The following is a 72089-nucleotide window of genomic DNA, read 5'->3' as shown; positions in this document are numbered from 1 at the left end:
TTTGCCCGTACTGTAATCCGTGTCCACCGGTTTTATCCGCCGGGGATCTCGTTGGCTCGTCCGGTCCTCTCGCGAGTATAATGAAACGAACGACCGAGACGTTGTCCCGTTCTTTCAACCCTTTGCGCTTACGCGTTATCCCCGACGTCGTGAAATATTGCTCGGGCTTTGCAGCGTGTATCGCGGCACGGGGAATTTATTATACGAGCCGGGAGAAGCCAAGGAATTTCTTGCGCGACGCCGGACAACCGAACATTCTTTTCGCCAGTTCGCCACCTACGTATGAGCAATACGTTAAGACGAGCAATTATTCACGGCGCTCCAACGGTCAGCCACGATCGAGATTCACCCCTCGAGTGAATTGAAACCTTGTTTGAACTTAATTTCGAAATATTAGCGTGCTCGGATTCGAATAAAAAGGCGAAAGGAGCGGTAGAGCCGGGTTCCAGGTCGACAAGAAACACGATAAGGTACTTGTGATCGCGCGATACCGTCCGTAATTCGTGCTCGAGACGCAAATAACCGGCTGGAGGAGTTAATCGAGACGTAGACAAACCACGGAAAGCAATCCCCGGCAACGAGTCACGACGGCTGTTAACTAAAACTTGGGGGCGCAACCGTCTCCCCGGAGTTGAAATTACGCCGCAAAGAAACATGAAAGGAAGCGGCTTCCGCGTGATCCTTTGCCTCTAATTGCGACTGTATACTTCGTTCGATTTCTATTCGCTGGAAGTTGTAATCGGTACGCTTATTTCTCGCGCGGCACGTAACTCGTTTCGAACGAAACCCTTCGCGCACGAGGCTGCACGCACAACCCCTCGTTCCCGGGCGAACGTTTAATTAAAAAATTCGTTATAGTCAGCAAGTGTATAAAATGGACCGCGGCAAGAGCTTCCTTTTAATTTCGATGCTCGACTTTGAAGGTCCTGCTGGCGAAGCGTTCCGTCCCCGAGCAACGTCCCTGCATCTCTTAAGGATACCATCTGCCACGAAATCGTTTGCACTTTGGTTGCCACTTTATTACCCGCACACGTCATAAACCGAGTTCCCTGGATTGGAAGTCCAGATCACTTCCATGTCAGCAGAGTTTTAGGTAGATCGTTGGAAGGGAAAAGTAGATGTCCTTTTCTTACGGAGTACATGTACTTTCCCGTGTACTTTGCCCGGGAACGTACAAAATTAAGTGATCGTACACAAGCACAGAGCCGCCAAATTAATTTAGAAAATCCCTATGTAATGTGAACCGACGGTGTGTGTTCGTAATTTCAACATTATTTACCCATCCACTAGCTAATTTGGCGACTCTGTACACTCGCCGACGATTATATGTAATTACAGATTTTCTATTTTCACGGGTAACGCGCGAACTATGTTTGAATTTTCTCTACCGCGCAATTTACTCGATGATTACATCGCGGGCTAATAATTTCTTGAGCAAATTTGCGTGAATGTGCTAGGGAAATGGTTGAGGCATTTTAGTTCGTTTAATCCGTAATTTTATGCCCCGATACGACCGGATCGTGTCGCTCGGATTATGTAATTTGGCAAATAATTATTGACGGTAAGCTGGATCCCTTTGGCGGGTCTGTTGCTTTATTTCGAATACAGATATTTGGAGTACTACGAAATTACGTGTACACTATCGAGCTATCGAATTTTCCTATTTTTAGAAACTCTGGACACGGGAAATTAGCTTGATGAATAAATAAATGCATTGAATTTCAATACCAGCAAACATGTTTCGAATTATTTAAAAAAATTAATTCCACGTAGCGTAACTCAACGTTAAAATAAAAGAAATATATTACTGTAAACTTACAATTAACTGTACGGACGTGACTCGAGTTTGCATTGCGTTTCATTATTTTTTTAACCTTTCGCGAGCAAACATTTTCGAGCACGAACATTACGTAAACATAAAAGAATAACGTGCGTCTGAAAATTACTTTATCCGGCGTGTATATTTTATTTTAATTTAATAAATTGCTACATGCACAATAAGGTAATTATTTTCGGTCGATTTACGCCGGCGGATTTTGCAGAGAATTTTCCAACGTGTATCTAACATGGCAAAAATACATATTATTTGCAAAAATTATTTTCTAATTTCTAATCAAGTAATTGCAGCATCGTACTATTATAAAACTAATTTACAAAAACACAGTCGTGGATTTAATTGGCAACTTAAAACATTGAGAAATCGTTGAACGCGGAGGCGACCATTTTCGCGAATAAAATTGCACAGATTAAATAGCGTGATACTTTATTATCCCCCCACCTCCCCCCACGTTTTAAGAGATGCAAAAAGTTTCTGCGGGGTCTGATGGTTGTCCGCTGATGGAATAGAGCGCCAGATCGTAAATACGATTCCGCTCGAGTTCGTTTCGCTGTACTTTCAGCGGACGCGCGGTATCATCGCGCTCCTCCTTTCCATTTGGACTTCCGGCCGGAATGATTACAGCGGGACGCAGGCGTTGCAAAGTACCGGAGGCCCCGAGCTGGCTTTACACGGAGAACGTGCTCGCGTCTGAAAGCTTTTTTGGATGTGAAACGAACGAATTTGCCTATCGATCGGACCCACCTGGTTTGCTCCCGCACACCTGCCGCCGGTGCGTCGATTACCCGGAAGAAGCTTTTTCTCGGGATATCGAATGTCCAAACTTGATATAAATTATTCCGCGCGGTCAGTGTGATCGATTGGCACGAATGTCTCGATAAATCCCCGTGTCTCGCTTCTCCCCTACCGTTCCCTACGCCCCTCGAACCGCCAACAAATCGGGCACGCACGAAAATTAAAATAACTTCTCCAAAAGACTCGTATCTTTCAAAAGGGTGTCTGTACAATTTAAAATATTTTTTTAACCTTCTGATTTCTCTATCTACGGTCACCGAATGCCATTAAGGTCTCGAGGAGCTCGATTTTTCGTCGAATAGCGGGGTACTGCTGTTGTCGGGGGCTAGCAAAATCGGCAAGAACGTTTGGTGAAATGCCTCCGATAAATTTAACGCGTCGTTGGATCGCGATACGGAGGTAGGAACCGGTGTGTCCCCTAATTACCCGGCGCATAAAAATTAATCGGCAACGCGACGAGGCGGAACGACTGTGTTCGCGAAAAAAGGAGCGGTCGAGGGTCGTGGGGAGCCGCGCAGTTTCCGGGGCATCGATGGGCAGCTGGCGATGATTAATTGCTCGTAATTAGCCGGTTCGGGCGTCGATAAGCGTCGACGCGGCGGCGGTCTACGCCGAACGGCCACTTTCGACCGGCAATTTATCAACGATTTATCCTATTTTCAACGCCGCGGTCGGGGCGACGCCTTGGAATACGAGCCGTAAGAAAGATACACGGGGTCCGGGGATATCGCGTGCGTAATGCCCCGGAATAGAAATTATGAATAATTGCGCGACGCCGTCTGGCCAGGGAGAAACCGGCGGCCGTGTCCGCGTCCCGCCAAGTGAATAGTTTCGTTTGGGATCATAATAAATTGTTACTCCCCCCGGGGCGCGGCTCCGTCTATCATCCTAATTTTCGCCGCGCGAAGAATACGTTGAAAATTGTCGCGAGAAGCGTGGGGGCGTCAAGGATTCTCAACGATCACACTGTACATCAGCTGCTGTTATAATTCCTGGCCCAGAAAAGAGTTACCAAAATTTTCTGGTTACGTTTCATTTCGTCTGTTATTTACGTTGAGTAGTAAGTGTAATAAATTTGTATTATTGTAATTGTTGAGGAAATAACGTGACAAGGAGGATTGAGGGACACTGGTCCACGCGACACTTCCGAAGACGGGCGTTGACAAGAGTAGGCGAGGGCGGAAAATAAGCAATACACCTTGGAAAATTGGACGGAGACGGTGTTATGAATACAGAATTATACGACGTGACGCGTGGTGCTGTCAAACGGCGAAGAGGAAAACAGGGCGACGACGATAACCGACTAAATCAAAAAGAACGCGTGTCTGTTTCCCGAAGAGAGGATGGAGAGTGTTTAAGGGGTTGAAAAGATTTTTTTGGAATTCGATTCCAAATTCCAAATCATTGTTTCGCTTGTTACGAATTCACGAAGTATGTCCAAGCACCGCCAGCCAGCGACGAGCGATCAAATGTTTCCGAACAACGTCGTGCGAGCGTGTGGAATTCATTTAAGGTGTAAATATAGCACTTAAAGCCGATGCAAAGTTCGCATAAATACACGTCCGACTTTGCCTCGTTTCCAAGTTACGGGCGAGCTTAGTGCTCCAGAAATACTTCCTGGAATTCTAATTCCGTTCTAGTGTTTATAAGCAACGCTCGATATCGCATGCATTTGGCCTTGTTGACTAGCCTCCAAACACTGTCTCTTATGCTGTTCCGCGGACAACTTCGGTTCGTTCTCTTGGAAACTGTGTGTTGGCAATTTGTATTAACGTTTCTACTGATTTCTCCTGACTGCTGGGAAACTTTGTCGCTGAACTCCGACGCTGCCTTAACTTGACTGATAAGCAAAGGATGACGGAAGTCAGATACAGAAATGCATTTGAAAGAAAAAGATAGCGAAGAAACCTAGCAGCTAAACTGAACTATAACTCTGTCGTAACATTGTACACGCTTGTTAAATTCATAAATTGAACATACGGAGAAAAGAATTATTCCACTTTCCACAAATTTTCCAGACTTTTTAAAGCGTATACTATTCCGTGCTCAAAGTTCCAGCAACCGTTTAAACTTTCATCAGTTGGTTTTTGCTGCTCAAACGCGTTTGCAGATAAGTAGGGTGTTTCAATTAGATAACATGGCCGTCCCAACGATCCCCTAACTAACGAACATTAAATTAGCGAGCGCGTTGAAGCCTCGCGTCGCTCGGGAACGAATATGCGACGCGACGCGGGGCACAAGAGACGCGTCGAGAAGTTTTTGGGGGAAGGAGGAGGCGGGGGGTGGGCGAATGGCGTGGCCACCGGCGGTGGACGTGGACAAATTTCCTAGAGCAAGTTGAAAGCGAACGGCAGCTTAATAGAGAAACTTCGGGCACGGGACGCGGCGTCGAGTGCTTTGATCTACGCGGCGAGAGCAGAATATAATGTATCAGGATCAGCAATTGGATTTTCTGATCAATTAGCAGTTAAAGCCAAACTAAGTGTCTGTCGCGGCGAGTTAAAGTTTCCGCCGAACGAAGTTGCGTTGCTCGCGATTGGCTAAGCCTCGCCATCGATATCGTATCGACTGAAATCCAACCCTACAACTCACCCTCCCGCGCCATCGATATCGTACGGACTGAAATCCACCCCCCACGATTCACCCACTCGTCGGGCGGTTCTGGAATTCCTCCTGCGACTGTTCCTCCTTATTTCGAAAACTGAATCCAAATCGAAGCTTCGAGTACCGTTTTACCGTGCAAAGAATTCATTTATATGTATCTGAAAAAAAGTTGTAAGTAATTTAAACTGAAAATCATCTCTTCGTTTCGAATCCGGAAATACGATCGCGAATCGCAGTGTCGGCCCGATACGCGTACGTTACATCGAAGAGGTCAGCGTGTCAGTAGTTTTGTTTCACCCCACCCCCCGCGAGCCTCGACATTTTTTCCATTTTATCCTCTTTTTGTTTGGTTTCGTCGCATCCGTCAAACGGGACTCGTAACTTTGCGTCGAATCGATACAAGATAGATAGATACTGGCTCTGATCCCCGACGTGGCCGAGAAGCCTGACACGTTGGATTTATTTATGATTTTGTTGACACGGAAACGGGCGCCGATGACGAGCGACGCGAAAAATCCCGTTTCAGGCCGCCCGCGGAGGCCGTTATTATTATTTCTTTGACAATGGGACGCACGAGCATCGACGAAATATATAGTAAAACGATTTTCTGTTACGTATAATGCTAAATTTAACGCGTGAAACGGAGTAGAAATAACGAAACAAAGGTCAAGAACGAACGACGCGTTCGATGAACCCGTTCTTCCACGAAACGATCGATATTTGAAAGGAGAGAAACAAGAATAGCGGCGATTAATTATTTGTGACTTTGGTCGTTACATCGATTAACAAACGTAGGTTCTCAGAATTTATAAAAATTTTAAGTTTTAATCCGGCGAGAATCGATAACTTGAAAGCTCTTTTTGAGGTCTCGCATAAATGTTTGATACAAGGGACATCGAATGTCGAGAAATGTGGGAAAAAGGCTGCCTTGTGCTACAATATTTTCTATCTCTCGCTGGTGGGGAATAACGCATAATGCAGCGAGCAATGGCGCGCGCGGTCTGCCCAACGCTTTTGCCTCGCCTAATGCTTCGTGGAGACTCGTTCGACCGTGATCGTGTCCCGCAGAAAATGCGCGAATCCGTTCGATTGATCCCGCCGTAGCACGCTGGCCGCGATAGAATTCGATATTATTTTATTACCTCCCGCGTTCTGAATAATTCATAATCCGCCAATTACCCGCCATCGATTTCGTGCGAGCCTCGTTGCAACGACAGGCTTCTTCTCGGGACTCGTGTTCCTCGATGTTACAAAACAGAGACGATCGAACCTACATACGTACTTTGCAACAATATCTGGCGCGCGGGAAACAAGGCTGACGCGAAGTGACGATCCGTGTTCCGAAACGCGACGATCCGGACGAGATCACCAGCCTGGCGATATGTCTGACTACAAACGATCTCTGCTACTGATTTATCTTCTGTAGTCCCGCGTGTATCGAACAGAAGATGGTGAAATTATCGTAAAATTGATAATACAATTGCAACCCTTAATAGTTGTGATCGCAAATCAAAGTAGAAATGACAAATATTAGTCGGACGTATTAGATTGCATGCGTTTGGGGTGAATTTTCAAATTAGATTTTCTTGAGAAGGAGAGCTCGTGTCCCAAAGTTTTTACAATTTAAATTTTTATTCGACGCGTCTGACCATTGCTCGATATTTCTACTTGCGTTTGACAGAATCAATGAACTGAAATGAAAAGTTTTAACATCTTTTTAATACAGAATCCAGTGTGCTATTAACAAATCCTCCAAGGTAATTTCTTCCTGCACTTGTTAACGAGGAGACGATCGCTCAAGCCTTCTTCCCTCCTGGATTTCCGAATCGCGGTGGTCGCGGATCGAAATCGAACGACCGAAGTTCCCGGCGTAGACTGTTGCTCTTCGATTTGGACGTTTAATAACGAGCCGGGGAGGAGGGGTCGCGGGGCCAGAAAATTAGCAAGCGCAAACTATCGATTCGAACCGGTGGCGAACGAGGTAACAAAAATACGCGGGAACGGGAGCAGAGGGAAATTGAATGCCGCGTTTCTGCATACGCCGCACTCCGCGATCACTTGATTTACTTTGGCCGGGAAAATATTTGAAAATTTACGATCCTGCCGAGCCCCCGCCCCCTCCCGGACCCGCGAACTACGCAGATGGTCGCGCGATGCGGCGGCTGGTTCGTCCTTCCTGCTTTTACATCCACCCTCGACGGTCCCCCTCTTTTTTGCTCTTTCTGTCGTCCCGGTGCTGAGTCGACTGGAACAACTCGGCAATTACTCCTGGAGGATCGTTACACCCTGGGAAACAATCCTTGCAGTCTGTACGACAGAAACCGCTGCCAGGGAAACGCGATCCTCTCGATGAGAATCGTCCGAACACCACTTTTGCCCGACCGTACCGTCGCTTTCCTCTCTTCGCTTTCCTCTCCGTTGTAATTGATACGGAACTTGTGTAAAATTTAAGAATTCCGGGAAACCCTGTCCAACGAGTGGATTCGACATCGAGAGAGAGGAATTATTGAGTCCTGGACCAAACAAAAATATAATCTTTCCTTTTTTTACACAAAGTACAGCGTAAAAATGACGACGAGAGCCACCGAATCCGACGAGCCGGATGTATGCGGATCGCCAAACGTGCAGTGGAAGTTTCAAGTTTCAGGCTTTCAGTACCTTGAGTCCCTTTCTCGCAGAGGCTGTTAAAGATAGGGAATACGGTGACAGGATAGTGACTGTAGAAATTATACATCTAGTTTGGTCTTTATTAGTTCGAAAGCTGCTTACAACATTGAAGTCGTCTTAAGAGCCATTATAAGGACTTTATGAAAAGAGCGTGATACTTTATGTAAGATGGCAAAGCCAAGAAAACGGAGGCAATACAGAACTGTCGACAAAGGTCCCTTCGATGCGTTAAGTACTCCGCAAAGCCTCATCATTATGATGCTAATTGCAATTTATGCGCAATTAAAAGGCGATTATCTAAACCGATAGAACGTCGAAACGTTTTGTGAAATTTTTTAGTAGAGGAATATCGTGGTTCAATATTTATTCCGTAGGAAAATATTGTCAGATTGTTTATTTCCTTCGATGCCTTTGGCCGTTTTAATGCAGCGTATAATGCATTTTTATCTTCGAGGCTTTGTGCGATAATGGGGATAAATATTAAAATATTACCGTACCGCATCATCGTTATATATAGAATTAATGAAATTCGAACGTCAAAGAAATATCTTATTTCGCTAAATTTGCGCAACGATAGTAGATTATGATATTATACGAATATTTATTTCAATATCGCGCGAACCCTGAAGCTAAAAATGTGCAATATTTTGCGTGTCTCGTTTGAATTACCATTATATTTATTGATGAGAGTATCGACACATATTCCAATTTTATCAAAAACTTTCACTGTCGAATATTCCATAGCCATAAATTTGTATCGACCGACTTGTGATACTTTGCGTTAGTTCAGCCTAATAACTATCTGCGAAACTGTTTCCTTTTTGCCACGCCATACTCGACGTTATGAAAATCTGGACGAAATGCCTTCGGATTGAATTCTCGCAATAATTAGCAAAGTATTCCCTAACAAAGTTTCGCCCGGTGATTGTATTAATTTGGCCACGTCAGTTCGTCGTCGTTTCAGCTTAAAATGAAAGCCCACTTCGTACTTTTAATGATTCGTTATTATCGATCGCGCCGGTTGCATAAGAGTGCACGTCGCAATTATTCGACGCAGCCATCGGTGCAGATCAATTAAGTCACGTTGTCGGAACAAGTAGGGCACCCTGACTTCGATAGAACGAAGTTACATATTACGTATCCTCTTCGTGACCATGCATTCCTGACAAATTCTCGTCCCTTTGCGACTCAAAGCTACAAATTAAGAAGAAAATTTGAATAAACGCAAATATTCATCAGTGTATGTATTATTCATTGTTTCTATTTAAAAGAAAAGGTACAGCTAAGTTAGTAAGTAGAATAAACGAAAATGCAAGTAGAAATATCGAGGACTGGTCAGACGCGGCGTCGGGCCAATCTTACTAAATACTACTTGAATCCGATGAAATATCGATTCCCTCGAATACGAAGCCTGGAACGATAAAATATCATTCTACATTTTTCACTTGTTTTTCCACGTAGAATAATCTCCATCTCGTCAATACCATGATTTTCGATACGGACCGTATTTGTTGACGAAAACAGAACTACGCAAATATGTATGTATATCGGGGAACAGCTTGAAACAGAATATTTTTGTATCCCGTTCGCTTTACCGTTTTCTAACTAGGTCGAACTAGTTGAAACAAACGGTGCCGTTTTCAGCATCGATGCCTGCAAACAGCAATATAAGTAGAAACAACGAGTAATGGACAGACGCGTTCTCCAACGTGGGTGGTAGCAACCTGAGAAATAGAGTCTTTTCAAAGGGCTTCAAATCGACAGTATACTTTAAGGGTGTCTCGATATTATAGGTGAAATGACATATATTAACATTATATAATATTACAAGCACTTGCTACCCTTGATTCTAAAAACGATGTTCTGTTAAATCAGTTTTTAAAAGTATGGATAACGGGGGTGTTCGACATCAGAGACACGCGTACTTACACGGGGTGGTTAAGTAAATCGCGTTCGCGTAGCTCGGTTATTGATACTCCCGGATCGAGCCGGCCGGAATATCAAATTCGCCTTTTAAGTGGAAAACCTGTAATATATTTTCTCGTGGCGGGGGTCGTGATGGTCGCTGGAGCTCGTGCATGGGCCCGTGTGTTATCCTGCATACTGCGGGACGTACGTGACGGCGCAGAAAACGTCTCCCGGCGATATTTGAAAGGCGAGCGACGCGGTATCTAGCCAGACATCGGGCGGTCTCCTATTGAACCATACATCGAGTACGATCTCCGAATTTTGACGCACACGCGACTCCTGAATGGAATTTGAATTCCTTCCATCGATCGAGGCTCGGACGACGCCTCGACCGGGAGCGTTTAAATTCACCACGATCCACCGTTCGCCAATATCACAGCGCAACGAATGCTCCTAACGCGTCAAAAATCCGCTCGAATCTCCATAAACAAAGCGTTTGATCTGTTCCAAAGAACACTGTACGTGGAATAAGAGTAAAATTTCATCTTTCGGTGGAATCGCTGGTGTTCGTATTGCTTACAATGTCAGTATGATTCTATAAATTTTTCGAGAAAAGTAAACCAACGAGTGGAGGAATTTGTTAGCGAGGAACGTGTTAAGGAAATATTAATCTGTTCGTAGGTGCTAAGCGAGCATAGCCAAACATTTGCTACAATCCTCCGACCGTATCCGTTCCGGCGGGCGTAATTGTAGCTAATAGCTGTTATAAACAGATCGTTTGATAGCGGTGCTACTGGCTCCGGGTCTCAACGGTACGGAATAGTAAGAACGTGGAAGCAGACTTGGCAAATATAGATATACGGTTATGTGATCTCAAAATCACACGTAGATACAAAGTGTTAAGGGCGGGAGCAAACAGTCCGACCGAGGGCGCGATAAATTCCTGTGATCGGGGCGACGAGCTCTTCTAAGTACTCGTTACGACGTCGATACATTAACAAAGACTATTCGACCGAATGGGAAATCGCGAAATAGTCACGAGTAATGTAAATGGTACGTCGACAACTTCTACGTTCATGTTTCACTATACCTATCGTCGGTTGCACAAACTGGAATTATTTTGTACGAACATAAAAATGGAAAAGTTATATTTAAAGCTCTTTTTACATTGTCTAAAACTACGTCCTGAGCTTTTTGCAAACTTAAAAAATTTTTTAATTTAGAAACTGGTATCTATCACACGCGATGATTTCCCGAAATTAGATTGTATTGAAAAATAATTTCGAACGTCTATGGGAATTGCGATGCACGTGCAGCCATGTGGTAACGACTACCGAAAAAGTTGATCGAACATCGAGTACCCAGGATCGAGTTGCGCGTCGTGTTGATTACAATGGAACGGGATATGCATATGCACTCGAAGCATCTACGCATCCGCGGTGTAGTTAGAAATCCAATATCGGTGGCCACTGTTATAATCGAGTAGTATAACCGATAGGAACGGGGATGGGCCAGTAACGAGGTAATAACCCTCTAGCTTACCATCCGCGAAACGCTATGAAATTAGCATAGATTCTCGTGGCGCGAAGATCAGCTGCATGTGCACGACGTGTTTCTGCTAATGCAGCCAAGGAAAATCCGACGCCGGTGTCTGGCGTCGCATAAACGCGCATTTGCTCTCGTATAACAACCGTTCGCGTATTCCTGGAATTTACCGGCGATCATCGACGACACACCAACGACCACGCCTGCTGTAACGCCGGAATCAAGCTCGGACGATCGTTCGTCGAACGATTCGCGCCAATGCGGGGATCGCCTTATCGATTACACCGTCGATAAACACGGATAATACCGAAACGTTCTATACATCGATCGCTAAAATATTTTTTAAAATTAACCTTAACATTTTCTATATCACTCCTGAAAGTGCTCTTTATTACTAGAATTATCAAAGAAAATACATATGTATACATATTCACGTATTAGCCTATGATATTTTTCACGAAAATTCTTCCAACTGTCAGGTTCCTTTCATTTGCACGATATCTCAGTGCCGAATCAAATTTTTGTAGCGTTCTATAATTTTTTAATTAAATTAAGAGTGAACATCGTACGCACGTTACCGGTCGTCCGATTTCTCTCTTTAGGAATTTAGCTCACATATTAAACCGGGCTGTCTACGAGTCGTTCGGGACGCAGACGGAGTTTGAAACGACATGAAAAATTTCGAAACGAAATAACGCCGGGCCACGGGCGTCCTCGGGCAATTTGTTTAACCTACCTTATTATTGCGGCGGAAATATCGTGGCTCGAAACTTCGGGTCAAACTTGCAACACGAGTGACCCGAAAGTCGGCCATGAAACGTTAAACATGCACAGGTTCGGAACGGTCCTGGGGGACGTGTTCGAAGATCGCGAACAACACGATTTATAGCTTCCTTTGGATACGTAATAAATAATATACTCTTACATAGAAAATTACTATCCTAAATAGTATTATATTAAAACGTGAGATTTGCTTCTATTAACTTTATACTCAAGTAACTTCCCTGATCGGGATTATCTCACTGCGAATATAACGCCCCTGTTTTAGCCTGCTTACCTCTGCTCGAGATTTTAGGCGAATCTAATTTTGAATTGAATTTTGAATCAGGCGTCTTTCGCGTGGCGCGCAGTTCGATCTAACGGGACTAATATTTCGCGTTCGGAATTTATCGACCCGGTCCATGGGGATTCGCCACGGTCCGCGGCAACTTTGCTTCCCGTCGTTTGCGAGTTTGCCTTTTCGTATCTATTACGCCGATGGCCTGCAACGACCACCACGAAAACGACCGTGGGAGCAACTTCTGCCAGCAGCGAGCGTCCCGCGGGGACCAAAGACACGGACGTGGCCGGGCGACCAGCGGGAGGGAACCTCGATTAACGTTGCAACGCTCGCGAACGGCCCCCAACTTCTGACGAATTCACGACACCACGGTACGAACGGTGCATCGACGTCGCGACGCGTCACCGCGACGACACTCGTCCCGACAAGCGCGAGACAGCCGTCCGACACGGCCCGTTCGTCGAACGTTTCATCAGGAAACCGCCTGGGGACTGTTTCGACGTGCTGATTGGTGTCGCCGTGCGAATTTCGACTTTAATTGCACAGCGCGTACGGCGCCACGTACTTGAACGGACTGCTTCGAACATTTTTTACGGACTTAAGGAACAAGTTTTCTAATATTCTTGAAATTTCTACATATTCTGCACTAAAATACGCGTCGTTTGCCTTTTGAAACATCAAGATCCTTCGATCCGTTCAGAAGTTATGACGCTTTAAACATACGTATGAAATTTCAGGGAAACGGATCAACGGTATGGTCAGACATGATATTTTCGGTAATGAATTTTTTTCTCGAAACTGCGTAGAATTTCGAGGGTAAGTCTATCGACCGAAAATGGTTGTAATTGACCCCTGCAACTGGGAATAATTTTTTTAGAACGAATTGAAACTTTTCAATTTCGACGAAAAATTTAGGCTACTCGAATTTTTTTCTCGAAAGTGCGTAGGATTTCGAGGGTATGTGTGTTCACCGAAAATGGTTGTATTTGACTCCAGGACCTAAAAATAATTTTTGTAGAACGATTCGAAATTTTTTTTTTTCGTTGAAAAATTTAGGCACCTCAGATTCGTATGACAGTCAAATTGGGTCACGAAAGTCCATAAAATGTAAGGTCTACTTCTATACCTCGTGGTTAAAGTTGTCAGCTATTCATGTCGACTGTTAATATTTCAGATTTCGATAGAATATAAATAATGTCCATAAATCTAGTATTGAAAGCTACAGTCTTTTATTTTTACGTCATCGATACCAATATTCGATTGGATTTATTTCTATTCTCGAAACACTTATTCTCGGGAATCAGTAAATTCGTGAAAGCGGATAATAAAGAACACGGCTGAGGAGAGGAATTATTTTGCTGGTACGTGTTTTATCAATAAGAAACAGAAAATCCCAACGCGCAGCATAGTCGGGACAACAATAGATTTTATGTCTTCTTCGTACACCCCCGCAACTTTCGCGAACCCATAAAATGCGCATTTTATGTTCGGGGCCATGTTTTCTGTACGTGCTTCGCGGCTACACGCGTGATAGCGAACACGTGTAGCATGAGTTCATACATTATATCAGGACCATTTCAATAGAAACCTCGTTACGATTCAGGGGTCTCACTTTTACATCAAACATTTAATCTTCCTAATAATTATAATACAAAACGTCTTTATTAACTCTTCCTTCAAACGCAACAGAGCTCTTCTCTTCAGAAAACTAAAATTTCCGTACGTTTCACTGAAAACGATGCCAAGTACGACTGTGTTTGAACGATTTCGAGACTCCACGTCCGGTTCTTTTATAAGACAGAAAATACAGGACCATGAACCTAACGTAACACTTCTTTTTCCATGTCGTATCTCGCGTCTACTGTTTTGTAAAAATTCCCTCCTCGGACGAACACCGTTATCATTTTCTTCGTGCTCGCAATAAGCAATGCGTATTTGTTGCGATCAAATAGAACCGGCAAGAGGCGAAAGCGAATACTCATCGCCGGGATGAAATCGCTATGAATGTTCCCAGCGTATTTGTTAGACTCTTTTATAAAGCGAGCTTCTAACTAACAGAGAAAATGTCTCCTCCGATCTTGAAACCGACTAAAATATGCTCGATCATTTATTACCAGGACATCTTGCACAATTACCGCGTGGACACCATGTTCGAAGAACCGTTTCCTCGCTCGTTGAACGCGCAGACATTATTATTAAAATAAAATCGAACGTTTCTCGGCAACCTGTGCGTTTCCGTAGTTCCTCGACGCGGAGACGGATCGACCGCGCGGCGCGTAATCCGCTAATGGTTTCATCGCGTTATTGGCCGGTCGATAAGCCTCGTAATTAAAAGGGCGGGACAATCGGAGCGTCAACGGACGAACAAAGGCGTGGGAGCGGCCACGGCGAAGCGAGACGGGACGATCGTTGCGGGTCGGATAGAGATGCAAACGATCGTATGGATACAACCGCCGCGGCGCACGCAATAGAACAGATAGAATGCAGCTCATTAACGTTGCACAGCGATAGCACCTGCTCGCAGCTGATAAGTTCGCATATGCTCGACCGCGACCCGAATATACTCCCACTCTTTAGTCAGGCCTCGGTTTAATCTCGTCTTCTGTGATTAAGCGACTTGTTTCCCGAAATTCCTACGCCGTCCAAGGCTGATGATCTTTTCGTTCGATCTTACAATTGGCTACGTTATATTTATGTGAAATTACAACAAATTTACTACGAATGATCCTTCAACTTCAACCCCTTACCATACAATGACTAGTCTGACTTGTGACGAGTTCTTGATATCGAGTTTTACGATCATAAGGCTACTATTAAGTTTTATATATTTAGAATCAACACGTTTTAACATTCGCGAGATATTCGTAAAACTAATCTGTTCTTCTTCGTGGCCATTCCTTGTACGAACAAATTTAAAATTAAATAGTATACGTTAAGGGGTTAGAACCGAAATATTGTTGAGTGAAGAATGATGAAAATTTGATGGGAACGTCGAAGTAGAATGGCGTCAATTAGTGTTATATAGCGATACGGAGTCCGTGCCGCGACGTTTCGTCAAAATCTGTGTCGGACGGTTGCTATTAGCGCCTCGCATTAGGACTTTCGACGGCATTCAACGAACGTCCAGGGTAGAGGTACGGGAACGACGACGATCTCGGCTGTCTCGTGTTTCTACAATTAGCTCCGGCGCCTGTGGCAGCTTCCTAATCTAAACATCAAAACGCACGATCCACTAGTCAACGTGAATAGGGGTTAGTTGTCAGCCCGTTCGCCCTGTCGTGTTCTCCCCGTGGTGCGTCTACGTGACATTTGCGCCGACAGGGCCGATATTATTAATTCGTATGTATCGTCCAGGATTCGGTGCCAGGCATCGACGTAACGACGAAATCGCCAAACCTGATCGAGAAAACTATATTCGAGACCTGCCCTTTAGGGGTGAATATTACACAGAAAGTGTAGAATTTTATTTGCAGGGCCCTGTTCGTCGAGTTCGAAACACACGAGAATAAATGAAATGATTTTTTAATGGCACAGGATACGAGGAAACAAGTTCAAAGTGTAATGTTTTTACGTTTGAAAAGAGGCTATTTCGGTCTTTGTCCGTCAGCCTGCGGTGCTAAGTGGAAATTAGATAATCAACAGATTGAATGATCGCGTCGACGAGCGTTCGCGCTATATCGCCGTCGGATCGCAGTCATGAGAGTAATTGACGTCGATTAAAACCGGACAATAATTGCAAATTCGAACGCTCCGCGCATTCTCTGCCTATTATCGGTAACGAATATTATGACATTAATTAGAACGACGGTTGCTGCACGGGTAATTCATCCGATTAGCGATAAAACAGTCAGCAAATTTAGACCCGCTCGTTTCAATCTGGAACAGGTGGATCGTGGATATATAGGACTCTTCTAAAAAATCATGAAAGAAAAGAATATTCTAACCAAAGTTCTGTCCTATATGTTTGATGGAACCAATATTATTATTATTTTCAAGTATCCCTTATTAAAGGATTGCAACAAATTATGCTGCAACTACATGAACCCAAAATCTATACAAATATATATTCTAATCATAAAAACTCCGATTCCAGAGTATTTTACAACGAATGGTCCCGCGAATAAATCGCTCGAGTATGGTTTGAAGCAGGGCGCGTGTCTAATTTTGAGCGTAGCGTTAATTATCGGAATAAAATTCGTGTCTCGGTAACGGTTAACACCGAGACGGGTAATCGAGTGTCGCGGATGATGGTGATCCGTCGTTTACCGAGAGATCTGACCGCCGCGTAGCGTACGTACACGGCAATCTCTCCGTAACACTTCCGAGCACAATTATCTCGAGTCCTCGTGTCTCTAATTATCCCGGTCGCAGCGTCTGCGGAAGGTGTCGAGTCGCGGCACAAAGCTGCGCCATAATCAGAATCATCGCGGATGACGCTGTATCTGTTAACGAAGGGTTAGACGAAGGTAACTCGGTCGGGCAAAGGGAAACTCGCGCCGTCGACGCTCTGCACGCGAATCTCGGGGATCGGTTGCAATCCGGGCCGCGACATCCATTCAATTAAGCAGTTGCAAAGCGAGTGCTCGCAACACCGGTGCCCGTTGAAATATTCCCGGGCTTCTTTGCCGCGCCACATATCACGCGCCCCTCGCCGCTCGTACCGCGTAACGCGGCGTAACACATATTACGCCGCCACGAGTTATAAATTGGATCGCGGCGTTGCATTATTCATGGTTCCGAAGGGCGTCAAAGCTCTTTGATTCATTTCGTATCCACCCGCCAGGCAGGTGGTAACGTATACCGCCTTACAAGATCCGCGACTGACAGACGCGTCCTCATCGACGCCGCATCCCCATCGCGCGACAAAGCGCTCGAGAACCCCAAAAACCCTACCAAAATGGATCTTTCTAGGTAAAGAATATTATTTACGGGATCGATGGAGTTTGATTGCACCGAGTGACGGCAGAGGGCTACGCTCAACGTACCCTTCTCACTAGTGCTCGACCATCGAGCGACGAAACACTCGTCTTGCTTGCTTCGCGAGACATTTGTGGTTAAGTAGTAAGACGATGACGTTAGCGTCGCGGAGCTTAAATTATAACCCGGAGAACCAGGTCTGCAGGATTTTTGTGTGAGTCTAGCGAGCGACAGTGTCTCGAGCTGCCGTCGTCTACGCGGAAGGGAAAGACGTGCTCGGTTAAAGTGTCTTTAGATAAACGACCCTGCGGTCGTCTAAAATCTACATTCGGTGTAAACAGCGTTGCACTTTCGAGCGGAGAAGCTCGACGTCGAGATGGAGAGAGAGAGAGAGAGAGAGAGAGAGAGGGGGGTTGATGCTCATAATTCTCTCGTTTGAAAACAGGGCGGCCCGTTTAAACTTCGCCCGAAAAGCGACGGCGAAGCACATTGTGCCGGGGCCCCGCTGTAAATCTACATTCAAAAAGGGAATATAGAAAATGCCCGGCATAATTGCGTTCCGGATTAAAAGAGTGTACGTACGTGTCTATATAGCGTGCTCAATTTCGCCGGGGCAATAAATTTCGAGCCTCCTGGTCGCCCCCTCCCCCCCTCTATCCCTCGAACCCAACCCTCAACGTCGGTGGCAGGCTAGGGTCGGAGGTGCAAGCTCGAATAAAATCGTCGCTCTCTCGTTGGTTACCTTGACTCGACGACCGACGAGATCCGTCGTTTTTCGTCCCCCTCCCGTAAAAAAGGCTGAAATTAATCTGGAAAGTTTGCCCATCGCGCTGCCGGAATAATGAAAATGCTAAACTTTTCGCCAACGGCGCGGGACAACCGGGACCAAAATGGCCGGCTCTGTCCGCGTCCGCCGCGAAAGGAGATCGAACAGCGCAATTTCGAGGATCATTTCGAACCAGCCCGTGTCCCGATGGAGCTCATTAATGCGGATCCCCGTCGATCGACGTTGCCACGGTTGAATTGCGATCAGTATTCGTCTCTGTGGATGACGGTGGACGTATGCGCCGTATGCGCGTAATGTTCGCGTAACCGTTACTTTATGGATTTCAGTTACTGATCATTAGTCACTGTTACGTAACACCGCGGTTTCACGACGAGAAGAAGAATGGACCGATCGAGTTACCGGTCCGTGATACAAATTTTCAGTCCTACCGATCATCGACAGCGTCCCTCGTACTGATTTGAATATTCGGAAATGGTTGGTGTTTATGGGTGGCATGTTTCCCTTGCAAATAATCTGCGTACGAGTGAAACAGGACGCTCAACAGGCGTGGCGAACTGTTCGTAAACGGTATCGGACGAGACACGGATGACCAAGGGTCGCTGTTCGTTTCTGTCGTAGGATAAATAATTTAATTATTACCCGAATAAATCGTTTTCTATCGGAGATTCGTTCTGGTTAGTGAACTGTTTGCAAAAGTATGATAAAATGTCTTGGTACGTATCCATAAAGAAACTCGTGCCGGCACACCGCGTCACGACCTCGATTAAAGATCGCGTTGCAAAAGTTTCGCCATCGATTGACTGGCGTTTATTTCCCGTTTCAGCAACGGAGCTAGACTTCAGCATCTGATCGATCAAACGACATAAGCACTGGACTCGATGTCGTTTCGCGAACCGATCCAGCGTGAAGCGGATCGTCTCAATTAGAAGTTCGTAACCATCCGCTCTGTCTCTTTGCCCTGCCACTTGTCGTTTTCTTCCGTTCCAGGAAATTTCTCGTATTTTGTTCTCCGTAGGTTACGGAGACGTTTATAAAAAATGTACGATTTAATTTGGTAGAGAGCTTTCTTTGATTAAATTGTCATATTCGGGAAGAGAAAAGTTTGCTCGACCAAATTGAATAAAAATAATTCAATTTCACGCGCGCGTTAAAGTACTAAAAATGTTTCGCCAAAGTTTGCAAATCTCTGATTTAACGTTTGATCCACATTTAGCGTTTTCTGCAGGCATTTTTGCTCGCCCTCGCGTTTCGACGAAAGCGCCAAGTCAGCAGAATGTTTATCAAGCGGATTTTGGTACATGTATCACGCTTTAACGATGACCTAAATATAAATACACAAGTTTCGCCTTCGCAGTATCTAAATACTGGCTCTAAAACTTTCCCTATATTCCCCCCGCCGGCTTCGTCAACTCTTGCGCGCTAAACTCGCAGATCCTCTCCCGACGCTTTGCCGAAACAAAGTTGACTGTCGCGACGCACCGAGCATCCTGAAGGACTCTTATCTTCGCGGGGCACGCACGCTTCCTCGTAACCAACCCTCTGATACACCCACGCATTCCTGGGAACCATATTCTCTAAACATCTCGCTCGCATTTGACTCTCGAAGAACTTTCTCAATTCTGCCGAGAGAATGGGTTTGGACGAATCAGTCTCGAAATAATTATAATAAAACGCGAACGGTGTCGAGCCAATACGGTTCGAAATTCCATCCAAGCCCAACCGATACTTGGTTCGCCCGATGGTCGTTGGGAATTTTCTCGATACCATAATATCTCGTCATTTCGGTGCAAATATCCGACCGTAAACCGCGTCTATCTCCGCGGTACGTATTTCTGGGACGGCAGTTTCGTACATTGTTTCGCGGGGCGTGGAATTTCAGAAAAGTTGCGGAAGTAAAAAGGTTCGTTCGAAGGTAACCGTCGTTGCAGGAGTCACGCGAACTCGCGCAATCCGTTTCGCCTCCACCTCGCGCGAACCTGCACCCCCCGCGCTCGAGACGCTGAATGGCCTCTTAAAGTCCCGTGGAAGAATAGACAGATCGAGATGGGGCCGGCTGACAGGAAAATTGTCTGCGGGACAGCAATCGCTGCTCGATAAAAGTTGGAAATCCCGGACGATTCGCCGCGCGGGACTTGGAACTTTTCAACGTCCGCCCGGTTGGCTGACGCTGGGAAAACTCATCCTTGTTTCCAACTATAAGCTTACGCATTTCTGGAATTCAATCTCGGCGACCTTATCGATATCGTTTCCCTCCACGAGAAATTCGGATTGCATCGACATCGCGGCCGCACAGATTGCGAGGGATAAGGCGGGGGCTTCTACGTTTCAGCAAAAACTTCGACCCGGGGAATTTTCTTAATCCCCTCTCGCCCGTTGACTAACGATGGTAAACGCTGGGGAGTGGCATTCTATTATTTTCCCGACTAATATTTGCTCGTCCAACATTTACCAACTTTTGTCTTACGCTATTATTCTTACGGGAAAGCATGGAAATTTAAAGAATTCTCCGGGCTCCTTGCAAGCTGGGTGCAAGATTTAATATTTATTAGATGTTGCATGCTTGTTTTACTAAGATATTCGTCGGTGTTGAACGGAACTTATTTTCATGTATTTCCAAGGGAAATTTATATCCTGAGCGTCTGCGTGCTAGAACTGGACACTTTCCCTCGCCGATAATATATCTGTACGTGTCTTAGCCTCCTGGTTTATGACCTGGCGATTCTCGCGAGACACACAGTGTCAGCGTTTCAACACCCTGTTGTCCTCTCCTCCGGGACACGTCTGCAAGGACTTCGGGAACGAGTGATTTAAAGAGCGACTCGATTCCGAGGAAAAACGTATAAATTTTCCTACGTGATCTTATGAGGATCTTTAATTAAAAAATTAGAGGTTAATTCAGTAGTTTTCGAAAACTGTTCGAAAGTCGCCGGAAGCTCCCGGAGAACCATATCCTACTAAAAGCCGTTCGAAATTTAAAAATACCGCCCACGATAGTAGTTACTCATGCAAAATGCAGCCCGCTACGTTTCAGCAACATATTGTTATAGTTTAATAAGCACCGTCTGCGCTTCCGTGCACGGATTAACGAAAGAAATTTATTACGAGCTCCCGGGCACTAGAGAAAATGCTAGCCATCCATTCCTCTCAAGCGGAGTGAAAGCTTAATGAACAGTGGCCATTCAGTTATCGTTACGCCCATGGAAGAGGAATGTCGAAAATAGGAGTTCCCCCGGTCTAGTCTTCATAATTCAAGATTCGGTCTGAACGACCGCTAGCCCCTTTTAGCCGCCATCGGCGTGGATGGAACGTTAATTTGCATTAATTATATTCCGGTGTTGCGCAGCTAACGAAGACGTTGCGTGTATCCGCCTCGTTTCCAAGATTCTCCGACCGCTCCTTCGTGATCCGCGCGCTTCTTCCTCTTCCTGTTTGTTCGAACATTGTAAATTTAAGCCATCTGTGTCTAATCATATTTTTCGACCGTTCCAACAACCATCCACGGTCATTTCTATATTATTATTCCGGGATAAAATATCGCGGTAATGTTACAAAATATCGCGTGTAAAATTGCACCTGTTCGTAAAATGGATTACGATTGTAAATTTTGTCTCGCGAGTTGAGGCTAGCTTCAAACGACACTGACGTTGTTTCGGATTGCTAACGATACATCACAAGTGGAAAAATAAAACTTCGCGTCTCTGTTAGAAAATGTTTACGGCGAATTCGAACGCAAACGCAACGAGAATGATTTTAAGTTTGACGATGGAAATTTAATTAGGCCGTATCGATTGGAAGATCGAACGAAACTATGATAGCTCCTGACAGATTACGACTCGGCTGGGAGCTGGCTGTTGCAACCTGCCATGGAGGGATGCTGGAATTTATCTGTGTGATATTTCGGTCCGCTGGCTGTCTATTAGATAGCTGTAAAAGCAGCATTACGGCGCACGATGTTGTATTTCGAACCAATTAAATACGCATACCGATTAATTCAATCGACGAGAGGCGTTAACGAATAACATTTATTTGAATCGTCGATCATCGCGAACGATTAATTTAATCGCCAATGACCGCGAACGATCAACCATTAATTCACCTGTCAGTCATAAATTATTTGTGATCGTCGACGATCACGATCGGCCACTAATTCGTTTGCAACCAAGGACCTACTTAACGAGTTATTGCATATTTGACTTTTTCTGGTATTCCATCGAGAGGAATGTAACCATCTAACATCACGAGCGAACGGGGCAATAGGCAGTTTGTTTAATATCTCGAGTGCGTTGGATTATGTATCAGAATAACTGCAATTAAACGAACCGTTTCTGAAACGTTCTGTTACCAGATATAATGAGATGCTGGTCCGTGTGCGGGAATAATTATGCCACTAATATCGCTGTACCGGTTCTTTGCATTCGCTATTACGCAGCATAGTGGTTTATTAGCGTCGTTAGTTGGGCGTTTTGCACCCCCCGCGGTTCGATGTAATTATTATTACGAAAACGCACCAAAACTGATATTTTACCAGTGCGTTTCGCCTCGGATTATTTCGAATAAATCCCGCGGTGTTATGCGTTCCCGGAAATTTCGCCGTTTTTCGAGCACGTAGTAATTCCGCAATTCGTACAATTTAGAACCGATTACTAAACAGAACAGCGTTAATTTTCCAACGTCGACGGATTTCCACGAAGCGTACACGTTGTCTGATATTTAAAATTCTCTATCAGGCACGCGAGTGTACAGATTTTGTTCGTATTCGGTTCGACGAGGGCGAGAACGCCCGGACGCGGGCCACATAAATTTTTCGAATTCGCCGCTGTCGACATAAATTTGCGACCGGATCGCGAACGAAAAAGCGGTTGTATTTTCTCGTCGACGCCGCCGTCGAACAGCTTGGCGGATCGTAGAACCGGAAGGAGCGCTATCGCGCCGATACGGTGCTCATCCTGTTCCCGCCAACGTACTTAAAACGGGATTTTGTTCTCCCCGCGGAAGAGTTATCTGCACCGCGGGGGCCAGCGGATTTTTATTTTTAACGAGCCGCCGCCTAACGATCGCCGCTGTCAAATATTCGTTCGCGGTCGAAATTGCCAGTCGACGTTCGAAACAATGCTCGTACGCTGGTTAAAATAAAAATAACCACGTTGACAACTAATTTTCACGCAGTCCACGCCGCCGTTCGATCGCGCGGGAATATCGTTTCGCTGTTTGTCGCTCGAAACGTCAGCTACGAATTCACCCCCGGAATCGTCGGAATTATTTTCCGACCGAATCAGCATGATTTTTCGTTTCCGCCGACAACACTGGGCAATATTCCGTTCTGACAACGACGACGACGACGACGACGTTAAACGGCGCGACGCTTGTTTTGGTATTCGTGCAGCTATCGTGAAACAGCCCCTGTTGCAACTCACACACTCGCGTGTTGCATCGGGATGCACGCGGACTATGAGGTCGATAACTGGCGCGTTAAACGACGACGTGTCAAGTCGCCGTTCCACGACCTGGTCGCATTCGAAAATCGCGGAAACACGACCTCCATTTCGATCTGATAGCGTGGACGATTAATTTTGAGTAGACGTTGAATTAATTTTCAAGAAATTTATATGAAAATTCCAACCTCTCTGCCCTCGAAGATCTCGCTTTTTAAATTTTACCACCCTTGAATTATTCTCGTTTAAATCTCCCCTTGTCGAGATGCGTTTGAATGATCCTCGCGATCCGATTTCCACGCAGAGAAACTCGCGTAGCCGCCCTTGACACCGTTCCGGCGATTCTCACGGGCCGCAAGGCGCGAGCGCGGAATAATCGCGTTAGAAATCGCGGTAATTTCGTTAAAACGGAAACGGTTGGTAGCTCTCGCCGTGCAGGGACGACGATTAATCGTTCGAACGAGCGCAGCCGTTGACCGAGGCAACGCTTTGATACCATAAATCGCGGTTTCGAGCGACATGGCCGGCGAATCCGCGCTGCGTAAGTAGATTACTCGACGCGAAACAGATTATGAAAGTCCGTCGATGCTCCTTCCCAGCGCGGTTTAATTCGTATGATCGATGTTGCGCTAAGGTACGTCGAGTGACTCGAGTGTCCCCAACAAACGTTCTCAAATTAGGGGGATTTAAAAATATACTTTATACGTTGTCTCTGTTTACAGCCTGCTGAAACTTATTTTAACCCCTTAATTGCGAATCATTTTTCAAACGTATACTATTTAATTTTGTTTAAATTTATTCGTACAAAGAATGGCCACGAAAAAGAAAAGATTTGTTTTACGAATACCTCGTGAAGGTAAAAGTGTGTGTTGATTTTAATATATAAGACTTGAGGAGAAGTGAGATAAATCATTGTATGGAAAAGGGTTGACGTCCAAAACTGTGTTATTTACGTTACACGATTTGCAACCTATAAAGTTACTAGCACGCAACGTAGGCGTACGAGATAAATAATTAAATGTTTGAACCCGACTTCGATATTGCGTTGATCCACGATCCAGCCCGGTCTCGACGAGTTGAAGGGTACGGGGAACGATCCCCGGGAATTATTTAAATCCTTCGACGCCTCGCGGCGGAAGTTTCGCGCGAGTCGTCATTGTTCCCTTCGCTGCCGCCTTAATAAGATCCATTCAGCAGCGGGGGAATCAAATTCGAGGAGGCTGCGCGCCCATTTCCCGTCTGCGACCAATTTCATTCGCGCGGCGCTTAGAAGGAAAATTGAAACAAAGAGGCGGGCGTCGTCGTCGTCGCTAGTAAGCGTCGAACCGTCCTTTCCGCGTCGAGCAAAAATGCGCGGAGATCTTTGGATCACCGATCGCCCGCCGTGTAGCTGGCGATAAAGAAAGGGTTAAGGTGGAATGGAAACTTTGCAATCGTGCCCTGGGAATGAGTTTTTCCTCGGAGGATGACTCCAGAAGCCCTGACAGGTCCAGAAGAAGAGTGTCAAAGCGTGTTACGAGACCCGCCATAAACCTGGAGGCTAAGACGCTGAAACGCGCGGTATATTGTCCGCGACGGAAAACGTCCAGTTCTGGCAGATGCCGTGGGACATAAATTTTCCACGCAGATGTACGAAAATAAGCTCGTTTCACTACGGAAGATAGATGTTGTCCCGGGAACTGTATCTTCTCGAAGCAACACTTAACCTCTTACTTCGAGAGATGAACATCCGATCCTAAATCGTCTCGCGCTGTCCCGTGAATTATCTTCCTCTACCTGGACGTTTTCCCGTGGTTTTTCTATTTTATCCGAAAAACGAGAGACAAGGTGGGGCCCCGCGGTGACGATTCGTGTCCGTTCGTTGCTTTTTGCTCGCCAAGAGTGCATATTTACGCGAGTCGCGGAGCCCTTCGCTCTTATTGCGTCTCTATTAGATTATCGAGTCTCTCCTACGGAAAGATCAGATAGGACCTGAAAGCTCTTTGTGTCCCCGGCGCGCGCCGTGGAACAGAATGCAATTCTGTCGGTCCGTTTTTACTTCTGGTCCGTTTGACGCGCGGAAAAGCACCGCGCCGACAAAACGCAACCGGCTGCTAACCTACATTCCTCCTCCCCGACCTTCCTGCATTATTGAATTTCGAAGCGCAGCCAAATTCCCCCCCTCCGCCCGCCCCGGCGAAATTTACATTTAATTCTGGCCGCATAAAACCCGGGTAAATGAATAAATAACTGTCGATGCTGGCGGCGAAAAGGGGGGAGGGGGGCTTACATTTTGATGAATATCGAGGATCCCTTGTTTCAACAACGCCCGCATTCTTTCTTCGAAGACTCCCCCGGCCGTATTCTATTAATAATATTTAGGAAAAATAGAGACTCTTTGCTCGGCCCGGGGGCAAGAAAATTGTGGGAATTAAATTTGAAATTTAAATTCGATACGAATGTCTCCGCTTCGAGATATTAAAGATTAATTTTAAATTTCTCTAGCTGGTGTAAGAGCAAGCGAACAATGGGCGAACTACAGGGTGGTTCGTTCTAAGAATTATTAAATTTCCGAATCCATTTGCAGTGTTATTTTCTTCCGGAAACAATCGTCGGAAACGATTTAGAACTCCGCTCTAAATTAATATCCGATGAACGCAGTCTGGCGACACTTTCGAGCCATCAAATTGTAGGAAACATCACGCGTTTATGAGATCGGTCGTTTCAGGCGCTGCGAAAGATTAACGAGAGAGGTTTCATATTCTCAACCGGGGGTATCTACGTGCGCGGTAGACTCCGGAAACGACGAAGTAGAAGGCAATTGTAACGGATCTGGGCCACGACGGTGTTAAGCAACCCAGAGCTTAGGGGGTATTCCACTTTGTTGCTAGACTTCCGTTTACCATTGAAACAATACGAGCGCCTTTGTAACCATCTGTCCCGGTGCCGAGCGTAATATAAAGAAAACATGGCTCCCCGTAGACGCGGCTCTCGAAACTTACAGCCGGCCCCGACCGTTTGAGCAAATCATTGAAGCCCGTGCAAATTAGTTCTCAGTCGACGTTTAGTCAGTTAACGCTTCCTGGAGGGCTTAAGCTCGGTGGGTCAATGTTTAATCGGCCTTCGACACTCGACCGACGCTCGAGGCGATCGGGCGTTTCCAAGTTGCGTCTCTGTCAACTTCAACATGCACAATTTTCGTCTCGCTACCCAAGCAACCGTGCTTCCCGTAGATTAATCAACGACCCTATCGTGAAAAAGGAATTAGAACCCGATACGAGCACTCAAGGGACTCGAGAAAACTCGGGGCGGGGAAATCTAAACGTGTCAATTAAAACTAGGTTTTCACTTGGGGGGAAAACGATAGGGCATTCCTTGGTCAAAAGGATACCTAATTTTTTAAAATTTCCAGGAGACTGAAGAGCTTGAGAAATCTAAATACGTGTCTTTAGAGTCTCCTACTGTAATTTTCTCCATTTCAAGCTTCAGAAATTGGAGGCAAAAAAATCTAAACGTGTCAATTAAAATTAGGTTTTCACTTAGGGAAAAGACTATCCCGTTTTCACTTATTTTGTCTCGAAACGAACCAATGAAATTTCTGAAAATTTCCAGAAGATTAAAGGGGTTAAGAAATCTAGAATTCATCTCTAGAGTCTCCTATTGTAATTTTCTCAATTTCAGGCACGCAGACGGAGGAAAGGAGCGAAGATCGAGTCGAGGTAAAATGCAGGCACGAACGATAGAATAAACGTTCGCGGGAGAGAATGCATCGGAGATTCGGGTTGAAACGTTGACTGGCGTTTCTCTCGCGCTCTGGCAGCCCGTCGAATTCAATACGGCCACGTGGATCCGACACGCATGCATATATTCATAGCCGCGACCGATACGTGTACGGTTCTCGTACGTAAGTGTCGGGCGGTGCACGCGTGCAGATGCAGGGCGCGAGATGCGACGCGAATTTATGGTCGCGTGTCAAAATACACGGGTCTCGGGGTGGGCACGTGCATGTAAGCGCTGTTCGCGCGCGTTCCACGCCGGTTACGCGATCGGTTGACAGCGCGAGTCTCTGGTTCGATCGATCAACCAGCTCTCTCTCTCTCGATCTTTCGAGACGTATATACGACGCTCAAACTCGAAGAAGTTGCTGGCAAGTCTGTGTTCTCGCCCCTCCCACGTATCTGACACCGGAATAAAGAAGGATCCCTTTTCGATGCGCTACCCTGTATCCGGGATTCTACGTGTCCGTTGCAGTTCATACCACGGTTATCCCTTTTCGACCCCCGAGAAGCTGAGAGCGGTCGTTGAAGTTTACTATTTAGAATTAAATTACAAGTCTCTCGATATCGATTCTATTTTGTTCTATGCGTTTATCTGAAAGCAGTGTTCTCTGTTTCCAAGGATATTTTCTCTTGTACGCTGGTGGATTTTTTAAAATTGTAAAAAATTAGCCTAAGCTAATGCAGACCTAACCCAGATTTATTCCTGAAATTGATAGGCCTAGAAGCAAAGACACATCGAATGGAATGTTGAAGTCATCGAGGCTCCCCATTGACGCAATAGTCGCGTACGAATGGAGTAATAGTAAGCAGAATCCGAAATCGATGATGATTAAGACTGCGTCGGACAAGCTGGATAGGCGGGAAGTAGCTGCAATCGGATCGCGTACCTCCGAGTCCTTGTATTTACGGTGCGACGCATGGTTGAACGAACCGAGTCGCTGCACCGTAAATACAAACGATCGCGATCTGCCTGTTGTGGCTGTCGTTGCATCTTCCCTCCGTGTGTTCAGGCTCTTTCCGAGCCTTTAAAGGGAGGGTAGATTGCATTCTGCGCGAAACAACGGGCGGAAAGCCTCCCTTTCGCAGTGTTCCCCGTGTTTCACAACAGATACCTTTGATGCGGCATGGTCCTTTAGAGGCCAGTGGATATCATTTATTGGCTCTCGGCACTCGTCGATAACCGAGACTTGTTCGGTCCATTCGGGGCGTGGAGCTGCGCAAACAAACGTCCTGCTCGTTAATTTAGCGTCGTCTAAACCGAATGGTTCGATATTTCCGATTTCATTTCACGTAAATTATATAAATCCGTGCATCATCGAACTATGCTCGAACCTTGCAACGCGCTCTATAATCAACTGTTAATAGTACTACGGTAGCTCGCTCTGTACCCTAATGCCCACAAAGGCAAACGTGCTGGAGCAATAACAGCAATCTCTCCTAGGACCCTTTCTTCATGTCGTAGCTCCGTGCCAAGGTCTGTGACATAATACAGTGCAATTCCGTATTGGCGAAGCATGATATTCGTTCTGGGTTTGCTAATGAACTCATGAATAAGCCTATCCGGCGATACAGCGTGTCTGATATACGGGGACGTTTGATGTTAGGACAAAGGATCTTACATGAAGGGTTCAATGGTTATGTGGCGGCGCTTGCCCGTTCGCCGCTAAAGAGCTTTCCAGCAATCTAATTTGCATAGGATCTTGCTCAGCCATCGATTTCTACGTGAACATCATGCGGATCCTCCTAACATCAAATGACCCTGTCTAGAACCACGGGGTCCGCTAAGTACCCTCCCCGATGACTCGGCTACGAGAAGACTCGTTTTCTCCCTTTCATCCTTCCGTTTCTCTTTCAATCAACCGTTTGCCCCGCGTGCAATCTTCAATCTCTAGGCCTCGGGGGAGCCTGATTGGTCTTAATACGTTCCAGCCATTTGAAATTGATCGATCGTATTCGTATTCGGGTATGCAAATGTTAGGTTTCCCTGATTGGAGCCCCTTCAGACAATGTGCTCGTCTTTTGCTAAAATAGGCTCATTAACCCCTTGCGTTGCTTGTTATATGCTTCTAAAGTGGGAATGCCAATTAATTTCCAGGATTCCACGACACAATAACCTATTTAACATTGTTCGAACCTCATCAAATGCTGTGTAAAGATCTCCAAAAGTCGAACAACGAGTTTGAACCTCAAGCTCCAAGAATTTTAGCGGCACTTGACTGCTTAATTAGTTCCACGAACTAAAATTTAACCGGAGATCAGACGAGGTTCCTTTTCTCTCGGTAATAACAGTGTCTTTGCACTGTGAAACGCGTGATTATGTCGTATACGATCGTTCCCTTTCGAGTTGGGAATTTTGTTCCCGTCGAACGCCACGAGCATGTCGACTTAATTGGAGAACCATGCAACTCCGTCTGTTATCTCTGTCATCGGTGGGGATCAAACGAGGCGGTTGTATCAAAACGTGCACGGATTCCAACGAGGAACGGTAAATGAAACGCACGGGGCCGGGACGTTCGAAAAAAACCGACGTGCGCGTGAAATTGATCCGCCCAAAGGGACCGTGAGGGCTGTTTAGAAACTAAATCGTTTATTTCTCGAGGCTTCTGACGCGGGCTGGGAGGCTCTTTGTTCGCGGGGCGAACCGTGCAACGAGGATCGCGATCGAAAAGCGAGGCAACGATTCAATTCCCAACTACCCTTTGGCTCGAATAAATTGAATGCTGAGCGCAGTTGGGGACATGTTAATTATCCCATCTTTGGGAAACGAACGCGCGACAGAGACAGACGTACGTTACGGCCGCGGATACAATCGCGCGTTCATTATCCCTGTTGTCGCACAATCTGACAGACAATATGCATTATGAGGCAACAATGGGCGCGAGAACATCGGCATCCCTGGCATTCGAGACCGGGAAACCGAGCAAGAATGGGGTTCACGAAATTATTCTGTTTTTTAAGTACAATCGTGTGATCGTTGGAGCGTAATTCCGCGCGAGAAGTTATTTAAAATATCATTTTGAGATTTTCCACAGATGTCTGAGCATATCTCTGGCTGAAAAGAAATCGACGAAAACTCGACAGTAATTTCATGAAGTAAGTACTCGGCGATGAAAAAGCTATTATGGGAATCAAGAGTCGTGACTTTGTAAAGGCTGGTATGAACGGGTGAAAGCTTAAATATTTCACTGTAAAATCACCTGAAACAGAAATATAAAACGAAACTGTTTCTTATTAACATCGAGCTATTCAATGCACGAGTTTTCACCGGCTTCGTTTTTCTGTCGCCGGGCTTTAAGTCGCGATTTCTTAACGGTATTTCGCATAATACGCTGGCCGAGCGAATTTTCGAAGCGCGACGCGGGAAAAGAAACAAAACGAAACGATTACATTCGAAAGGAACGACAGTTTTATCGGAGACTATCGCGATCTCGATCGTGGAATATCGATTCCCCTCGATCTGCAGGGTTTGTATTTTACACCGATCGCGGCGATGGAAAAATGGTAATACCTCGCTGTCATAAATTAAACAAAAATATCCAATTGTGTGTTACGCGAAACGCTGGCGAACCGAGCGTATTGAAAATATCATTTTATTTAGTCCCGTTCGATGGCAGCGATGAAAAAATTAACGAGCATTGTGCTTCCACTTGTATCGTAAAATAATCAGCGTACGAAACGTGCTCGGGGCGAAATACCCTCCTATCGAAAACGTTGTTCCGTTTCTCACGGTGTCCCGTGATCGCGTATTTTATCGGTCGGGAATCGTGGTCGGTCGCATTTACCTCGAGCGAACTACGAAACGGCGCGAAAATTCCGATACAAAGTTTCCCGGGCCCCGTTACGACCACAGCGTCGGAACAAAAATAACGGACGAACGTTGGAGATTAGCCGGGAACCGTTTTAAACGGTAGCTTTTTTCACATGGAAAGCCACTCGAGATTATTAAGCTCGGGTGTAATTTCGATGGAAGATAAATCGACGCTCGGCCCCCGATCGATTCGTAATTGTTACCGGTCCTCGTTGTTCCCCGCGATCGACCCAGACCACTCCCCTAACGCGAATCGTGCCAAGGATTTCTGCTTTCGCGATAGCTTTCGAATCTAAGAAAATAAACACGCTACACGTTCGATGGTAAAATTAAAAAATAAAAAATTGTCTTGATGTAGCGTCAACGAAATTACGTTGGACTTACCAACTTGGATAAAATGGTTACGTTTTCTAATTTTCGAGAGCTCGTTTTCGGTGAATGTTTAATAAACTCAACGTTTCATATGGCAACTCTCTGGAGGCACATAATTTATCCACCTACTTACGCAACGATGCTAAATAATGTCTACCAAGCCTTTTCGTTCCGGTTTTCCGGCGGGAACAGACAGGCGTAAGAAAAATTTCACAAAATATTTTTTTTTTTACATATGTCGGAAAGTAAAAAATACCTGGGCAGTCGAGACTTGGAATCGTATGCCATTGACGTGAGGTCGAATTTCAGTTGGCAAATTACTTCGGGCAGCTTCGGAAAATCGAGAAAGAAGGCATGCGTCAGTTTGTCTTTGTCGACTTTCCGTAACTCCACGAGCTCACGTACGCGTGATCTGGCATGTGTGAGTAGGGCACCGTCGGTGCTTTTCTGGCACCTATGGAACAGACGATCCTCCGAGAATCAACTGATTAGTTATGATTTAACAAATGCAGAGTTCGTAGTTCACTCGGTTTCTGGTTGGACTTATTTCAGAATCATCGATAAGGCTTCTAGGAATACCGAAGCCACATCGACAAACAGACCACCCCTGTGCTACCGCTTTTATCTGATCAGTCCTAATTACCATACTCTCTTTATGGCGTGCCATTTCCTCCCACACGAGGACGCCCCTTCGATAATTTATACCGTTCGTGGAAAGAAAAACGTGTGTGCTGGCGCGTAGTTTCCTCGAACGTTTACATCATCGAGTAACGCTGGGGGGGAACGTGTAGCCAGTAAACAAACGAACAACACAGTTTTCCATTTTAACCCCTTCCCGTGCTATTTAACTCGACAAAAACTACTTTGTAACAGAGATTAGAAGAATCGGAACTCAATCACGATCGTGATGTTCATGTTTGGGCCAAAATCTTCATCGCGAGTTGGACTTAAGGATCGCGAATACATCGACGACGAAAATGGAACACGTTGCTCTGGTATAGTATTTCCCGTCGTCTCGGAGTGAAATTAGGTTAGAACAAAATTGTCCTCGTCGCGTCGCCGAGTCACTTTCTTCCGGGGCCAAAGCGTTCGCAGCGGAGTTGAATTTCTTTTTTATCGGGGAATACCGATCTTCGACGTTGAATCTAAATTTTATGGCGCCTGCACGGCGGAGCCGCGCGCTTCGTCGCAGCGCGGAAATTTGAACGTGAGGAGAAAAAGGAATCGAGCGATTCGACTGCTAAACTAAGCCTGGGACCGGGAACTTTTGTTCCGGGCGGTATCAAGAGATTCCTTCCCCGTAAGCCTAGCATTTCAGAGTCATGGTTGCACGCGCGTGCGACGCGAATGTTGCATACGAATTAAATTTTATTCCCAGCCACGTGGGCCCGCCTTTACCGTAAATTAATAAAATATCGCCTGCTCGTATCGGAACTTAGAATTCGATCTCGAACGATTCTTGGTCGCGACCTCTAACATATATTATAGCAAAAATGAAGACTATACTTTTAGCAATATAGAAAATATTTGCTAGAGAAGCCCTTGAATTCGCTGGATAAAGCCAGAACGAGTGAATTTGCGAATGTACTCGCAAAAATTCGATAAGGAACAGACCGTTTTTGCTCCGTAAGAGATTCTCTGAGGGGGGAGGAGAGGGAAGAATCTCGAGGAAATTAAAAGCAGCGGCGCGTCGCGAATTCCAAACTGCGGTCCGTTACAGGCATTATTAGAGTCTCTATTTTCGATACTTTCGAATATGAAAATTCCATACTGCGAAGTCTGTACTCGGTATTCTTCGGTTCCTCGATTCCCCACCGTCCCCCGGGGATACGGAATGTGGACGGGGGAAACGTCTAACCGTATCGAAAAGAAGTATAGCCTTCGAACGTGTTCGATAGCCTGGGCATCGATCGTCTTTATTTCCACGTAACTGCAAGATATCGTTTCGCCCGCTCATTATAGCGATAATTAACTTGTCCGATGCAATTACGAACTTTCGCGGTCAAAATGCGCCCCGGCTGTTTTAACCGCTCGCGCCATTCCCGTTAAACGCATTACCGGTGCGGAGTTCCATCACTTTACGGTAATTAACGTCAGGACGCGGCAATAATTTCATTTGTACGTGATTATTGTGACCGCCGTGACGTGCTCGACGGTCGATCGGATCGCAAACGACCTTAATATTCGTTCGAGCCGCTCAACGATTTTCTTAAACTTCGCAGGATTATGACGTTCGCGTGGAACGTTTCGAAAGATACCTGTAGCAACTTGGATTCGTAAATTCGGTGGGTCGAAAGGTTTCGGTGGTCTTAATTGCGTCTAGCGTGTGTGTTACACGCGATGCAGTAACGACGAAGTAAACGCAGATACACAAGTTCTCTCTTTACGCTGTCTCTGAATGTTCCCTCTAAAACTTTCCGCCCGCTATAGTCTCTTAACTCTCGTCCTAAAGCACCAACTCTCTCGAACACTCTGCTGCAACTAAACTGGCTCCCGCCACGCACTGGCCATCCTTATGGACTCTGGCATTCTACACAACCACGCGGACAGAACAACTACTCCGGCCATTACGATAGTCGCGCGCCTTCACCGAATCATTAATTTCGAACATCGCGGTTCCGTTACGTTCTCGCGAAAGTATCTCGTTCCGGCGATATTCTGCAAATTGAATAAAATTAAACTTTTATTAGGACGGTTATAACTGGATGAAAGCGATTTTTCGAATGAACGCCTTTTACGTGTGGAAAAGGAATAATTTAAATCTCATATTTTTCAAGTTGAGATAAAGAGAATTTAACCTTAAACTGCGTTGACCTTCGAAAGAAATAAAGGTACCGAGGGGAAACGTAGTCACCTTGACATTTTGTTATTCGTTAGAAGCACCCCTAAATTCGACCCCGTTCGAAGGCTCCGTCGACTGCAGGTGACATTAGAGGAAATGTCAGCGAGTTTCCGTGCACCGAATCGATAAAAGAATCATATCCAGGAAGGTCCAACGACAATTGCTAGCCGAGACGTTTCTAGATTCCCACTTAACGGACGCCGTGACTCGTTTAATTAAGTTCCCCGGGAAAGCTTAGATGGCCGAAGGTTAAGCAAGAGGGACGACGCCTCGTTAAATACGAAGTCTGGAGGGCGAATACGAGTTTCCTTTCTTACGTAGAGGAGGGTATTAAGAGCGAACACCATTCACGGGGCGAATCCGCGATTACCATTCGAGAATGGGAAGTTAGACGCTTCGCCTTCGTTGGGCGGACTAAACCCGGTTGTCCAAGACCCGAAATTCCTTGCCCCTCTTCGCGGCGAAAATTGGATTGCGGTGGGGCGAATTTAATGATCTACTTCGGAACGTATCGGGGGAAATTCGATTTCGAAATTCCCGTGACTCGAGGCTTACGGTTGTTTCGCGGTTTACTGTTCGTGTCGATTTAAATCAGAATCCGAAGAATTACTCTACCGCCAACGTTCGTTCCGTTTTGTAAATGGACACCAAGGTTTCTCAGGAAAATTACAAGTGTTCAGGACGAAGAAAATAATTTTACAAGCCTTCATGTTCGTCGGTGTATATTGATTTAGAATTATACGTAAGGGACTTTTCATTTTTGCGTTGTCGGGGCAACGGAATCGCAAACGTGGAGTAATGGAACTGTTGTATAGAAATGATCGGAACACGACGGTAGAGAGGAAGATAATCAGTCTGTCTTGCGAGAGCCAAGATCGAATAAATTTCATCTCCAGGGGAACGTTCTTGTTCCACTGACTCGACGACCCATATAATCTTCGGCGCAGACAGTAATACAATGCAACTTCGACGGAAACTCATCGTTTACTGTACTCCATACGTGATCCAACGGCAGAGTTGCGTCAAAGATTCCGAGAATCCGATGCCTGGCGCGGGGTAACTTTGCTACTTCGACGGGAAATCCAGACCAGAGACGGGGGAAAATTCTTATCCGGCTAGAAAATTTCCAGGAACGAATAAAACATAAACCGCCGTTTATCCGTTCCCCGTCGAATGAAATTACGCGTTTTAAGATGAACGGGCTTAACCTTTTGGCGGGAGTTTAATTTCGAAAACCGAATTACCGTTCGGGTACAGGAAATGTCTGGAAAAATACGATTCGACGATAGAAAATAATTCGATCGAACGGACGCGGGGCGCGGTACGGTCCATTTCGTCCAAGTGCGATAAATTTTGCAATAATTTCCAACAAACGGGCCAGGAGCAATCCTCTTTCGCGACAGGAAATTTCTGTTTAATAACATTCCTCTACAACTGGTTGCAAATTATTATCCGGCGCGGAGTACGTGGTACTGAACTAGTTATTAACATTTCAGCCGCCCGGAAAAAGTCGTGTACAGTCACCGACGAAATTTCGCTTTTGAATTAATCGTGCAAAGAACATCGAAATTACGTTCGTTTAAATTTTTTTTATTTTGATTTCGTATTGGGAAGTCCACGGTTTCGAATGTTCTACTTTGCACCGTGGAAGTCTGAACTCGTAGTTCCCGATGAAGCTCGACGAAAGGTCGACGGGAAGATCGAGCCCAAATGGGCTGGAAATCAATACCTCCGACTGACATTTTCCTGCGGAAGCTTCGATACGCGTACCATCGTCCAGATAATCACAGGCGAAAGTCGATCGCCCTAGTATCCGACGGCTGATCAATTTCTGATCATTACGGAAGAAAATCGGAGACGCGAAGGGTCGAGTTATGAGGGTTTTCGGTGGACAGAAATTATTACAAGGAATCTGCGAATTAACTAAATAATCCTACGAATTACGTAACGGTCTCCTCGGTGGCTGATACAGAGCGTTAAGTCGGAAGAAAAAATGGAGAGAGTAAGGTCGTGGGTTTGAAAAATCGAAACAGAGTCGCATTAATTTTCCCGCCTCGACGTTCGCCGGGCTCTGCCCCGCGAAAATCGTCTTTTTCGGTTCGCCGCGGAGCTGCTCGGCCCTCGGGAAAATGGATTAGACGCTGGCGTAGACTGGCTCGGTGTATTAAGCGCCGGGAAGTTCGTGAAAATTCGGTTAAACTCGATACCCGATACACTCCATAAAAGGAAGATTAACGACGCGGACGGGGAAAAGCTCCGACGGATGCGCGATCGTATGTATTCGTTAGAGACATCCGGAAACGTTAACAAGAAATTCAGGACTCAAGGACTTTGTCCAATGGAATCCAACAGGACCTTTTACGGGCGTCAAACTTCGTGAGATTCGAAGAATTATTTTTTTCGATCAAAAATAGATCCATGCGTACAGCTCGTGGAAACATTAATACGTAATAGCAGATATTTTATGTTCGAGTCATGTTTTCCAAATGAATGTTGTCTGCTTTTAGTCGCACAAACAAACAATCGTCGTAATTTTTAGCGAAATGACAAATTGGACGCTCAACGGAATATTTCGAATTTTTTTCAAAATTTCGATAAACTCTTTGACTCCTTATATCGTGAATTACAGGAATTCAGGCTTTGAAAATACCTCAAAGCACGTTTGCGATATTCGGTTTTTATTTATTTGTTTGGGAGTACTTTTAATATGGATTACACTTAAAAATTTCCGGTTGAACGCAGGACAAAGGAAAAATATAACACGTGCACGAGTTTGCTCGAGAGGCAGGGTTAAGTGGTTGAGCGATCAATAATTCTCGTGCATATTACCGTACGAACAAACAAGTAGTGTAGAATCACAGAATAGTCGAAACAATTATTTAATGACAATGTAATAACTTGGGTGTCGAGAATGCCAGACATTTCGTATACAACGGCCACATAATTATTAACTTCGCGCTATTCGAGATAATTGCTCAAGCCAGATAATTACTATGAACGTCGAGATCAAACTATGTTCGGTTGCTCTTTAAGGTTACATAATATTCGGTAATATATGAAAGTAACGATCATACTCACGATCAGCATTTTCAATAACAAATTGACCAAATTTCCAACGAAATAATCTCCATTCATGACGCTAAATAGCGTCAGCAAAATTCTGTATACCAACATTGCTAATATCTATTCGCGTTCAAAGTCTGTGTATTTATGATTTCCCTTTATACGTACAGTTTATAGGATATTTACGAATTGTCAAACAGAAATGCTTTGCATAAAGGCATGGGTATCGCGATAAAGCTAATCCAGCAAGCAATTTTCACTCGTGCTCAATTTATGCGCGATTGAAAATGACTCCTCTATAGAAGTCAACTATTTAATGAACATGTGGGGACGGATTATAAGCGAACAACCCCCCAGCGGTGTCGCCTAGTGACTCGAGTTTATACGTGGCTTTCGTCGAGATTAAAATTTCGTTAATTTCGTTGACGGGTAAACTGTCCGAATTTAATTTTAACAAACGTGACGGATGACCTCGAGCCTTGAGATAACCTCACTGGAGAGCTATTCGTTTAAAACTTGATCTCGCGGGTTCATTAAATGAATGACTCCTGTATAGACATTTTCATTCACGCATAAATTGCGTCTCGGATAATGGGTCGTCGAGTCAGCTTTATAGATGAACTCTCCGACGAAACGGCTATTTATTGGGAACCACCTGTTTCCACATATATCTTCCGTTCGACGCGTCGCGAAATAAATAATCCGGCAGATACTATTAAATTGCAAAACGTTAACTCTCCGGAGCTTTCATACTTTTTTCCACCGCCGCGCGTCGTATACTCGATTTATAGAATTACAAATCGATAGAATAAACTTCAGCGCTAAACGTGGACACCGAAAAAAGGGGAGAAGGCTAAAATTTATTTGTTATTTTTACGGGGAGCAGGCGTTTAAGCTGAATTGATGGAGTGTACTCGACTCGTGGGAGAACCAACGACAGGCTGAATTAACTTGCGTCGCCCACGGAAACGGAGGAAGAATTTGCTACCTTCGACTCGACGTACGGAAGCCCTCGGCGTTAGCGATCGAGGGGATGAAACACGGGGTTAGCGAAACGAGGGAGGACGCAGATATTCTGTTTTCGCGTCGATAACGCGTGACAGCGTATTTTTCCCCGGAGGTCGACGGAGACGGTTTCGCCAGGTCGAACCTGGCGCGGCCATTGAATTTCAAGATCGCCCGGATAGCGACGAGCTACGGCAGACGTTGGCCGCCCAGGGAAACAGATCGTTAGTGCCGTCACAAGGCGTCGTGTGTGAATAATTTGCCGACTCGATTCCGTCGTCGTAATGACGGCCGGACAGGCACGATTCGCATCAGCGTGGATTATCGTCGCGCGATTGCGGCACTCCGGAGAAAAAAGCGACCCAGTTGGGATAAATTGGCCCCGAACAGTCGACTAAACGCGCGACATCGCGACGATCTCTCTTTTTTAACGCTGGATCTACCGCGACAGTCAAAACAACTCGCTTCTGGCTACTATAACACTAAACCTACCTGTCCTCCTCTTCTATTACTCATTAAACATCCTGTAGAAAAATTTAAATTCATTTTCAATTAAATAAACAATTTATGATTCGGTCGTATAATCAATAACAATCGCTGAAAGTTCTTTGGGTCTATAGAGTCACAGAAAATTACAAAATAAACATAGAAGGAAAGATAATTAATAATAGCTGATATGTTCATCGGATGGGGGATAAAATGCCCTTTAAAATGAGCGTTCGAACGAGTGGATAGCTTTATTAGTTCCGGAGATATGAGGATTTTAATTTCAAGTCGATCGGATGAGACCGAAGCCCTTGTTTACATCGCGGGATGAATGAACTTTCTTACTACGGCCTTGCAAGGTCGTTGACCGCGCGCGCGCGCGTAGTAAATCGTAAACATTACGTCACTCGTTCACTCGGTCAGTGGGTCAACGTGCGACAAGGAGGTCCGACGTGACGCGTCAGACGGAGACAGAGACAGTCGAATTAAGAAAATTACCTTTTACATAAATTACGATATCTCCGAAACGGTAAGTCCGATCGACAAAAACCAAAATCCATTTTAAAGAGGAAGGTTTGCCGCCGCTAACAGTGGTTTAATAATGGATAAAACACTAGTAGTTTCAGAACTGCACGTGTCTAAAGTTTTAGTATTTTTAATGGCGGAGAGCGGAATTTTAAAAATTACCTTTTACATAAATTACGATATCTCCGAAACGGGAAGTCGGATTGATAAAAACCAAGAGCCATTTTAAAGAGGAAGGTTTGCCGCCGCTAACAGTGGTTTAATAATTAATAAAACACTGGCAGTTTCGGAACTGCACGTGTCTAAAGTTTTAGTATATTTAATATGCGTTAATAGACTTTTCTGAGATGGAGAGACAGTAGATAGTGAAATTTTGATGTGGAATAATCGCAATTCTTACCATATTTCATTCTATGATGCCCGTGCAAAGATTTAAAAGTTGCATCGCGAAACGTTTAACATTTCAGCGATGGTCGGAGATAATAATTGCCATCGATGTTATAATTAACGGGCCACTTCCCCTGCAATGATTAATAACGAAAGCGGATAATTAATACGGACACGTAGAAGCGCGTAACAAGTTTTCAATATAATTGGATCAATCGTCCGGCCCCCAAATATTAATTCTTAATGAACGACGCAAAGTTTATTCCTGAAAGATTCATTAATAACAGGCACTCGACGCTCGGATCCTATTGAGCGTTAAGTAGAACGGAAATGATATTCATAATTATTATCGGCGATATATAAACGAATACTTTAATTTGACCGCTCGAGCCTGGTTTTGGTTCCTCGGTGTAATCACCAATCGTTGAACAATCTTGACGAAGGGGGAAACGAAAGTTTGCAAAGAAAGCAAAGAATTTTTTTTCTTAAAAACTAAAACGATCTCGAACTTCTCGCGAGAGTCTGCCATTCTTCGCCACTATAATAAGACCGAATGCATCGGTACTGGCGGAGCGTTGCGTGCACGATGATCTCGAATTGCTCGGTCAAGGCTCGGACGATATTTCTCGGGTAACAACGGAACAACGATCCCTGGACAAACGAACTTTTTATAAAGGAAACCGAACAAAGGTCTTAATGAAGATTTCCTCCGAGGCGTTCCATCCCGAGAATTCTTTTGTCTTTCCGCGAGCGGAGGGAAGCTTCCCTGTAATTAATCCAGAAACCTCCTATCGGCGCGGCCACCCGAAGGGAAGAACGGCGAACGGCGAATCGACGAATCGATGAATCCATTAGAGCCGATTTGAAATTAGTCGGAAATTATGTGACGCGGAGATAGCATGAAATACGGTATCGCGTGGACGCGAACGGTAGCGCGGGTGACAACGTGGACGCACGGAAAGCAGGGAATAATCGAGAAATCAAATGGAGAAGTAACGTTCCGACGAACGGACCGACTGCCGCGCCAATGGTCTGACAAACTGCCTCGCATTGTTATCGAATAATACAAGTGTAACGTAAATTTCGCGCCCGTGCATGCAAAACACGAACGAAATGAATTCGTAATGCACGGTGACGTGTATGATCGGTCGAACGTCACATTTTCCTGTTCACCCCGACTCCCAAAACATCGCTTTCCGCTATCGAATTACAAATTATAAAAATTTACCTCGTTTGCTCTCTGACGGGGCTTGTAGCTTTCCAAAGGGAGAGTGTGATTTTTAAAAGCGAATGATCGCGCGATATCGATTCAAAAACGAATTTAAAACAGAAGCTGTATCGGGCTGCGAATAAATTATCGCGGTCGCGAGAAAGCCTCGGGGCGAGGGGTAGAGGGAGGGCCGGGTGGGCAGGGAAACGAGAACGCAGTAATGCGCGGTCGGGTCGCGATTTATGGGTTCGCCGAGGTAGATCGCGAAACACTTGGGGGATCCAAGTTCTAAACCGACTTCGTAGTTGTTTCGTAGCCGGGGTGCAACAACAACGGCTCCCAAATGGCATAGGTAACCGACCTACCGGCCTCTAACGTCCCTCGAAGCGGTTCGGCGCGTTTAAATCGCTCGCGAGGACCCAACCCCCGTAGATAAGCCGATGATCCAGCAACGTTGCTGAGGACGCGAGCAGGGGGATCGAACTAATTCCATCCGTGGATTCTACTTTTCTGTGAGCGCTGCAACGATTTCCATAAAACTCCATTCGTTGCATCAAATTATCTGGACATCTACCAACTCGTCAGAACTTTGTAAACACAGCTATTAAACGGATGGAAGCAAGTGCAATTAATTTACAGTGTTGTGAAGATTTGAAGGACCTGCTGTGCAATACTTAATTATAGTTTTACTCTTTGACCGAATAAAAATCTAATTTCCAAATGATCCTAAACTTCGTCGAGGACTGTATTCTCGTTGTTAATAATCACAAGACCAGACAACGGTTGACAAATCTTTGTTCGACGACCACTGAAAGTCGATTCCGCCAATGCCGTGTGTCTTCCATCGATTTCCATGCACGTTGTTCCTGTTTTACGATGCCTGTTTCGGTCCCTCGAATTGCAGGTCTGGCCTGTATACGCCATTACCGTTTTCAGCTGCCGGCATTATTCCTAGACCTAAGCTTTACGATCGACCGTAACAAGGTCCCAGCAATTTGGAAATCTGCCGTCATGCTCCGTCAAGCCGCGAAGGGTCGTCATTTACGCCACGCCGTATATAATTTGTTCGTTGCGTGGATCGAAAAATCAACATCGCCTTAACGTTGCGTGCACCCCCGCGATAATAGCAATATCGCGCGGCTCGCTTTCTTTAGTACGTTGTTGACGAGCTACAATCTAACGGGCGTAATGAACCACTTCCGGTTTCGACGATTCCATGGGAAATAATCTTACGAAAAATGCAGATTAAGGAATATTATTAATAGTAAAACCCGTAGAGAAACTTTTTCTTTGGTGTCGTTTAGTCCATTATTTGATTACTAGTTTATTAAGCCATTATGGATTATTTTGTATCTTGTAAATCTTGCATGGAAATTACCAGAGTTGCGAACCCTTCCAGTTTGGCAGGTAAACTCTCTGAATTTCCTTGGACCAAGTTGGCAACTGTTGCTATATGGCGAAATTCTAAAACCTCTTCGTTCTAAACTAATTAAAAATCCATTTTGCAGATAATAATTTGTATCAAGCGTCGAATAAGCCCCGAAACTTTGCGAGACATTTGACAGCCTCGTTAAATAAGTATTACGAAACGTTGTAAGACGCTTTAATTGGGTCCACCTTCCTTACAGAATATTTAATAAATAATTATGTAACGTCGGTAATTAGAAAAAGTACCTTCTGTACGCGACTGACAGCTAATTTTCGAAATAAACGAACCTGCTACTCGAGACGTTCTTAACCACTTTCGAAGTGGTACACGTTTAAATAATTACACAACTTTGGCTCGTTGATGATTCGAAAACCATCGGTACAAGAAACCCGGCTGTTGAAATTGATTTCCCCATAATAGTATTGCACCACACCGGTGCTCCTTTTATTCTACGCTTTGAACAAGTTTCCGGTACCCGCGGACGGAAGTTGAAAATTAAACCGTTATCGTCGGCGGCCGAGTAAACAGAAAGCGAATCGCGAAAAGTGATACTTAATTGAATCCCGTTATGATGTTTATAGAGCGGAAGGCGGGGGATATTGGAAACGGCCCGAGGGAATAATAGACAGCGAGTTTGACATATAATTGGGTTAATCGATAGCAATTGCCGCGAAGCCACGTACACCTTGCAGACGCATCCGTTTTCCAAGTTCTCGCGCGCCGGGAGATCCCGTCTGGACGATTCCTCTGACCCCGGGCGCACCCTCGAATTATTTCCATTGTACGTGGTTGGCCGTAGATAGGGACGAATCGATCCCGTCCTTAAATTATATCCGAACGAACCCGCGATGCTTGATCCGTCGAACGACTTCGTCGAAATCGCGGATATTACGGCCGGCTCTTAATGAGCATTCGCGAAACACGCTTCATTATTAAAAGGAAAAGGTAAATAACGGACCATACATTTCACCGTCGCCGCGAATGACATTTTTATCGCTGTCTTGTCTCTCATTATCTACGTTTACTCTTCGTCGACGCGTACGGAAGCCCTGTCGTCCGGAGTTCCATTCAATCGGGGTGCGAAAATCGTAATCACCCGCTGAATGCGACGATGATCGCCAAACGCGAAAGCAAACACCACCGGGGAACCGTCTTTGCAACACTCTGCTATTCGTATAAAACACGTGGAATATTTTTCTATAAATTTATAGAAGTTGGTAGAATCATATATTTTCCATTGTATCTGATGCAATCTGATATTTATATTAACCCTTAAGTGGATTATTGGCTAGTTTAAACTAGTTTTATTATTCTTAAATTTATGTAATCCTCCATTGGTTCATTACTTTTTAAATGCTTTAAAGTTGATTCCCATTTACTTACCAATTTGATAAGAATCGACATCAAGTAAAATAATTCAGTCGAGATTGAGAGTGCACTTAAGGGTCAAAGAATCATTCAAGACTTACTTAAGTGGATTATTTATTAGTTTAAACTAGTTTTATTATTTTTAAATTTATGTAATCCTTCATTGGTTCATTACTATTTAAATGCTTTAAGCTTCAGTCGAGATTGAGAGTCCACTCTCTCAAAGAATCATTACCTCAAGAAATATTTTAATTTTAACGTTCTTGTAATGTACGACAACCCACGCCTCGTAATCGAGCATTCTTTTACCGCGAACTATACGCATTTGCATGGGAACGAAAAGGGGAAATTTCGACAGAAATACGCGAAACTTCCAGTCATCAACGGCCATTCGATCTGGAAGGAGGTCCAGGAGAATCAGTTATTCGTTCCCGCAGGAAGCGAAGTATTCTCGAGTCCCGATGTCGACGAGCCCGACTGGCCGTTTACCGATTCATCGAAAAATTCCCTGACGCCAAATATTCCGTTGCCATCGACCCTTCTTCTTTCCCGTCGCTCGCGGTGCATCTCGAAACGGAGACAAACGAAAACAAACGAACAGGTTCTCGATCGCTGGCGCTCGAACGTGATTTCCACGAGCGTGCCCGCGTTCCGAGATGCGGAAACCCGCCGGGGTGAATAAGAACCGCGTTTGTCTGCGGGATATAAGGGCTGCTGACGGGATCCGTAACGCGGGCTACGCAACTCGCAACTTTTTCCCCCGGAACCGCAGAACGCGGATTTCTTTCGCGAAGTTTTGCGCCGTTCCGCGGCATAATCCGCGGAGTACGCGACCGGGGCTCCGTCGGGGAAACGAGACTGTAAAGACGTCAACGGTACGACGGGGGGTTTTGGGGGAGGTGGAACGAGGGTATTTGTTGCCGACGAACCTTCCGCGATTTGCGTAACAATCATCGGAGCTATCGAGTGAAATCGCTTTCTTTCTCGTCCCGTCTTCGTCCCCGGGTTCTCTGTCTCGTATTTGGAGACGAAAGAATCGAGCACACGGTTCGTTGAACCAGAATCGGAGGCTGGTACGTGTTTCGTTTGACGGACGACTGCCTCGACCGATTGCCGGTGCGATTGACGAGGATCTCGGAGAGCGTGAAAGGATTGAGCAACCGGCTGCAAGTGTACGAGTGCGCGAACGATAATACCGTGGTCTCTTCCGGAAACCGTGCCATTTTGTTGAATATTCTTATAGTTTTTTTCTTGGCGAGAGAAATTTTTAGCGGGAGTTTCGAGGGAATAATGGGTTAACGGTTAGCAGTTGGTCTCTCGGAGTTCTCGAGTTCACTCGCCGGGACAGCGATCGTTTCTTGGGACTGGCACTCCCGAGGACCGCCGCGAACCGAAATCGTCCTCCATTCCCGTCCGTGGTGGCTGTGTCTTGGCAACTAGCGGCACGATAACTTCATAGTTTCGCCAGTAATGGATTTCAAGGTGGCCAAATGGTTATGTCGACGAGGCTCTTCCGTCTACCCACCCCATCCCTTCGATTCCCTGCTACGTCTACCGAATAAATAGCAATTTTACGGTTCGAAATGTTCGCGAAGAGCCCGTATGACATATTATACGCGGAATTCCATCTTCGTGACAATACCAGGAGCAAAAGGAACGGTAGCACATTCATCGTGCTTCCGTTCGGCAGATAATATTCGATATTTTCCATGTATTTCCCTCTGCTGGAAACTCTTCAGACGTCCTCCATTCACGAGTTCCTTAAAGATCCGCCGCGAAGGAACATGGATATTCCAGAGATCTCGCTAACGTTGACCCTCCGTGACCCGAATTATACTCGAGCATTAGGATACGATTTGTACGAGGATTACGTGCCCGAGAGAGTCGAATATACCGTGTCAGGGTAAAACGACACGTAAAATAAAAACGATGTGTATGTCACGCGAAATACTGACACGTATGTTCAACTTTTTAACACGAATAATATCAATTTCGAACAGAATAATCTTCATATCCCGTAGATATAATACGATAAAATAGTATGGTTTATAGTTTTCCGATCCAGACTATAGCTGTACGAACGGGAATGACCCACTGCCGACGTTTTTAACGAGTCTGTCAATCCTTTTCATAGGGCTGCGTTTTCGTTCAAAAATGCAATCTCTGCTACTACGGGAAACCGGGACCACCGTCGATCACGAATTGTTTATTAGATTCCAAATGGTTTAGATGCCAAAGCCTTTAGTTCCGTGAATAAATAACCGAACAAATATCCCGATAACTACTGCGAATCAATCTCACTCGAACATGTCGAACCGGTTGGCAGCGATAGTCAAAATATTGACCCTTCGATGGGTTAAAAATTGAAAGAGAGTGAACCGCGGTGGAAAATTCTTCAGCTGGTCAGCGCTATCCGATTCGTTTGCCAACGAGGAAGATCCGTTTCCGCCCCCCGAATCCATCTGGTCGTTCCCTTCGCAGCTGGAAACGAGTCTCTCGCGATGCAAACTATATTTCGCTCAGAAAAAAGACCATCTTTCATGCAATTTTCCATCAGACGTTACAGTCAATTTATCCTGTTAATTCTCTTTTACAGTGTCACGTTGTGGAGCAATATTTAATCAAAACAGCGACTGACACTCACGATTGAAATGGATCGTGGATAATTCCTAACCACTCGCGATGATCGATGAGCGAATTCATCGTGAATTCCTAGCCCTTTGACGAAACAAAGTAATTTCCCAACGATGGTAACCAAAATTTGAGGTGGATTCGACGCGGGGATCAGTAAAAGGGAAACGAGCGCGTCGAGAACACTCGATCGACAGTCCCCGTTGCTAGTAAACCGAGAAAGTGTTTCGCGCCGAGTCGACTGAAATCGGAGCTTTAAATCTGCAGCTTTGCTCGGTTCAGCTGCGACTGGCAAAACGGATACAGCAGCGTGGAAATACAAAATCTCTCGCGAAGAGCGTCGCGACACGATTCCTGAATGGGATCTATACTCGTGTTCGTTACGTTTGCGATCCTCGCGTTTCTTGGGCGCGCGATTTTTCGTCGACAACGTTCTCGATCCTAGTAAATTTTCTAACTTTAAAACAAAGCGTCGAAGAGTCACCCTTAAATAACAGTGTCAGACTCCGCGTTCGCCAGTTTCTTTTTGCAAAAATCAAAGCAAGCAAACACACAAATCGCAATCAACTAATTAGTCTTAACCTATGATTAGAGATTCGGAGTAAATAGTTAGATTAAATTATTATAATAGATAGAAATATCATCGCATGAGTAAACTTACGACTCACTTAACCCCTTAACCTACGATTTAATTCCAAATAATTCTTCAAACATATATCATTTAATTTTGTTCGTACAAAAATATAGATTTGTTTTACGAATACCTCGTGACTGTACAAATGTATTGATTTCAATTTATGAGGCTCGATGACCAGTGAGTGGCCTTCTGACGAGCCAGAGACGTAATTGTATGGCAAGGGGTTAATTTGAAATTACGATTGGTTGAAATTGCTAGTCGAGAAGTCGGGGAAAATTGACCCGGGCGCGACTTTGAATTGAAATTTAAAGTAGACCCGCCGCGGACCGGAACAGCTCGGAGCGGTCGCTGGCGAGCCGGAAGTCTCGCCGGGGGAATGGAGGGGCACGCGATAGCATTGTCGGAGGCGGCGCGGGGGCCGTGTCTCGGAACGGTTCCATCGATACCGAGCGACGTCGCGGATGGCGAGAGAAGAGTGGAAGCCTCCCCCGAAGCCATTTACAGAGTTCGCGATCTTGATTGATGCGTCTCCGGCCGACCCCACGGCGAACGTAGCAAAGTGTTTTCAAGCGCGGAGAGGCGCCAACGGCGTCCGTTCGCTCGAGCACCGGTCAACCGTGGTTCAAAGAGCTCTTTGAACGCCCGGGCGTCGAATATCGAATATCGACGATAGACAGAAACCGGGTCCAACGGGCTACCAGCAATCCGATAAGTATCGAGCGTCTTCGTGACGCGACCTACGCGATCCTCTTCCTGCGAGCACGTTCGCCCGTGAAGTTGATTAAGCGCGCCGTTAAACACCGGCCAATTATCGGGTTACACCGGCTCGATTAATTATTGCTGCGCCCATCCCCCCTCCCGGTGATTGAATCGAGCAACGCGCGAACGGTTCGAAACGCTTCCATCGTCCGCGAATTCGAAGCTTCCAGCAAAATTAAATTCAAATCGTAAAAACGTTTCGAAAATTTTAATTTCGGCGTGCTCCACGAAATTAACCGCTGCGATACTTCTGCGGCAATTTGGTTTCAGTTCGAGCGTGTGATGTAATATGTACTTCAAACGATCGGGGGTTAAACTTTTGTCAAAGGATGGAAATTAATTTCGCGTCGCGCACCGCGTCGGGTCTCTTTAAGGGTAAAGGCTCTCTTTGGTATTCGTTTATCAAGAAACTATGCAATCTCTTCCATTGACGTTTCGTATATGTATTTATTACTCTTTCGGTAATATTCACAAAATTTTACAACGAGAAATAGTCAGAATTCGTTCAGAAGTGTTCCAATGGCTTCCATGATTCTAACCGTTCTGTTTGTCTAACAATAAGTGGCAAAAATGGGAAAGATTCTTAATTAGGATTAGAAGGACAGAAAAAAATTGATAATTGAAGTTGAAATATCAATTTTTAAACAATGATTTTTACTTCATTCTAGTACGGGCTATAGCGAAGGTACAAGTCAAATTTCAACGAAATCGATCGAGTAGATCTTGAGATATCATGGAAGCCAATTTAGAGAAGATAGTTTTGAGATAAACGTATGTAAACAGAAGGATCAGACTGTTCAAACAGGTGTAACTCGACCGAACAATACCTAATAATGTAACTTGATTAACTTTAGGAGTTCAGTAACATGCTTTTGCACACATATTTCTAAAACTATATCCTCCAAGAAAATGCAAAAAAAAGTCGAATTTTTTGGCGGTGTACAGTAGAAGACCCTCTTAAGTCCTCGATAACAGATCGCTTTTGGGGCATCTTCGTTGCAAATTTCCTGGAATCGAGATAACTTGCTCCGTCATCAATTCGCACAGGTTGTCCCGCCAAGGGCCGAATGCGGCGTCGCGGAAGTTGACTGGCGAGTTCTGGGTTCCGTGGTCGCGGAACACGACACGTCCTACATTGTTCCAGCGTCTAGTACGGCATTAGCGCGATAATCTGATTCTCTCTAATGCGAGCGTGTAATACGATACCGGTGGCGGTCAAGGGAACTTGATACTTCGTTACCGAATGCCCCGTTTCAAAAGTTTTAGCGACGGTGAAATTAAGTTCGAACCAATGCAGGTCCACCGGGTTCCGATGGACCGCGATCCAGACCACGTTCCCCCGCGCTGCGTTGTGGAAATTTTAAACTTGCATTAAACCCGCTACGGATAATTATATTCGTTCGCAAACTACGGCGTAATCAAGTTTAACAACGATTCGCGGAGATCGGGTTTAATCCACTTGGACTCGTGGAATCACCGACGTATGATCCGCGCCGATGTTTCACGACCCCGGGAATCCCAGAAACCGTCACGTCAAAATCAACGTTTGCTCATTGCTGGATTTATGGGAACGTCATAAATTTCTGCCAAGAGTTTTTACGGTCGTGGATCAGGAGACTGTAAAACCGTCGTTCGAAGGGAATCGAAACAAATGTCCTGATTTTGGATCGTTAGAATTTGTGTACAATACTCGTGGAACAAATAGTGTTTCGGTATGATAATGTTTGTTTCATCTATTTCTATGATTTATTTTCCGATTCGTTTGAACTGAATTCAACTCGTATATCAGAGAATTTGATAAAAAATACCGTTTCAATTATATTTTGTTCGACGGTTTTTCAGGCAACGTATGTTGCATGGGACAGTTTATGGTTTATGAGATGCAATTAAATTCGTGCCGCAGTTTTATGCTCGCGGTGATATATATGCTTTCAATGTTATCGTCGAAATAGTAAATCAAAACTATCGTCGCGTTTTACTTGGAATCGAATTTTTCGTAACTCGTGCGCTCGTTAGCATCGTTTCCATTGGTTTCAACTAATTAAAAAACGAGTAAAAACAGAAATCAAGTAGAAATAACGAGCGATGGTCAGGCAATAGACACAATTAAGATATTTTCTTCAAATTTCAATTCGGAGATATATGGAGGAGCCGCTATTTTGAATAAAAAACAATGTTTCGAATAAAATGAAAATATTATCGTGCCCTTTGAATAATGCATATCCTTCTACTACCGGTACAAACTTCTCCCAACGCACGGTTCCCGTGCAATAAATTTGTCAACAACCATGAATATTTTACGTCCGCGATCCGGTGTAAACCCTTAAACGAACCACCGCCGTTGGCTCGATTTCCGTTTATCAGCTTTCCAATCAGACGGCTCGATAACGGCTTTATTGTTAAAGCACAATTAGTAGTCACGGCGAGGTAGTTGCTCGAAAACAGAAAGTAAAAAAAAAAAAAATAAAGAGAAACACAGGGCGAAGAAACGCGGCGGAGGTCGAGCACGAGCGAATCCGGTTTATCCACCGCGCAATTTCCACTCGCGATTGTCGCAAGAAAAGGTACCTCGCCCAGCAATGAAATCCTGCGCTGCAGGTACCCATCTGGCGCGATTTAAATTGCTGTACAGGATCTCTCCCCGGTGGCCTTTCGATCCACGTTCCTATCCTCTTTCCTCTCTGGTTCGCATCGGAACGCGTAACGGCACTTTTGCAATTCGAATGAGTGACCACTCTGGATTCTCATTACGCTCATTAGTCGTCGGGTAGTCTCGAACAATAGCGCCTTCCAGTGGCCCGCGCCCGGAACCTCGTGTGTTTTACCATTAATGGAAAGACTCTCCTACGCTCGCGTCGCTGCGAATCCAGCTCCCCGTACTCGACACTTCCTTCTCTATTTCCCTCTCGACGATGCTGGGAATCAAGTGGCCGGGGAACAATCGCGCATCGCGCCGGTAATTTATCAATCGCGATACGCGTTAATTCATGCCCCTCCGCGTCGAAACAATCATGTACGAACCGCGCATCTGGGTTGAAATTTAACGAACAACGATCGATATGTGAATTTTCTGAATTAACACATGGGTCCACGATTAAGAATAATTGAAAATAAGATACTTTGTCAAGTTTTTTGAGGCGATAAATATTACTCCTCGGAATATCGTTCAGTTGGCGTGGTTGGGAACTCGATTCGGTACGCCATAAATATATCGAACCCTTCGTTCGAGACCCTCGGTTCGAAGGGCTCTCCGGCACTCGTGGAATTCGCAGTTCAGTGAACCCGTGGGTAGTGATCGATAAACTGGCGAAAAAGCTGGCCCGGATAGGGGCAGAAGCTGGCGAAAATATCGGCCGCGCCACGCTCCGGCGTTCCAATCTCGAAAAACAGTTTTTCACCCGACATTGTTCGGCGAAAGCTCGCGCGCTGTGCGGTTCGCCGTCCAACAGGTAATCGGATTCGGGTTATCTTTGGTCACCCGCGACTAGTCCCCCGTCCGTTGGGATTCCGCTGCTTCCGCGTGTCTGCGCTTGCTTCCGCTCCACGTGCCGCTGAACACGCCGCGGAATCGTCAACGTCGCCGACCGGTACGCCTGAGGTGCGACCAAACACGGCCGATCCTCGACCCTCGGAACGCGTCGTCGATCTGTCAATACGCCAGGAATTTTGGCAAACGTCCACAGACACGACTAAACAAACTTCCCTTCGAAGTCTCGTCGCCAAAGGATCGTGATAACCCCACAAAGAATATCAATTCTACTAAAATTATAATCACCGGAATATGTATTGCTAATTATAACACAGTGCATAAAGTTTTTCGTTTATTTCAATGAAGATATCTCGAGATTGGTCGAAAATAAGTCGAAAAGAACGAATAACATTTTTTCGTTCGAGCTTTCGTTTTCGAAATAATCGAACTTGAAGATTTGTCACGCGTCTGACCATTTGTTTAGTTTTCTACTTGCAGAATAGATTATTCTACTTTCCTCAGTCGGAAAATGATTGTTCTTTTTTCTCATCTATTTTTACTACTGTATACACCGTTTTTGATATTTTGTTCGCAAGTTTAAATGTCTATTAATGATTTAGCTGGCGCGTCTGACCATTTATTTAGTTTTCTACTTGCAAAGTGGGTTGATCTACTTTTCTCAAACAGAAAGCAATTATTCTTTATTTCTCATATATTCTAACTACTGTTTGCACTATTTTCTACTACCAGAGTTACAGGCCTGCAAGAAAATTTCTCTCGTCTGCCATTTGAGTGTCAGAAGACTATAATTATAGAATACCGTGTTAAATTATTCAAAGAAGCATCAATATTACAAAAGTGTTTTCCATTTCGAAGGTTCGCAAAATCCCCGGGGAGTCTGCGTGCGAATTTTCTTTAGAAATCGATTCGGCAAAATTCCTGTTGGTTGGTTAATTTTGGCGGAGGTGGGAATTGTCGCAAAATGGTAGGTTGGTCGGTGTGCGCGTAAACGTGGCACGAAAAAGTGGAGGGGGAAACGTTTCTGGATTTTCCTAAACTCTTTGTTCGCCGCCGCGCAAAGGCAACGCAGGCCTCCGCTAATCTGGCCTCCGAATTTCAATCGCGTCGCTTTATTTATCACGCTATTATCAATAAAGCGATATTCGGAGTCCGAGCTGATCGTAAATTGTGCTTTTTAGCATCGTTTGACCCCGAATTCGCATTTTTGTTGCTCCTTTGTAACCGTAGAACCATTCCCTTTGTAACGCGATTTATTTTCACTCGTATAAAGAATTTATTCTGCGCACGAAATACGGTTTCAATAGTTTCTCTACGGGTCTCGATGGGTAGAAGATCCATAAAATGTACAGTGCAAAATCGTGCAATTCATGGGAGCGGTGTTTATTAGAAGTTTCCTGTCAATTTTCAGACGTGGAACGCATAGAAATTCGTTGACGGTAGTTCGAGCTCATCCTGTAGTCCTATCGAAAGACGATCGGCCGGACGGGGGCGGATGGTTACGTGCGAACGATCACGGTTCGCAAACGTTGCCTCTGATTCGGCGTCGGTTGACATTCGATGGCGTCAGAAAACAGGGTGTCGCGTTGGTTCAGCGATCGATCGGTTTGAATCGAGTTACTTGGCTCTCGAATAAGTCTGCAGCCGAGTCACCGACGTCAGGAAAAGGTAAATATCACCGATCGACGATGAACCAGAGACGCAGACGTCCCTCGGTATCGATCGACACCACCCGGTATTGACTCTTACGTCAATAAACAAAATTTTTAAGTGATAGAAAACGTAGCTGCAATTTTAATATAATTCGATCAAATGATATTGACTGAGTAAATGAAAAGTAGAAATGGTAGCAATTTTGCTAGAATATTAACATTTTTAAACGAAATGTGGTAGAGGGTGTCCGGTTATTGACGCAAAGGTTAAAGTATCTCACGATACAAGGCTGTAGTCACCAGGGGATACGAACTACCATTTGCTAAGATTACTCAATAATTTGTTGCGCCTGGAAGTATAATCCCAAGCTCGGATTCTTTGGTCGTGTTAGAAATCTTCCGGGATTTACTAATTGCTACCTCCCTGCAAGGGATTGTCCGGGATAAGAAATAATAGTCACCGTAAATTGACCGAAACAGAATACAGGCTTACCCGGGATAAAATGCCCACTATTATGAAGCAATAAAGCACTTTATGTGGCCCATAGACAAAATGTTCGTACGATAACTTATACAATTATCGTAACTGTGAAATATTTTCTCGCATAATCTGCTGCAGGAATTATTCCTTGAAAAACCACGCTTAATCTGTTTTATGAACTTCCACTATCGTTCTGAAAACAATTACGTTCCTCCGAAACAACATGCTAATCCCTTCGAAATAGAAAACTATGGTATTTAATGAATCGTGGTTGATTTTGCAACGTTGTGCAAAGATAATCCTTGATTAAACCATAAGGATAACAAACTCCTTTATTAAGGAACACCACTGCTGCAACCAGGTTAACAAGCCATAAACTAACATTTGTGCTTAAGTTGCTAGTTTACGTGAATGTAGAACCGATGTAAATGAAACGTCGGCTAATAAAGGATTTCTTAGGTCTTCATCCATCACCGTGCATTATTAATTGTTTCTCAATTTATATCATTCGTCCCAATTTAATAAGCTCGATCACATATAGTACCTCCTGCTTATTAATTTAGAAAGCAGAAAATTCTATGATCACCCAACTGTTATTTACAATTCTCGTTTCGAAATAGCATCCTTCGAATCCTTATAATTAAAACACGTCTCTGCCAGACGGTCTCGTTCATGCAACAATCTGCATTCTAATATTGTCAGCGAACAACTGAATTAATCAACGATTTGTCGCGTTGAACCGTACAATTTTCCGGGCTCGCCCAGGGCCAAGGACCCCGGGAGCATGCAATCGAGTACGCAATTTCGTGCACGCAGGTTTGCCGCCTGCACACGCCACAGGCCACGAACAACTGTTAAGGAAGACGTCCCAGGAGATAGGACGGAGCCCCCGGAACGCCGGGGATAACATCTGAGTTAAGAGGAAACGTATGAAACTCCCGGCGTCGAGGAACGACGTCGCCCCTTGGAACTCGGACGCTGGAAAATTCCTCGTGGGTACGCTTGTTGCCTAATCCTCCGTCCCCTGTGCGCCCACATGAATTTCATTCCAACGGGATTCGATACGTGCACGCGTTCCCACAGTCGCGCGGAGTTCCCAGCTGCGATCTAACAGATAAAGCACGAGCTACTGAGCGTACCTCGCCTAAGCAGCGGTAAATTTCCCGTGGAAAATTTTCGCGTCGAAATAGGACGAGTCGTTGTTACCGTCTCCCGGAAACGCAACGACGAATTATTTATCCGGCTCGCGTCGGTTAATTAATTAAAATGACTAGCAGCACGAAACGTGGAAAATCGACTCTCCGAGCGATCGAGACGTTAACGAAGAAATTTAATTGCGGGTAGTCGACTGTGGGTCGTGTCCGGAAGGGCGCTCCTCCGTTTCCGTTCTCGCGAGCTGCGTCTGACGGCGCAGCAAGTTCCGGCGAACTGCTTGGTTGTCCGGTTTTGATCTGTTGCGATCGACTTCGGGCGACCGCGCACTCACCGGCAAGGATGTATGAAACTCGAGTGTCAGAAGCATTCTCCGCGATTTCTTGGCAACTTAACCCCGAAACTCCCTTCTCGGCGGAGAGGCGGGCACTCGAACCCACGACGTGTTACGGCGCAACGTTGGTAGCTCCTCGAGCCTCGAATCGATGCTTTACATCGTCCAAAGCAGCCCCCGCGGATTACATAAACGGCTGCGGGGAAAACTATGTTGCACGGGCGAGTCAAAATCACCGTAACCTGGTGTAAATCGTGTAATTAAGAACACTGATTACGATTGACGGAAAAGAATATATAGTTTGTTGAAACTTGCATAACAAATTTGTGGTTCCTAAAATAATCGACCGTCACAGTACTTGATTATATTTCATCTCTTCAGATACGTGGCTTACACCGAGTAATAGCAGCGTAAGCGTCCGTGAATATTAAGCGTTTCGGGTTGAATTATGCCGCTGGAGTTCGCGAATTTGCATAATATTGCAATCGGGGAAAGGTGTATACATCATTCGGTCTATACCAGTATTAGGTAAAATCAGTTTCTAATCCCTCGGGTGTTTTCTTTGTTTTAAAATAGTCTTGGTGGTTTCATCGAGTGGCTATAAAACTTGCTTCTAATATTTCGATTTCCAAAGTCCTCCGTGCGCAGTTTCTTACCGGGTTTCGCGGGGATTCTAACCAGCGACGATAAAACTAACAAATAGCGGTCCAACGCGCGGAGCGGGCACGCTCGAGGATTTTTATGACGTTTCTAATTTCGCTGGGGAACCGTTCCGCGGTCTGTCCCGGTCCTCGAACATATTTCCCCGATGTTTCGAGAATTAAATGCATCTGATCGTCCGCGAAACCTTCCGCGACGCCTCGGTTGGCCCGTCCCGTCGCGCCCTTATCGCGGCCAAGGAGCAACGAAGAGGGAGAAACGACGCCGGATAACACGATGTCTTTTTACGTCTTGGCCGGGAGGCGCGACCATAAATTATTCTAATGTACTCCCAGGGCAGGTCACCGATTACACTGATTTACAGGTGCCGCCCTCCTTTTTTGACGATACCTCATCCGCGGCCCTGGGGATGCATACAAGACGTGGTCTGACGCTTTAATGCCCCCCGCCCCGTCTTTTCACTAACACCACCGTACCCGTACTTAAACTACCACCTCCTCGTCCACCGTCTCCATCTGCATCTCCGTATTTTTCTCTTCGTCCCGCCGTCACCTATTTTATTTTATCTGCCTCCCCGTGTTCCGCGTTCCGCGCCGTCGATTCCTACCCCCTTTTCTTCCTTCCGTCTTACCCCATTTTTCACGCACACGTATACGCGCGCGAAACGTTTTCACCGCCGTTCCAGGGGGAGGCGTTCCGCGTTCCTACGGGAAAAGTTACGTTCGCCTGAGTTATAACGGACAATTAAAGCGAGCCGGTATCTGCCCGGAGCATTAATGGACCGCCGAGCCGCGGGATGTAACGAGCGTGGTACGCGTGAAAGATCAACGGAACAAAGGGACCACTTCTTCCGGCGGACCGTTTAAAAAAGACGGAAAACGCCCGGGCTCGATGATATACTCGGGAATTATACATTACGCCATTACGCTGCGTGTATGGACAGAGAGGCTGCGTTGTCCTCGCCAGGACGGTGATCCTACGCTGCGAACAAAATCGACTGGCCACTCGAGGCCACCGACCACCCACGCCCTCGTCATACTGATTGTCTATCTCTCTATTGGGAGCCACATACGGTTTATCATACCACCAGTTTAAGCAAGGTGCAACGATCTATCCAGTGTCACCTTCTTTCTCTCTGCAGACTTAACTCTTAAACGTCAGTTTTCCAAAGATTCAACGTTTGTTCAAATTATAGAAATACTCGACAATTCGATGGGGCGAGTTTGTTGTTTTACAATGTTACAAATTAAAGTTATTTACGGTTTTACAAGCATTAGGGTTCTTCAATTGTAAACTATATTGCAACGTGTTAGAGATAGAAATTTTATCGAAATGGTTGCTTCAGATATTTATGGGATTACAATTAGAGGCCATCGACCATTCACACCCTCGTCATACTGATTGTCTATGATCTATTAGATTTATTATACCACCAGTCTACGCGAGGTGCAATGATCTATCCAGTGTCACCTTTCTTTCTCTCTGCAGACTTAACCGTGAACGTCAGTTTTCCAAAGATTCAACGACGAGATTGTTGTTTTACATTTCAAATTAAAATTATTTACGGTTTTACAAGTATTAGGGTCCTTCGAAAATTTTATCGAAATGGTTGCCTCGGATATTTATGGAGTTACAATTAGTGTGTTTTACAAAGTGTGGAATTTCGTGAGTCGTTCGTTCCGCGAGGACGTTGCAGAAGGGTCCCTTGTCTAGGAGGAACTCATATTTCACTGTCCCGAGAAAAATCCGTCTTTAGAATTATGGTTGAAGGATATGAACGCTGGTAGCCTGCCATGAAGAAGTACCAAAAAAGAAATGCATTTTATTAACATTTGAATGTTCGCCAGTTCATCTGCAAAATCCTTACACCGTACTTCGCTAATGTTCGCGAATACTAAAAAAATACAAAACTAGAGACTTCGAACGAACGATAAATTTTCATAATTTTCCGTGCATCGAGCCGTAATTATATTTAACTCCGTGGTTTTCCCCGGTAGGTTTGCGTTCCCGTGAAATTATATTAAAAGGCATACCAGCGTTTAGAGTCGATTTCTATTACCGCGTTCGCGGGGTCCATTCAACTGACCGTTTCCACTATTTAAACGCGAAAGGGTCGAAAGACCAATTTCATTTCAGAGCAGTATAAAGTATAAATTTGCGGGTTTTATTCGCGAATCCGTGGCCGCGAACGAGCGTGGTGTATTACGGTTGATCGATCATCGAGGAAAGTATTGGCATCGTCGGTGAATTCGGCAGCGTTCAATCGTTCGACCTGATTTGGTTAAACGATCGTTCGCGTCGATTAATCGAAAATTACTTGTCTGTCGATTTTAAATCCCTAATCGAACACCACGTGACTCGTTAAGATCGAGAAATTTGCATTAGGAACGTTGGAATCTACTTTCTCTATCTTCTAAAAAGTTTCATTATGTCAGCAATTAAATTTAAAGAATTTTTAAATCACAGATGATAGTAATAAAAAGCTACAAGTGGAAATACAGGGTTTGTTTCACGATCCACGTTTATTAAAAATGGACACTGCTCGTGCGACGATTCTTACCAAACGTTTCGTTCAATTGACCAACGGGAAACAAAATTAAACCATTCGACGGTATACCGGATAACGAGGATAATGAGAAAACGATACCGCGTGCGTTTCAACGGTACTGTAAATTACTGTTTCGCCGGGCAAATAAAAACGTCGGAAATGATTCGAGTATCGTCGATGGCGGCGCGTCGTCAAAATAACCAACGAATTCCGCTCGCGGGTATTAATTACCGATTGGTTCAATTACGGTATTGCCCGATGTTATTTATTCGCCTCGAAATCGCATCAGAAAACAGGCCGCACGTTAAATTTTCCACTCTTTTTCGCGATCAAAGATCATTCCGGCGGGACGGGCGCGCGAAACGCGTTACATATCCGCCATTAAATTACCGTTGCGCGGGGTGCACCGCGGACCAATGAAAACAGGGTCCGGGGCAGGGTGAAACATACCGGAAAGAGCCGGCTTTTCCATTTAAATTTTGGAAACGACCGGTTAAATCGAGCGCGCAAAGGCGGAATCGAAAACGATCGACCGCTTCGAAAACAAAGGAAACAATTTCGGGATCGAAAATAACAGGGATAAATTTGCACGAAAATGTACGGTTCCAAAGACGAACAGTGACACAAGAATTGGTCGGGAAATTGGCCGATAATCTAAAATTGTTGCAAAGTGAAAAGCGTAAAATTATCGCGCTGCATGGCGACACTCACTCAAATATCCGCGCGAAGTTTTAAATTTTTGTGATATGAATATACCACAGGAATCTTTATTAGTCGTTAATAATAACTCTAACTCTGTTTTCCCTTAAAGCTCTTCTCCCCACATGCTTCAATATCTATGAAATTTCCCATCGACTCCGGCGAACCTGTCGCGCCATTAGACTTCCAGCTATATCCAGACGTCGTGGCATTCCCATCTCCCCGGACCAGGCGGATCCCTCGGTCCCCTTAACGAGGGCCAATAATGAGAAAAAGATAATGAACGGGGTTTGAAATATCCACTGGTTGCTCGATCGTCGAGAAGTAATTCGATTTCGTTCGCGCGGAAATTATGAACGAATAAACAGTTCGTCCCGTGCCGCGCGATAACGTTCCACCGAAATTGTAAGACGACGGGGGTGGAAAACAAATGAAAAAGAAAAATTCGAGCAAGAAGAAACGCGTGAAACGGTATAATTGCGAAACGCGTTCGACTGACGGACCACCGTGAAATTGGATGATCGCGTTCGTCCATGGACGATTTTTTCCCCCTCCCATCCCCTTCCTCGAAAAAGACGAACAGGCTAGACGTTCGATTCTCGATGGGAATAAATTATAGTCCAATAAATCGGCGACAGGATCGCGCTAGGATCCATCCACGACGTATTCTCTATTCAATCTCCTGCGCCTTTTGGCTCCGCGGTCGTCTCTCGGTCGCGTCTCCTTTTCGCGGGTTTCGACGTGGCGTTAAAACTCAATTTGACCCCGTCGAGAAAGGCGAGCCTTTGATACGACGAACGGGGAGAGGAGAAAAAAAAAAGAAAGAAGGATGTACGACACGTACGCGAGATGGGATCGTGCACGAAACGCGCACATGTCTCTTATTTGATCGCCAGCCGGGTACGGAAATGTCGTGATGCGTTTAGGCGAGATAGGTTACACGTATAGTCGACTACAACGTACGTCGGGACGAGGAATACTTTAAGGAGGCATTCTATTTCAGAAATATCACAAAGATCCAATTTTATATTCCTGCATTTTGCGAAAAGGTTGCCCGGCTCGCGATTACATTGTCACGAATAATACGGAAGGGCACTGTGGGAGATTTTAATCCTGGCCTTCGCTGGAAGGTTGGCCAAGCGTATCGGCATCGGAATTTCAGAAATTTCGTCGACCCGGATACCGGCTGCACACACCCAAAATATAGAGCATGCGTGGCGTAACATCAGCGGCCAGTGTTCCGGGTTTCGAAACTCGCGAGGAACATTATTCTGAATATACAAGGTGGCCCGCGCGTTTAGGAGTCTCGAATTTAAACGAGAGGCAGAGAGAAGCTCCAGCGGAACAGTGTCCAAAAACAGTTTTCCAAAATATGTTAAAAGACCGAACATGCGGTTGACCGAATAAATAACGCGCGCGACAGCGCTTGAAAGAAACTAGTCTCGTTTCTACTTCTAAAATAGTAATTTTTATAATATTAAAAAGTTGCTGGCCCGGGTCACATCCACGAAGTTTCTCGAGCCATACGTGCACCGCGTGTGCCTCCTTTAATCCTTTATTAGCTCGCGAAATTTCACGAATTTTCTCATTATTTTTAATCAAATAATTATTTTCTTTGACCACAAATTCACGCTGCGACCGTTCAAGAAAAATATGGCTCCCCGCGAATTAGAATAATCCCAGAGCAACCAGCTGTTAACATTCCTACGCTCGACGTAGAATACCACCAGGAAGTATTTCGTGTCCTTTCGATACAGATTCTGCCTCGAAAGATCTTCGCTGCAAAGCCCTTACGCTTTGACGTAGAACGACGACCTCAACCGTCTCGAAAGATGGCGGATTTCCAAAGTGTTCGAAAAAAGGAACGATTTATGAAAGCCTTTGAACAAATATTGAGCCAACCACTGAAAGCAACATTCGATTTCTACCTGTGCAAAAAGAATCCAAGCGTCTCGATCGGGGCACTGACCGCGAGAAACAAGATCCACGAAGTTTCGCGACGATGTGCAGCCCCCTTTCCGAAACATTCTCCGCGACCGTTATTACTTCCTTTCTCCAATTTCCGATTTCGTTCGTCGAATCGGCGATTTCGAGCCGGGGGTCTCGCGGAGGGAACGCGCGGCAGCTTTTCGCCGCGAAGATACGAGGCACTTATTATCAAAATTAAATTTTGCGTGGCCCCCCGAGGGAGTCGCACGTGACCGCGGCGCGCTTATGTACTCCGCGAGAGGAAGAGAGAGAATCAGGAGAAGGTACTTGCCCCGTATGTATACATGCTCCCGAGGACACGTATGTAATTCCTACAAGGGCAAAAGGTTCAGAACGATAACAAGCTCGGATAAAGGAGGGTGAGCACTGTTCATGGCGATCCAAGCTGTGACCCCGCCATAAATTTCCCCGGGAAGCCTGACGTCTGAAAATTCCCGCCGTAAGAACGGGCCGCGCCGAGGCTTTAGGTCCTCCGACGTCGTTCTCCTTTCTCTACGGCCCCCGTAATCCCGCCCGAGGACCATCATCGATCCGAAAAAGGGCTCATTTGCTCCCGGTGACGCTATTTTGTCACCGCCGACAACCCCGGGCGCAATATCCGCCAACGACTCAACAGCCACGTACCTTTAACGCGACAAATTTTTGACTCGATGACCGGAGAACTGTCGCGATCGCTGGCCACTGATCGAACATCACCGATTCGAAACTAAGCTTCCTCTACGAATTTTTAGAGAACAGACGCGTTTAGGATCTTGGTACAATTTAATTTTTTACTCTGTCATAAAATTGACGGCACGAAAGAAGCTTTGAAAAACGTCTATTCGCCCCTGTCGATAACGTCATCGAGAAATAGAGCAGGATCACGTGCTATTGATAGGTCCGCTAAAAATTCTGACGCCAGTGATTAGTTTTAGCCGTTAAAAAAAATATTGTTCAAACGTTTGGGCCAAAAGGCTCTGGATGGAGCATGTGTATACGGAGGACTTTCAAGCCCGATCGTCGATTGATATTTTCGAACTCGTTCTCGGTTTGAGCCGGTTTGTTGGGAATTTCGGGGCCGAAAATGGCGCTCGAAAGAGTTCCTCCGTGGGGGAGGGAACGCGGAAGAAACGTCAGCAGGAACGGCGCGCTTCGATCCTGACGGATCGTTTCGAGCGACTAATTAAATCCTCGAATGGCAAAGGCGTGCCTGGAACGGCATCGCGCTGCCAAAAAAGCGTCGGTAGTTAAGCGTTTAATCACGAGTTGTTGATTGCAACGGTCGCGCTGCGTCGCTCCGCTTCTAGTTTTTCAGGCTTGCTGTTTCAGTGACCCGTCAAAGGCCGTCGTTTAATTTCGTACAGTTTACCGTTGCGCGGACGAAAACTGTGCCACGACACCGGACCAGCCTGTGCGTCATTTTTTACACATTAAATATCATTTGATAAAACAGTACAGTGGATTATTAGCTTCTGGGTAGAGCTAAGTTCTACTTGCACTGTTCATCTTGACGTGCATTTTTAATTTGAATACGAGAGCCTGATGATCGTCGACGAAGGTATCATTCGGGCAATAGAGTGTTAAGTACGTTCGATCTGTTTCGAAATTAACAGCCGCCGCCCGAACAAGCAAATCGATCGACTAATCTTCGAATATCGGTTAGTATTCCTCTTTGACCATACGCGCGGGAGGCGCAGTCGGAACGACAGTCGTTCGTATCCGCGAATAATCGTCGCTTTGAATCCCTCGCCGGGGCGAATGTTTCATGGCAATTTCGATTCGGTCTAAGCGGCCATCTCTGTCATTTGCCGAATAATTGCGGGCCACGGCAGGGTTCGTTGCTTCCTTAGCGGTATATTCAACGGACTTGGACGCGTTCATTAGTTGGTGGGCCGGCAACACGGACACGCGTCACGGCGTTTTGCATAGTGGGAATCGGCCCAGCCAGCCGGCTGTTGTAATTGGCAAAGTAGCAGCGGCGGTTAATTGGCAAAGTAGATGTGTTTGCGCGACGAAACGGTTTATTGGGGAGGTCTGATTACCCACGGCTTGAAATGCGTTGTTATTGGACGGGTTGCGGGTGCTTTGGTCGCCTGTTCGTCGAATAAGGCGTACAATGGATGTCTTCCACACCGCGTGCATAGCTTCATACCGAGGCTCCACGATCCGCGGCACCGACGACAAGTTATTCGAATTACACGGTCTTTGCTTAACAGCTCCAGTGTCGGCAGATTAATCCAACACAATTTATTATACGCTCGATGGAACAGACAGATTCAGCCTTGAATACTCTCTTATATTATATGGATATGCAACTATTAACAAGCTTGTATTTAAGACTGAGTCTGTTTAATGAAAGTCGAATAGAAAATAGTCTGCAAATCCCAGTGTTGGCAGATCAATCCTCCACAATTTATTATGTGTTCGATAGAACAAACGAATTCAGCCTTAAGTACACTCTTGTATATAAAATAGTTTGAAAATTCCTGTGTTGGCAAGATTAATACTCAACAATTTATAGAACAAACGAATTTATCCTTAAATACATTCTTATATTGTATGGAAATGCAACTATAAACACGCTTGTATTTAATGCAAGAGTCTGTTTATCTTATCAGGTGGAGTCTACCAAAAATTGAATATAAAATAGTCTGTGAATCCCAGCGTTGGCAGATTAAGGCTGACTCTGTTTATCTTATCGCGTGGAGGCTAGTCGGAAAATTGAATATAAAATAGTCTGCGAGGCAACGAGAGTCGAAGGTTAAATTCCTTGTCCCGACCTTGGTCACCCGTTGGAACAGTAACCACCCGCGCTGGTAATTTTCCGTGTCGTCGTGCGCTAGGAAAACTTCCTGATTGCGGTGAAGAAAATTCGATGGCGGAACGAGGTCGGACCCCGATACGTTCGCGTGGACCCGGGGAACGAAGGGACATCCAATTTCGAGAGGAAGCGGGTTAGACATAGTAAGAATTGTCCGAGAATAATGGTTTCCTGGCATCGGGTTTCTTTTGTGAAATAGCAGAGCGACATTTTTCTGGTGGCATGGATATTGAGTTCCCCTCCGCCTTGGCCGGCCGACGTCGAAGCCTTTGTGCCCGTCGCGAGGATCGATCGTTACCACGCGATGTATCACGCCCGTTGACACGTTGATTTTCGACGATAAATTATAGTTAAGCAGCCGTCGTTTCCGCGAAGGTATCCTCCTGGTCGCCCGGCGGTCACGAGCGACCCCGGTCCGTGGGAAACATGTCGCCCATCGTGCGCCATGCAAACTATTCCAACGAAAATAAAACCAAAGTCTCCAAACTGTTCGAAATGAAAATATACTCTGTAACGGGGGTTTGGCGTAGACCACGATTTGATAAATGTTAAAATGATACCGATGTATGACGCGAACGCAGTAACATCGTAAACATCGCCACTGTGATTCTATTATTATTTACGTTTCTCGGTTTATTTGTTCTTTAACAGTCCCCGAATTCAATTGCTCCCATGTTTATAGAACACTGTATTTTCATTTTTAAATTCTGCCGCACGCGTCCAATGTTGTTCGTAAATAATTGTTTAGCCAACTGGCGCAGGAATTATTTTCCTTTACCCGGGAAACAATTTGACGCGCTAAATGCCATTCGCGTTCACGGGGTGGACACGAGCACGTGTTATTTTTTCGTTGCTTGGACAAATACCGACGATCAAATATGTTTTTCCCGATGTCGATATTCCCCGTATTACGATCGACAATATTATTATATCAATGATAATCGCAGCGTGGAAATTGTTTCAAAACAAAAGCTGCTCGAGCAGGTGCTTTCCATTTTGGGGCTTCAAAGAATATTTAATCGCCCGTGGTTCGTTTCTCGAGGCGTCTCGAGTCTCTTCGCGCCGGATACGCCGGAGCGGAGGCGAGCAGATATCCGAAAGAATGGAATTTCGTGCCATAAATCGGCCGTGGAAGGCCCTGCCAGGAGGTATTCGCGCGTTCGCGCCCATTGGAACAATCCGGCGCGCGGCAGAAGTGATGCTCGTGTATCCGCAACTTCCGCGGCGCGGCGTAAATCAAACGCGGGACATTCCTTGGCCGGGAGGGGGGCTGGGGGGACCGCCCCCCCCGACACCAGAAATAAGCCACTTCTGTTTGCGTGCCCGAGCCCCGCGAAACGTCTCGGTATATATTATCTTTCGTATAAATTCTGCGCGTCCTTCCTGCGTGGCTCTCGCATTCCTCGTCGGCGCGCGTCCGAAAAGAACGGGAGCAGCTTTTGTGCGGGCGCGATATTTTCGTCGGAGCCGCGAGCCCACTAAATCCGTCCCGACGTCGAGCGTCGATCCCACGCAGATCGTTGCACAGTTTCACGACGAGATTAAAACGAACGATCCCTTTCGTCGGGCGTGCGAGAAATTGGCCGATCGATTCACCCTCGCTACGTTTTAAACGTGTCATCTAATTATCCCTCTCGCGTTTAATAATCGTCGGGACCGGTCGGTCGTTCGGCGCACGAGACTCGAAACGGCGGTTTTAAAAGTGCCCCGACCGACCCCGGAGATTATTAGCTCGCTAGAGCGCCGTAAAAGGTTTATGGATCGTTAATGACTACGACTTTTCGCGGTAATGGAAATTGTAGAGCTGTCGCGGCCCGCGGTGAGTTAAATGGTAATGCGTTACATTATCGCGAACGACTATTGTTCGTTCGCGAGCTCGTCGTATCTCTTTTTTTCTCCTCTTTTTTTTGCATTCCTCCGTTCTCTTATTTTTTCATTAAGCGCGCGGCCAACGGGCCGAAATTGAAGTTTCCCATCAGGCGGAGATTCTGTTGGAAATCGCGTGATATTATGCGGCCCCCCGGGGGGCCACGAGGACGAGGGTAGAAATCAAAATTGATTGCTCCGTTATCGGTGTTGCGTGCACGCGACCATCGGATTATCGGCGCAGACGCTCGCCCCCGGGCCTCACGGGGGACGGGGCCCCAAAATTAACGAAAAGAAATTATCATTTCGCGCGCTCGACACGGAAACATTGCGAAAGAAATTCTTGGTTATCGTGCAATAACTTGCACATGCAACGAGACGCGAACGTTCGTAAATTTTGGGATCGTTAAACCACCGGGGAAGTACAATTTCCAACGAGACGTACGTTTCATCAGCCCCTTTAATAACTACTATTTTCCGTAGCCACGACACGCGCTCGTTCTCGTGTAATTTTTTAATTATGATACGCTACTTCGTTTGTGCTAAAACTACGCGATATTAAAAAACTTTTTACGCAAAATAAACGTTAGAAATTCTCCATTCAGCTTTATTCGACAGAGGCTTCGAACGTCCAGGGAACTTTTCTTTTCTATGGAATAAAAGGTAATAATTTCCTGCATCTACCGTATTAATTCCAGGGCAGCGTGTCGCGAAATCGAAATCTCCTATCGGTTCCACCCCGTCCCGTACAGTAAACACACCATAAACGGTTAACTGCGTCGAGTTTATTTCGAGCACGTTTCCACCGTATTCAATTTCCCGCCAAATAAATTCCAACGATAGCGTCGCGATTGTTTCGCGAGCTGGAAACGTCTGAGCGGCTAGCGGGGCGAATCTTCCGGCATCCCGCGAGTGTGTTAGACGCTAAGGGGGACGAATGGCACCCCGATGGGCCGCGGGTGGAGCGTCGCGGCAGACTTGACACTTTTGGCAAATTTCCACGCCGCGGTGCGCGTTATCTTTTGTCTCGGAGTAATTGTTTCCCCGCTGGGCGGGGAGCGCGACGACGACGACGACAACGATGACGACGGGCCACGACCACCGCCAACGCCGCGACGACGACGTCGGGTACCCGGCAGGGAAACACGTTGCAGGACTATCTCAGATATGGACGCGGACATTTATGTCGTAATGAAACGTCAGCCAGTTCCGCCCAACCGAATTTTGGGAACTCTCTGTCCCCGCTTGTAGATGCTAATTCGTATCCGCTCGTATTTCCAGCTGGAAATCTCGCCAGGCCGCGTCTGCCGGCAAATTTCACCGCCCTCCGTTTCGTTAACGTTCGTTCAGTTCAACGTGGATGATTTCAATCCCGTCGATTCGATCGTCAATTTTTTTTTTTTACTTAAAACACCATTCAACGATCACGTTTCAGCCGGGAAAACGGAATTTTTGGTCTGAATATTTTTAATTTCAGAAATAATATTAGGGAAATTCTCATCCTCGTCGGAACATCGATTTCCACGGTTCAATTTTTTACACGCTGAAATACGCGTTCGTTGTTTCGTGAGCACAAACGGCGAAACACCCGAGCGACGTTTCGAATTGAATGTTTATTTCTTGAAAAAGAACGGTCCCGCGTATTTCGCAGTCTTCCAGCCGCGGCGTTTCACGAGCGAATAAATCAGGGAAACGGAGGAACAGATGATATAATAGAATAACGACCAGGGAACAGAAAGAGGATTACGTCGTTACGAACTGAAATTCGGCAACAAACTCCGTCCTGGAGCCTGGAACGAAAGCTCGGGCGAATTCGCCGCGATGGAGATCTGTTTAAACTTGCTGTCTCCGTTCGGTGATAAATTTTATTCCCGCGTTGCGTTGTAAACCGGCGCGAGAATCGAGAAAAGTTGCACGCAGAATGGGTCTGTCTTGCGGTCAGATTTATCGCGGACGATTACGTTTCTCTCGGGGCTTAACAAAAATTGTTAAAGTCGCCGATTCCAGGAATAAAGATCGCGAGAACGGAATGGGGGTGAATGTCGCTGATAGTTTCGAGCGCGGCCTGTGAATAATAAACACGAAACCGCGAGCAATTCGTGCCCCGATCGCGGCTTCTTCGAAACTTGCTGTTGCGGCTCAATCGCCGCGGAACACGCGTCGTTTTTCCGTCGACACGCGACCAGCGAAAATAGAAGGTAAATAAATTGAACGACGCGGTGGATAACTATCGCCCGAACGCCGCGGCTCCGGTATCGCGCTACCGTGATGGCGGGGACGAAACATCGATATCGGGTTTGTTAGCAGCCAGTATTTAAAACCGCGGAAAATCGGGCGACAAACGCTTCGACGACCTGTCAATGGCCCCCTGGAAAACGATGACGGCGCGTGGACCTAGAAAAAAAAAAAAGGTTCCGAATCGTGAAACGCCAACGCTGAACGTTACCCCGGAAACGTCGATAATTATCGATCATAATCGTCCCCGGGACCTCCGGCCAGCAAGACGAAATTATTAACGCTCCCAAATTGCACACGATCTATAGATACTGGACCATCGCGTGCGACCACCGTTTTAAAAATTAATGGCCAACTAACATCGTTCTTCGCGGGCATACTAATTCACTTCCCGGTAATATTTACTTCGCGAGGATATTATGCGCAGATAAAATACTCTGTTATTTAAAAATAATGAAATGCTTTTCAGTGTTCGACTTTAAATATCACAGTTTAGTTGGGATATTATGAAACTGGTAAAGGATATAATTATTTCGAAATTATGATTTTAGAAATCCCCAATTCTCTCGAAGCTGTTTAACCCTTCTTCGCGGCGTTCGTTTCTCCCATTCTAACCGGAAAAGAAAGCCCGAGCCCGCTATTTATCTTCGGATCCTTTCGACAAACAACATCCGTTCCGTCGTCTCGTAAATGAAGCTTATGCTAAACCTCGATTCGCCGCAACGGCGATAAAAACCGCGATGGGGAACAGTGGAATTTTTCTGGACTCGTTTCCTCGAGTCGACGAACGAAATCCTTCGACTACTTTTCTCTCCGCCCCGTCCTCCGCCGTTCTCTAATGTGATTTCGCGCAGTCGAGGTTTTTGCGCGCGCCGCGGCGACGAGCGTCGCGATACATGCCATTAACGTTTTTCGTTCTGTCCGCCTAAGCGCGCGGCTGGACGTAAGATATTCCAATAATGCATATTTCACGCTATGCATATCGAAATAATAAATACGAACGATTGTTTAACCAAATAAAAGTTGTGAAACGCAGAATCAGAAATTAAATACAGCTTCGAGGTATTTTGAAAATATTTTGTTAACTTAAAAAACACAAGTGGAAAATAAAGAATAAATTGTTGTTGCGACTGGATGAAAGATAGTCCAGTCAAATCCATATCGAAATAATAAATACGAACCCAGCGATTGTTTAACCAATCCTCCGTGTTAGAGCTCCATTTTTTCTTCCCAATAAAAGTTTTGAAAGGCAGAGAATCAGAAGTTAAGAATCACTTTAGAAATTAAATACAGGTACTTTGAAAATCTCTTGCTAGCTTAAAAAAAATGAGTGTAAAATACAGAATAAATTTTTGTTGTATCACGATTTCGCTGCCGTGTCTGTCTATGACTCGCTGTTTCTACTTCGACCATCGCGAGTCGTAGTTCGGGACAATATTTCAGGTTCGTTTCTCGGAGCTTTCGTGCAACGTATCGAAGATGCTCGATAACAAGTCCACGCCTATAATTCTATCTACTGGCACTCCACTTTATCGCGATGTGGAAACTATCAGTGCCGAGGAAGCTTCCACGTAAAATGTAGCCTACGAATTCTTTGACGAAGATGGCTGTAATTTGATGAAAGTGCTCGTCAAAGAAGGAGGCACGCGTTTCTCTGTTAATTAAGTCGTTCCTCGGCCAGAACATCCCTCTGTACGTCCAGAATAAGTGAAGACGAGTCGACTCGCTTCCCCCACCGACAAATCCCAGCGCACTTTAATTTATTTCTAAAGGAGACGCAACGACGAGCGAACGTGCCCCGTTCAACGATCGTTGATTTTCCGGAAAAACAAACACTAATATAAAATTGAATGGTATTGTTATCGAGACTTCCTGTATACCGTTGAGTTTATGACTGACATTGTCTGCTAAGTTGAGAAAAATATACGGGAATTTCGCGGGAATAAATAGCAAGCGATATTAATATTTCATAATTAAACGTCGAGAATGCCGCGTCGACGAGAAACGTACAGACTATAACGCGCGGTATAAAGTGCTCGAAGGAAAATAATCTTGCTTCAATATTTATAACATGGCGTCGTTCCATTCAGGGGCGAAAATCGTTTACCCTTCATTTTGCAACATTCTGCAGCGTCGTTTGCCGTCGTCGCGGCGCGCCATTATTTCATCGAAGCTCTTCCGCCGCCCGTCCCCGCGCGCCGAGTATTACGTCGTTCCAAACAAATGGTTTATTCGCCCCCCTCGACATTTGTCTTTCCACCGCGGGCCCAGCGTGCTTAAAACATCCAAGAAGCAAGTAAAATATTTGCCGAACGCGGACGCACCGAACTCCCTTTTTCTCTTCTGCTTTTTATCGGCTGCCCTTGACTGTTCCGCGTCTTAATCCACCGTCGGCCTAAATCCGTCCGACATGTATTTCCACGGTCGAGGGAGGGATCGCAAATCCTATCCGTAATTCTGTCCAAACTATTTGCCCAAAGAACGGTCTGCCCGGCGTGCAAACAATTCGCTGAAACGAACGACCGCTTCTTTGTTATACTTCCCTTCTTTGGTTCCGCGTGCCATCGTCGCGGTCGAATCAACGCGTTCCCTGCACCCCCCGCAGCCCTACACGAGGGGGTTCGTCCACAGGTGGGCAATTTTTTAGGGTCTGATTATGAAACAAAAATCAAGAATCACGGGAAAGCTGGTGGCATTTTTTATTTACGGTTGGAAGAGGATGACTTTATTCGAGTTTATTATTTAATTGCAACCGGAGGGAAATGTATAATAGTTCTCGGTTCTTGAAAAATATTAAATTTTCCTTGTATTTTCTCGTTTTCAAGTAGATGTTACAGTGCACAGCGATTTTGTTAATTTCCGGCCATGGATTGCTGCAAATTGCACGTGGCTCTCGGTTGTAGGTCGCGCGCCGGGAAACCGGGCGAAAGTGTTAATACATTTTATTTATACGTAGTTAAAAGCATGCACTACCTTAAATGAAATTACTGCAAATGCAACGCGGTTTGCGGCGGACGGTTTTCCAACCGAACAGTGGCAGCGGGCATGTTAAGAGCTTATGCCACCTTCGCGGCGAAAAACTATCGATTTTCTTCACGTAATATGTTCGAAATCTCGCTTACTTCCACGATTCACCCTGCATATTTTTTAGACAATACTGAATCGCCCCATAAATCAGAGAAAAAAAGATAACGCGGAAGATATAATGTATGGATTTGATCGAGGGTGGTTGGGACCGTGACGCGTTTGCTAAACGAACGAGCGGCGAATTTACTTCCGTCGTCGCGGCGCATTCCACGACCTTTCGCGTCGGCTCGAAACGCAGAACCGTCGCGTCGGATTACGGCAAAGCCATCGACGGGACGCTTGAAAATTAATCGCCGCCAGCCGCGTCCGCGTTTCGAAATTCAACGGCGGCCGTCGAACAATGAAATATTCACGATCGGACCCCCCACGTGGTCCGTGGCTCTCGCTCCCAATGCACTGTTTTATATTCGATTAATTCCGTTCGGTTTCACGCGACGATCCGTAGCTGCCTCGAAAGGTCCGCGCCGGGAAAAATTTCGAATTCAGATCGGGTCGGAGGCTCGCGTCACGGCCGAACAGGAACCACTCTTTCTCCTTCGATTTCCCACCAACTCTCGGACGTTTTCTTGGAACGCGTCACGTGCAGAATTACTGCGAGAAATTCCGACCGAGCGCTATGAAACACCATTTTTCAACCATTACGATTTTTCCACGTGCGACAAGACCTCGAGTTTCTCGTATTTAATTCTCTGTTTCGTATTCGTTATTTATCGGTCGAATAAAATTTTCCCTCGAATTGGAGTGCAACGTCGTAAATAGGGCGACGAAATCATACACTGACAAGCAGACTCACGGACAGGTGAACAAATATTACGCGTACACGCGATCGCGGCCTGTCACTACGGAACAGGTCGAGACGGGCGCGGAAACAGTGGAAAATACCTTGGAGGAACTTCTCGCTACGGGTGAGTTTCAAACTTCAAGAAATTAGCGAAATTAATTTGGAAGAACCGTAAGATAATTTTCAACCCTGTAAAATTCAGGTATTTTCCAAATTTACGTGAGTTTTACAATTCCAGGAGAAACTTAGATTTACAGACGTGGAAAGTTTTCGCTAGGAATTGTCCAGAGATTCGTGACCCCTCGGATATTTAAAATCCCTGGTTCGATATCTTAAAATGTCATCCAGTTTCCAAAAGCGTCTTCGTCAATTATTAAAGCAATTCATAAATCTTGGTTATAATTGTTCGAACCGGTGAATTTCTACCTGAAGGTGATCGTTACTGAAAGATTCATAGAGATCCATAATGCATTCGTGCCCCAGAAA

This window comes from Colletes gigas, unplaced genomic scaffold (genome assembly GCF_013123115.1).
Source record: "Colletes gigas isolate AHSC1104 unplaced genomic scaffold, ASM1312311v1 Colletes_gigas_Sc00010, whole genome shotgun sequence".
In the NCBI taxonomy this organism is placed as follows: Eukaryota; Metazoa; Arthropoda; class Insecta; order Hymenoptera; family Colletidae; genus Colletes; species Colletes gigas.
This window is presented reverse-complemented; position numbering follows the sequence as displayed.